This window comes from Phoca vitulina, unplaced genomic scaffold, assembly GCF_004348235.1.
Source record: "Phoca vitulina isolate PV1807 unplaced genomic scaffold, GSC_HSeal_1.0 scaffold7, whole genome shotgun sequence".
In the NCBI taxonomy this organism is placed as follows: Eukaryota; Metazoa; Chordata; class Mammalia; order Carnivora; family Phocidae; genus Phoca; species Phoca vitulina.
Window position 1 is genome coordinate 32642374 of NW_022589710.1, and position 72089 is coordinate 32714462.

Genomic DNA, 72089 nt, shown 5'->3' on the forward strand with positions numbered 1-72089 from the left:
AGAGAACATGAATATTTTATTACATGTGTTAGACAGGCCCTATGTGCCCATAAAAAAAGCTTGTCTCTAAAATTTTATTCATTATTGTTGCCAAGAGAAAAAGTCGTAAGGGAGAAGATTCACAGGGAAAAAAATCCATAGGCCAGTTTTATATAAAACCACAAAAATGATCCATAGTTTTTGTGTTTTTTTTTAAGTTTTTATTTAAATTCCAGTTAACATACAGTGTAATATTCGTTTCAGGTGTAGAATTTAGTGATTCAACACTTACATACCCAGTGCTCAACACAAGTGCCCTCTTTAATCCGCATCACCTATTTAACCCATCCCCGCACTCACCTCCCCTGTTTGTTTCTTAATACACGGTCGCTTCCACAAGTTAATACATCTCTTTCTTGTGTGCTGCTCTTTGTTGTTATATACGTTTTCTAATTCCAAAGTCTTTTAGGAGGACAATTTCTATGTAAAAACATGAATCCAATATTTGGCTTGAAATTCATACATAACAGAATTTTAATTCAGTAGGATTAATAATTATTCTAATATTCATTTCTATACATTGGTTTTCATTTAAACTATAAGCCTAAAAAGCAGCTGTGGTAAAAAAAAATTGTATAATTACTGGAATAAGTTTTATTAAAAACTGTTGTACTTTATTATTATTTTTTTTTTTTAGAGAGAGAGGGTGGGGTGGGTTGGGGCAGCAGGAAAGGGAGAGAGAGAATCTTAAGCAGGCCCCATGCCCAGTATGGAGACCAAGGTGGGGCTCCATCTCATGACTCTGAGATCATGACCTGAGCCGAAATCAAGAGTTGGATGCTCAACTGACTGAAGCCACCTAAGCGCCCCCTAAAATTGTTGTACTTTATATTGCTAGGGGCACCTGGCTGGCTCAGTTGGTGGAGCGTGGGAATCTTGATCTTGGGGTTATGAGTTCAAGCCCCATGTTGGGTGTAAATATTATTTAAAAATAAAATCTGGGCGCCTGGGTGGCTCAGTTGGTTAAGCAACTGCCTTCGGCTCAGGTCATGATCCTGGAGTCCCGGGATCGAGTCCCGCATCGGGCTCCCTGCTCGGCGGGGAGTCTGCTTCTCCCTCTGACCCTCCTCCCTCTCATGCTCTCTGTCTCTCATTCTCTCTCTCTCTAATAAATAAATAAAAAATCTTTAAAAAAAAAAATAAATAAAATAAAATCTTACAAAAAAAATAAAATTATATTGCTAAAGGCAAGCCACATATGAAAATTTCTTCCATTAACATTTAGTTATTGCTCATTCAATAGGATTCCCATATATTTTATGTTATATATAACATATACTCTTTCTATATGTACAAATAACTTACATATACATGTCTGTATAAATAAAATACACGTAAAATTTACATATTTACTAAAAATTAAAATTTTATATGCAACATTACAAAGAACTCCTAATAATCTTGAGAATGTATATATAAATTCAGCAAAGGCTCTCATTTAGTATAAAATGAACTCACACTAAGGATTCCTACAGATATATCACTGGAGTGGTCCAGATTCTAAGCACTCTCTGATTACCAGAGCTCAAAATGTACTGATATGCCAAATAACTTATTGTAGTTTTCAACTGTAATATAACATTTAAAAATAACAGCATTTCTCTCCCTGTGAAAGCATCAATATTGTAATCACTTACTCACAGAAACTAGCAACTATATATTCTAATCGTTTTCTGGATAAAGGTACTATTATAAAAACAAAAATCCACTATGCCACTTTTCTGGTTACATAGTGGCTTGGTGGGGTTTTGGGGGGCAGGGTGTAGAGATATTTTTCATTGCCACTTTAATTTTGCATGTAATTTTGTATTTGAAGATTATAAAAGCAATACATATTGTTAAAAATACATTAACAGGATGAAGCGGGGAGCCGTGATTCCGCGGGCAGATATCGGAGGATAAACAGCAGTGGGAGGGTGCCTGGCGGTGGGGATCCTACACCGCTGGTGAGCGACAGCCTTGCGTGCTGGGGACCGGCATAGACTTGCAGACTGGTAGCAGCGGGGAAAGGACTTCAGGGCAGCCCCCAGGGTGGAAACCCGGAGCAGCGGGGTCGCACACACGTGAACTGGGAGCAGCTGGCAGTTTTAGAAGCACAAAGGGCAGAGATGTGCCCCGACCTGGAGGCAGGACTGGGTGGCCTGGAGAGCTCACTGAAGAACAGACTGCAGTCTCTCTGCTCTGAGGCAGAGGGTTGGAAATGGTCTCTTCTGCTCTGACTTGCGGAAGAGACGCAGAAAGCCACCAGGGAAAGCCGCCAGAGAACAAAAGCCCCAAAAACTGATTCCCGCTGAGCCCATCCCCTGCCACAGAGGCGCAGGGCAACTCCGCCCAAACAGGGTTGCCTGAGTAACAGCGCCGCAGGCCCCTCCTGCAGAAGACAGGCTGGGAAAACAAGAGGCCAGCAACCCTAAGGTCCCAAGAAAACAGGTGCATCTTGCTTGGGTTCTGGTCAATAATTTGGACTCTATACATTCCCTCAAACACCCATCAACAGAATGACTAGGAGGAGGAGCCCCCAAAATAGAAAAGACTCAGAGATTATGACTTATGCTGCAGATTTACAAATGGATGCAGATATAACCAAGATGTCGGAGATGGAATTCAGGCTAGCAATTGTGAAGACAATGGCTAGAATGGAGAAATCGATTAATGGCAACATAGAGTCTCTAAGGGCAGAAATGAAAGGTGAATTGGCAGAACTTAAAAATGCTATCAGTGAGATCCAATCCAATCTAGATAATCTAACAGCCAGGGTAACTGAGGCAGAAGAGAGAATAAGCGACCTGGAAGACAATATAATAGATAAAAAGGGAAAAGAGGAGGCCAGGGAAAAACAACTCAGAATCCATGAAAATAGAATCAGAGAAATAAGCGACACCATGAAGCGTTCCAATGTCAGAATAATTGGAATCCCGGAGGGAGTGGAGAGAGACAAAGGACTAGAAGATGTATTTGAGCAAATTGTAGTTGAGAACTTCCCTAATCTAGGGAATGAAACAAACATTCGTATCCTAGAGGCAGAGAGGACCCCTCCCAAGATCAAGGAAAACAGGCCAACACCCCGGCATGTAATAGTAAAACTTCCAAATCTTAGAACCAAGGAAACCATCTTAAGGGCAGTTAGGGGGAAGAGATTCCTTACGTACAGAGGGAGGGACATCAGAATAACGTCAGACCTATCCACAGAGACCTGGCAAGCCAGAAAGGCCTGGCAAGACATATTCAGGGTACTAAATGAGAAGAACATGCAGCCAAGAATACTTTATCCGGCAAGCCTGTCATTTAGAATGGATGGAGAGATGCAGAACTTCCACGACCGGCAGAAACTGAAAGAATATGTGACCACTAAGCCGGCCCTGCAAGAAATATTAAGGGGGGTCCTATAAAAGGAGTAAGACCCCAAGAGTGATATACAACAGAAATTTACAGGGACAATCTATAAAAACAAGGTCTTCACAGGCAACATGATGACAATTAATTCATATCTTTCAATAATCACTCTCAATGTGAATGGCCTAAACGCTCCCATAAAACGGCACAGGGTTGCAGATTGGATAAAAAGACAGGACCCATCCATATGCTGCCTACAAGAGACTCATTTTGAACCTAAAGATACATCCAGACTGAAAGTGAAGGGATGGAGATCCATCTTCCATGCCAGCGGATCTCAAAAGAAAGCTGGGGTAGCAATTCTTATATCAGACAAATTAGATTTTTTTTTTAATTTTTTATTGTTATGTTAATCACCATATATTACATCATTAGTTTTAGATGTAGTGTTCCATGATTCATTGTTTGCGCATAACACCCAGTGCTCCATGTAGAACATGCCCTCTTTAATACCCATCACCAGGCTAACCCATCCTCCCACCCCCCTCCCCTCTAGAACCCTCAGTTTGTTTTTCAGAGTCCATCGTCTCTCATGGTTCGTCGATTTCCCCCCCTTCATTCTTCCCCTCCTGCTATCTTCTTTTTTTTTTCTTAACATATATTGCATTGTTTGTTTCAGAGGTACAGATCTGAGATTCAACAGTCTTGCACAATTCACAGCGCTTACGAGAGCACATACCCTCCAGACAAATTAGATTTTAAACTAAAGTCTGTAATTAGAGACACAGAAGGACACTATATCATTCTTAAAGGGTCTATCCAACAAGAAGATCTAACAATTGTAAATATCTATGCCCCCAACATGGGAGCAAGCCATCTACATAAGCCAACTGTTAACCAAAATAGTCATATTGATAACAATACGTTAATTGTAGGAGACCTCAATACTCCACTCTCAGGAATGGACAGATCATCTAAGCAGAAAATCAACAAGGAAACAAGAGCTTTGAATGATACATTGGACCAGATGGACCTGATAGATATTTACAGAACATTCCACCCTAAAACAACAGAATACTCATTCTTCTCAAGCGCACATGGAACTTTCTCCAGAATAGACCATATACTGGCTCACAAATCAGGTCTCAACTGATACCAAAAGATTGAGATTATTCCCTGCATATTCTCAGAGCACAATGCTTTAAAACTGGAACTTAATCACAAGAAAAAATTTGGCAGAAATTCAAACACTTGGAAGCTAAAGACCATTCTGCTCAAGAATGTTTGGGTCAACCAGGAAATCAAAGAAGAACTTAAACAATTCAGGGAAATCAATGAGAATGAAAACACATTGGTCCAAAACCTATGGGACACTACAAAGGCGGTCCTAAGGGGGAAATACATAGCCATCTAAGCGTCACTCAAAAAAATAGAAAAATCCCGAATTCACCAACTAACTCTACACCTTAAAGAACTAGAGAAAAAGCAACAAACGATGCCTAAGCCACGCATTAGAAGAGAAATAATTAAGATTAGAGCAGAAATCAATGAATTAGAAACCAGAAACACAGTAGATCAGATCAACGAAACTAGAAGTTGGTTCTTTGAAAGAATTAATAAGATCGATAAAACACTGGCCAGACTTATCCAAAAGAAAAGAGAAAGGACCCAAATTAATAAAATTATGAATGAAAGGGGAGAGATCACGACTAACACCAAGGAAATAGAAACAATTCTTAGAAATTCTTATCAACAACTGTATGCCAATAAACTGAGCAATCTGGATGAAATGGAGGCCTTCCTGGAAACCTATAAGCTTCCAAGACTGAAACAGGAAGAAATTGACAACCTGAATAGGCCAATAACCAGTAACGAGATTGAAGCAGTGATCAAAAACCTCCCAAAAAACAAGAGTCCAGGGCCTGATGGATTCCCTGGGGAATTCTACCAAACATTCAAAGAAGAAATAATACCTATTCTACTGAAGCTGTTTCAAAAAATAGAAACAGAAGGAAAACTTCCAAACTCATTCTATGAGGCCAGCATTACCTTAATCCCCAAACCAGGCAAAGACCCCTTGAAAAAGGAGAATTTCAGACTGATATCCCTGATGAATATGGATTCCAAAATCCCCAACAAAATCCTAGCTCATAGGATCCAACAATACACTAAAAGGATCATCCACCACGACCAAGTGGGATTTATCCCCGGGATGCAAGGGTGGTTCAACATTCGCAAATCAATCAATGTGATAGAACACATTAATCAGAGGAGGGAGAAGAACCATATGGTCCTCTCAATTGATGCAGAAAAAGCATTTGACAAAATACAACACCCTTTCCTGATTAAAACTCTTCAGAGTATAGGGATAGAGGGAACATTCCTCAAGTTCATAAAATCCATCTATGAAAAACCCACAGTGAATATCATCCTCAATGGGGAAAAGCTGAGAGCCTTTCCCTTAAGATCAGGAACACATCAAGGATGCCCACTCTCGCCACTATTGTTCAACATAGTATTAGAAGTCCTAGCAACAGCAATCAGACAACAAAAAGAAATGAAAGGTATTCAAATTGGCAAAGAAGTCAAACTCTCTCTTTTCACAGATGACATGATACTTTATGTGGAAAACCCAAAAGACTCCACCCCCAAATTACTAGAACTCATCCAGCAATTCAGTAATGTGGCAGGATTCAAAATCAATGCACAGAAATCAGTTGCTTTCTTATACACTAACAACGCAACTGTAGAAAGAGAAATTAGAGAAAAGATTCCATTTACAATAGCACCAAAAACCATAAGATACCTCGGAATAAACCTAACCAAAGAGGTAAAGGATCTATACTCTAGGAACTACAAAACACTCATGAAAGAAATTGAAGAAGACACAAAAAGATGGAAAAATATTCCATGCTCATGGATTGGAAGAATAAACATTGTTAAAATGTCTACGCTACCCAGAGCAATCTATACCTTCAATGCCATCCCGATCAAAATTCCAATGACATTTTTCAAAGTGCTGGAACAAACAATCCTAAAATTTGTATGGAATCAGAAAAGACCTCGAATCGCCAAGGAAATCTTGAAAAAGAAAAACAAAGCTGGGGGCATCACGTTGCCCGATTTCAAACTATATTACAAAGCTGTGATCACCAAGACAGCATGGTACTGGCACAAAAACAGACATATAGACCAATGGAACAGAATAGAGAACCCAGGTATGGACCCTCAACTCTATGGTCAAATAATCTTTGACAAAGCAGGAAAAAACATGCAATGGAAAAAAGACAGTCTCTTCAATAAATGGTGCTGGGAAAATTGGACAGCCACATGCAGAAGAATGAAACTTGACCATTCTCTAACTCCATTCACAAAGATAACCTCAAAGTGGATGAAAGACCTCAATGTGAGACAGGAATCCATCAAAATCCTAGAGGAGAACATAGGCAGTAACCTCTTTGACATCGCCCACAGCAACTTCTTTCAAGATACATCTCCAAAAGCTAGTGAATCAAAAGCAAAAATGAACTTTTGGGACTTCATCAAGATAAAAAGCTTCTGCACAGCAAAGGAAACAGTCAACAAAACAAAGAGGCAACCCACAGAATGGGAGAAGATAACTGCAAATGACACTACAGATAAAGGGCTGGTATCCAAGATCTATAAAGAACTTCTGAAACTCAACACCCAAAAAACAAATAATCAAGTCAAAAAATGGGCAGAAGACATGAAAAGACACTTCTCTGAAGAAGACATACAAATGGCTAACAGACACATGAAAAAATGTTCATCATCATTAGCCATCAGGGAAATCCAAATCAAAACCACACTGAGATACCACCTCACACCAGTTAGAATGGCAAAAATGGACAGGGAAAGAAACAACAAATGTTGGAGAGGTTGTGGAGAAAGGGGAACCCTCTTACACTGTTGGTGGGAATGCAAGTTGGTACAGCCACTTTGGAAAACAGTGTGGAGGTGCCTCAGAAAATTAAAAATAGAGCTACCCTATGACCCAGCAATTGCACTACTGGGTATTTACCCCAAAGACACAGATGTAGTGAAAAGAAGGGCCATATGCACCCCAATGTTCATAGCAGCAATGTCCACAATAGCCAAACTGTGGAAAGAGCAGAGATGCCCTTCAACAGATGAATGGATAAAGAAGATGTGGTCCATATATACAACGGAATATCACTCAGCCATCAGAAAGGATGAATACCCAACTTTTACATCAACATGGATGGGACTGGAGGAGATTATGCTAAGTGAAATAAGTCAAGCAGAGAAAGTCAATTATCATATGGTTTCACTTATTTGTGGAACATAAGGAATAGCATGGAGGACATTAGGAGAAGGAAGGGAAAAATGGGGGGGGGGAGTGGAGGGAGAGATGAACCATGAGAGACTATGGACTCTGAGAAACAAACAGGGTTTTAGAAGGGAGGGGGGAGGGGGGATTGATTAGCCCGGTGATGGGTATTAAGGAGGGCACGTACTGCATGGAGCACTGGGTGTTAATACGAAAACAATGGATCGTGGATCACCACATCAAAAACCAATGATGTATTGTATGGTGACTAAAGTTAACACAATAAAACTAAAAATATATATAATTAACAGCACAAAAGAGTACCATAAAAAGTAAAAGTTCCCCTTCCCATCAAACCCCAATTAACTTCTAGAGGTTAACTTCTATCATAGTTCCTTATGTATCCTTCAAAAATAAACATATACAAAGCATGCTCATGCATACATTTAGGTTTTAACATTTTTAAATTATACAAATTGTAAATTTTAAATTTTTTACTTTAGACATGTTTGCATAGCAATACATGTAGATAATCCTTACTTACCTAACTTATTTAACCTGCTCTCTATTGAAGAATGTTTTGTGTTTTGCTACACTGTAAGTAAATCTTTGCACAAATATCGTTGCATACTTAGGTGAGAAATCTGTAAAGGTGGGATATCTGTAAAGTATATTTCTAGAGATGAAATTTCTCTGTCAAAGGGAACTGCAGAGCCAAGCTAAGTTTCAAAGTGTACCTGCAATCTACTATCCCACCAATATTGATTATTGTTGACATTGTTATTTATATTTTATGTATAAATTTTGTTGTTGATATAGTTTATGTACAAGGTTTTTGTGTTTTGTTTTGTTTGCTAAATGTGGTTTAATTTCCCTTACATATTTATCTGTGAATAACCTCCAGTTTTCGTATTTTTAAATATATTAACCTAAAGAGGGCATCACAATGTAAGCTGTAGGAAATCATTCTAACCATTCTAACCAGGACTTTTCCATTCAACAGCAATAATATCTTGAGTCTGGAAAGATTTTGAGAGGATATATAAACTTTCCTCTACCTTCAGACAAATTACACTAAACTCCCTCTCTACCTTACCCCCCCCCCCACATTCAATTACAATTTCAAACAAAAATTTTATCAGGCAATTTGTTCATTGCACTTCCTTATATATTCATTCTAAAGGAAAGTAAATATAATGTTCACATGATCCTAAACAGTTGGTACATTTATAAATAAAGAAGTTAGCAGGTAAATGCCGGAAAAGGACATCTAAAAACTTCAGCTCTAGCTTTACAAATTAGTATTACTAAGACATATCCTTGGTAACAGTTTCAATAGAAGATGTTAATTTATGTCCCAATCTTAGTGTAGGACACTGGGAATAAAGACTATGAAATCTCATCTGCACAGTCAGCTCTTATTTACGTGTGCCAAAATAAGGGGGAACTGTTGTAAGTAATGCAGATCTATGTGTACCTTAATTTTTGTAAAGAGTCAAATTGTGAATATGCATGTGGATATTTGGAGTTTGATCTTTCAGTGAAGGTTATACTCACAAACTCTTACAAAATTTAACATAATTTTAAATATTCTAATTTAGTGATTTTCATTCTATCAATAATTCTACTGTGCTCTTTTATTTTTTTATTTTATTTTAGTTTTAAGATTTTATTTGTTTATTTGACAGAGACACAGAGAGACAGAGCAGCAGGCAGAGGGAGAGAGAGAAGCAGGCTCTCCAAGGACCAGGGAGCCCGACGCGGGGCTTGATCCCAGGACCCTGGGATCATGACCTGAGCCGAAGGCAGATGCTTAACCAACTGAGCCACCCAGGCACCCCTACTATGCTCTTTCTAAACAAATAGCTAAAATAAGTTTCCAGTGGTGACAACTTTCTAAAATAATATTAACTAAAACACTCCTAAAATTAAAAATCTAATCTGTGAAGTTATTGATGTGAAATAATAATGAAATTTAAGAACTACACAAGAAAATTAAAAATTCTTAAAACCAAAATCTGAGAGATTCTACCCTTTTCACCCTACACTCATCAGAAATTAATATAAACTTTTTGGAATTGTAGGGGCGCCTGGGTGGTTCAGTCAGTTAAGCAGCTGCCTTCGGCTCAGGTCATTAGCCCAAGGTCCTGGGATTGAGCCCTGAGTCAGGCTCCCTGCTCAGAGGAGAGCCTGCTTCTCCCTCTCCCTCTGCCTGCTGCCTCTGCCTACTTGTGCTCTCTCTCTGTCAAATAAATGAATAAAATCTTTAAAAAAAGAAAAAAACTTTTCAGAATTGTAATTTAAAATATATATTACAACAAAGTTTAAAACTAATTAATGGCAAGCTATGATTACATTATACATCGTTTATTTTATAGTCCTATTTATGAATGTTTACCTAGTATGAAATTTTTTTCTATATTAAAGAAGTTTCAATGTGAAACTTCATAATTAACAACTGGTCACTCCTTGTCTTTATTTTATTGAAGTATAGTTGATACACAATGTTACATTAGTTTCAGGTGTACAACAAAGAGACTGGACAAGTTTATAAGTTATACTATGCTCACTGTAAGTGCAGCTACCACCTGTCACCATACTACCTTATAACAATACCATTGACTATATTCCCTATGCTGTACCTTTTATCCCTGTGACTTATTCATTCCCTAACTGGAAGCCTGAATCTCTCACTATCTTTCACCCATTTTGCCCATCTCGCCATCCCCCTCCCCTCTGGCAACCATCAATTTGTTCTCTGTATTTATTGGTCTGTTTCACATATTTCACATATAAGTGAAATCATGTGGTATTTGTCTTTCTCTGACTTATTTCACTTACCATAATACCCTACTCCCTGTCTTTAATGTCCTCATAACTCAATGTCACCCAACCCATATGCCTGTGAACATACTAAAACTGCTACCCACCACATGCCCATTCATATGGTCTTTATACACATTTATATGCATATGTTTTGTGACATAAAGAAATTAGATGAATTTCAACAAGCCATGTAAAAAACTGATCATCTCATTTTATAGTCCCTTTTTTCTCTCCCAATGGTTTTCTTCATGTTCACTAATATCCAAACCCTGGCATTCTCTTTTAATCTCATGATTTCAAATAATTTTTTTAAAAATGTAGAATACTTCCAAATCTCTATGTCTTGACCTGTCTCTCCCAAGGTCCAATCCTATATCTGCAACTGGACATATCCCACAAGCCCTTAAAACACATAATGTCTCAAAGTGGTTTATCTTTCCAAACCTATTCTTCCTCCTATGCTTATTTTAAGGGTACCTCAAACTTTGTGGTCACACAGCTTGAAACTTAGCTCATCTTTTTCTTTGGTCTCCTCACCCCCACCCCCACCCATTCCCCACCCTAATCCAAACCTTTACAAATTTTAGCTTTTCTATTGCCTTGCCCTGGAAGTTCAGCTTTCAAATTCCCTGAAGCCACTTTTCCACTTTAAATCATCTTACCCCGTGCTGCAGCTCTGTATTATTTTCAGAGGCCTCTAGTCAGTGGCCTGTGGGCAATGGGGCAGAGTGAGGGTTTTTTAACTGGATTCTTTTGTTTTTTACTTTTTGGCAAGAGGACTAACTTGAAAATGGGCAAAACCATTACACAAAAACATGTATGCCGTGATAATGGCTGGGTAAACATTTTCTCTGGCTAAAGAAGCAGCTCCAGATTTTTGGTAATGTTTCACTTTATGTCAATCAGCAGGGTTAACAGAAAAAATATGGATCTTGAAGACATACAGATATAGGCTCATTTCCAAATCTCATTTATTTTACTTTTCTGAAGCTCCAGATTCCTTGTATTTGAAATGAGAATAACAATAAGCTACCTCCATAAGGTTAAAATTAAATAGGGCTCATAGGTATCTGACTTATGCTCTAAATATTTGCTAAATGAATGAATTATGGTCTCCATTCTGGAATACCTCTTCTCCTGCATCTTCATCCAGCTAACTTGTACTTATTTTTTTATACCTCTGTTGCAGCCATCCTGAATTTCCCTAGAATGACTCCTATGTCCCACTTCTGTGTTTCTATGGCTCCAGTGCCTCTTTATCACATACTCTAATTACTTATGTCCTGGTTAGTCTCTCATTATATTTTGGTAAATTCCTTGATGATAGGGATCATGTGTTATTTGACTTTGTATCTGCAGCAAATAGGTGTGGTTCCTGGCAAACATCATCTACTATTTCAATAAATACTGAATGAATGCTTTTTATGTACAAGTAACCAAAGGCCTTGTACCATAAGCTTTACTAATTTTATTCCAAGTGCAAAGTAACAAACATACTGGAAAAAAAGAAAAATTTAACAACCAAATATCTACAGCAGGTATTACAACAACAAAAATATTAATTCTGATTGAATTATACGTAATTTAGGGTGACAAAAATACAGCCTCTCTACATGAAGAGAATAGCTCATTCTAAGCACTTAAGCTGTGCCTAACTAAGCGATCTACAGTTATTTAACCCAATCTACCCAACTCCCTGTGGGATAAATTTTGTCTCCATTATTAACCCTATTTTATAAGATTTGGAAACTGAGCACCAGGAAGATTAGGTAACCCCTGTATCACACAGGTATTGAGCTGTGATGTCAGGGTTCCAACAACTTAGGACTTCCTGACTCCAGAGCCTCTACTCTTAACCACACTACACTGACTTCCTAGCAATTGCAGATGCCTCAAAGATGCTTAATGTGGTACCCTGACCCATGACGACTAAGGTTATGTCTTCCCCCAAAGTATGGGAAACATTAAGAGTCCATTTCCCCATCAGACCGAACTATGAAAGGTTTACCTACTAATTGTGTCTTCGAAGTATATGTACATCATCAAAACTCTGCACAAGGTTTTCTTCCAAATACTTAATAAACTACATTTTCCCTCTGAATAGAGTAGCATTTATCTATCTATCTAAGCTTTGGCTTTCTTTTAATATTAACACACAAAAACTTTTCCTATTATGGCCTGAAAACCTAGATGTTTAAGAACTAAGCCATCAATTCCAGTAAAGCCAGAAAACAAAAAAGCCCGCATTTATAGTCTTGAGGTAAGGAGATCCAAATAAATAAGACAGTCCTTGAACACTCAGGAGTCCCAAGTATGCAGAACTGCTAGAGTGTCAATCACTTAGGGAAACACAAGTACCTGACACAAAATACTGACAAATTGGCTTCGGAGTTCCCTTAAATAGCCTCTAAATCATTTGAGACCAATTACCAATTTAACGCTCTAAGGGGCCGCCTTGTGGACTTCCAACTAGCAATCTGAAAGATGTCCAGAGCATGAGGAAGAAATCAAACTTCATGGAAAATGGAGGCGGTGGGCGTCTAACTTTAAACTAGCAAAACTGGGACTCTGTGGCCATCCTACAGAGATTCCCCGACCTTAAATTGCCTCTAAGTATTAACAGTCCGCTACGGCTTTTTTTTTTTTCTCCCAATTAGGATACGTGGACTTTGCCTTATTTTATTAATAAACAGATACCTTCTTAGTAGCATGATTCAATGATGGACATTGTGGTTCCTTGCATCTAAAAATCTCCTCAGGGAGAAAAAATATGCAATAAAGGGCAATAGCTAGCACGTATATTCAGTTCCAAATCTTCCGAGCCGAAGAGGATGTATGAAGTATTACTTAAAAGCATTTATTACCGTGGGTGTGCTGGGTGGTGATGGCCAAAGTGCTGATATAGTTAATGGAACTCGCGAGACGGCGAGCGGTTGGAGTCACACTACACTCCTGAGACTGCAGTCAGACCACCCTCAAGCCAAAGCTCGCGAAATGGCGGCCGCACGTCAATCTGCCAGGAAGCACTACCCACTCCCTCGGACACGTCACGTCACCAGGGAAACGGCGCTCTTGCGTAGGGGCGCGGCCCTGGGTGAAAGTTCAGAGCTTGCTGAGATCCTCCCCCCTCGCCTCGGTGGAGGCCCAAAGCGAGGCCAGAGCGGGAGAGACTCCCACGACCCTTAATCAGGGGAGCGTGGGCCCACGCCTGGAGTGAACGAAGCGCGCCTCTTCCCCACCTCCGCCTCGCCTAGCGGGCGGGTGCGGAAGCGCCCCAGGGCGAGCACAAGCTGAGGGGCGGGGCGAGTCGAGCGCCCGAACCGCCCCCGAGCCAGGTCTAGGTTCCGCGGCGGTGGCGCCCGCTAGAGTTGACGTTAGCCATGGAAACGCGGAGAAGGCTCAGGCGCGATCGCGGTGAGCCGGTTACCTGGCCAGTAGAGCTTCTCTGCCTCTGCGTTCGGGTCGCAGGCAGCCTACGGGCGGGATCGCCCAACCCGGGTTTACCTGCAAAAATGCAGTTCCCGGGATTCGTTCGCATCGCCGCTTTCCTCGGGTGACTCGAGGTACGTTCCTTCCCCGACACCCACCTGGGGACGTCTTGGTCACCTAAATTTCAAAGCCTATGCAGAGCCACGTTGTTCTGGCAGTTTTAATTGCCACAGATTTCTCGTTCTTCGTTATAAAACCTTCAAGTGCGATTATTGCACTTTAGACGGAAGGTGAACTCAGTGGCTAGAGGAATCAATCCAATGTGACTTTAACTTTCTTTCGAAAGACTGATTTAGCTTGTTGAGTTACAGCATTTTGTTTCTAAGAGACACTTGCGAAATGGAAAATGGTCCATTGAGTCTTGATTTAGTGATGTCCTTGTTACCCCAATAAAGTGTACAAATTGCATCCCTTAGACAGTACTGTACTCTTTCCTTACCTCCAACTAAACCGCGTTTGCCCCAGCTTGGTCAACTTCTGGCCCCTGAACATGAATACCTCTTCCCCCGCGCCCCCCATCTGCTGCCTCTTTTCACAACTGTCAAGGACCGATGTTTACATCAATGAATCTACAACATCAGAGGTTATTTATCAGATCTTTGAAATGATTATCTGCTCTTTACCAATCATTTCTCTTTTATTCAGCGATATATAATATTAGGTGGATTCTTGTTGTGTGTGTGTGTGAATCACTCTTACAATTAGGGCAAAGACCATCCTCTATATTATTGAGTGTCCACTACCACCCATGTCAAATCTCCAAACCCTTATCATAGCATCCAGAGCCAGACTCATGACCAGATATTGCCATTTTAGTAATTTAACTGCGACACTTGTCAGCCACTCTTAAAATTCCTACTAGTTATTAACAGACAGTACCGGGTTAGGGAACTTTTCTGTTTCTTTTTCCTTTGTAAGAACTTTGTTGAAATGGAGTTCACATTCCATACAGTTCACTCATTAGAAGTGTACAATTCAACACCTGAAACTAATATACTGTATGTAACTAACTGGAATTTACATTTAAAAATTTTTTAAATGTATTAAAGATTTTAAAAAGTGTACAGTGGTTTTTAGTATATTCACAGAATTGTGCAACTATTACTACAGTCAATTTTAGAACATTTCATCACCCCTTTAAAAAGCCCTTTATCCTTTAGGAATTACTCCCTCCCACCCTTGTCACGATCCCCACCAGCCTTAGGCAAACATTAAACTGTTCTCTGTCTTTATAGATTTGCATGTTCTGGACATTTCATATAAATGGAAGCATACAAGTTTCATCCATGTTGTAGCATATGTCAGTACTTCATTCTTGTTTATAGCCTAATAATATTCCATCGTATGGATATACCACATTTTATTTCATCTGTTGATGGACATTTTGGGTGTTTTCACTTCTTGGCTATTAATATTTCTGCAATGAATGTTCGTGTACAAATTTTTGTGTAGATTTATGTTCTCATTTCTCTTAGGTAAATACCCAGGAATAGAATTGCTAGGTCGTATGGTAACTTTATGTTTAGCCTTTTTAGGAACTGCCAGACAGTTTTTGAAAGCAGCTGCACCATTTTGCCTCACAACTTGGGAGTTCGGTTTTCTCCACAATCTCACCAATACTATTTTTGATAACCAGTCAAGTGGATTTGGAGTGATATCTCGTTGTGGTTTTGGTTTGCGTTTTTCTAATGAGTGAGTAATGATGTGGGGCATTGTCTTGTGTGATTATTAGCAATTTGTAAATTATCTTTGGAGAAATGTCTATTTTAATCCTTTAAATTGGCTTATTTGTTTTTTTTCACTATTGAGTTGTAAGAGTTCTTTATATATTCTGGATGTAAATCCCTTATCATATATATGATTTGCAAAAATTTTTTCCCATTCTGAGTGTTGTTTTCATTTTCTTGATGGTGAGAACCTTTTCTTCTAGACACTTTCCCATTTGTGTTTCTTTATCTCTTATCAAGGAGTCCTACATGCCAGGGCCCTCATGCTGGCTTAGCTAACAAGTTTCCCATTTGACATTTTGGAGATTCCTCTCAGGCCCACTTTTCCCTGGAAACTCTCCCAAATTATCCTTCTATTTTTCTAGCCTCAAAAATAAAATTCCCTTTCATTTGGCAGTGGCTTGGTATGATTGAAAAACTCAGTCAGCCACCAACTGACATGGTGTGTTGGTTAAGTCACTTAATTTCACTGGTTCTCAGTTTTCTTTTCTGTAAAGTAAGTTGGTTTATTTCTGGTAATTCATGTGAATGGTAGACTTCGTTCACCTGATACTTGATTTTGAAAGAAAAACTTGTTAATTGCTTTGAATTTATAATTGGTAAGACGTATGCAGTGTGGGAAATGTAGATTGGAAGAGAAGTGTCAGCTGGGCCAGCTGCATATTTGTGAGGCGCTGATGTGACTTTTGGCTATTTTCTACCATCTTATTTTTCCAAAAGTAATGGAATGTTAATAATTCATATTCTAGTGTTGTACATTTGAGAAGGGTGAATCATAGAACTGACAACTCATCATTCTACCTATGAAGCTTTCCCAGTATCTGCACTAAATAGATCCTTTGAGCTATCTACTTAGCCTTTCCATCCAGTCAGTTTTCTCTACAAACCAATTCCTGTGAGTAAACAGAAAACTCTTAGATTCAAAGACCCTCCTAAAATCTTGAATTTGAATAAATACCATTTTGTAGATCAAAGAGATGTTATTGTGCTTGTTCTTTCACTTTAAGACTCTTTTTAGGTGCTTGAGTAGATTTTCCTTTTATTGGTGGTTAGAAGAGACTGCTTACTACATAATTGATAAACTATAACATGAAATGTGTTTTTCATGTTTTAGCACTCAATGTCTTTCAAAAGGCTCTTCAAGAATTTAGCTGTTTGTCACTGGTATGGCATTTAGTTAGGATTCATAGAGTATTTTCAGAATTATAGGGGTGGCTATCTTTGCATCTCTAGATTCCTGCTAATATCCTCAACAGTTAGCACTTGGCTATCAAAAAAGTCCATAGGTGCTTTTTTGTTAGAACTGCTCTGACAGGAACAGGTCATTTTATCCAGGGCAGATGAGAATAAAGTTGTGTCATAGCATGTTTTTTGAGTACTCAGGTGTAAGCCATTTTGTTTCTTTTCCAGACCTGAAGTTTTTTGTTTTCCAAATTAGTAAAGGTGTGAAAAGTAGAACTTCAGTATATTTCCTTTCAAATTTTTAAAAATACTTTTTAGGAACATGGATGAGGACATTCTATATATTACTGACAGAGTTTGCGTAGACATTTTTTAAACAAGCAGGAATTACTTTTTCTTGACAAGTTAATTTTGTTTAATAATTTTATGTTATTTATAGACTAACTTTGTGTATCATTTATTCTCTTGATAATGAAAATTAAAATAATTCCAGAGTTTTTACCAGTAATAATTATTTGAGAAGGAAATAATCTGTATCCCACTGGATTATAAACTTCTTTGGATCAGCCTTATTACCATTACCTAGTACATCATGGGTATTCAAAAGTTTAAATGTGTGGAAAGTACTAAATTTTCATTTAGCTATTTCTCTATGAAAGGAAGGTTAACACATTTGTCTATATTAACAGCTGTCAGAATGAACTCTTTAATCTTCACCAGCATCTTCTAACAGTGCTTCAAGAGCAAGTTAACATAGGGGGAGAAAAAAAGATTATAACATATGTCAGAGCTAATATCCTTCATATATAAAAAGTCCTTTCAAATTAATAAGAGATGTGAACACTTTAAAAGAAAAAGAGACAAAGGACCCAAAAAGGCAATTTACAAAGAAATTAAATGACATTTATCTGCATGTATGCACACGTATGTGTAGTGAATATTCTCAGAAAGATAGACCATGTTAATGAAATAATAATAGGATTCTATAAAAAGGAATATCTAGGGGTTAAAGGTGTACTCTTACAAATTAAAAATATGAGAGCAAAGATTTAATAAAATTTGACAAATAGGAGATAGTAAGTTTCCTGAAAGTATAACAAAAATACAGTTGAGGCACAGTGCTGAAGTGTGCAATAAATATGTGTGGATTCAATGTCACCTTATACCTGTTAGGATAGCTATTAGAAAAAAAAGAAAGAAAAATAACATATGTTCGCAAGGATGTGGAAAAATTAGGACCCATGTAAAGTGTTAATAGGATGCAAAATGGTGCATTTGCTATGGAGAACAGTGTGGAAGGTCCTCAAAAAATTAAAAACAGAGCTACCATATGATCCAGCAATCCCACTTAAGGGTATTTATCCAAAAGAATTGAAATCAGAATCTTGAAGAGGTATTTGCCCTCCTGTGTTCATTGCAGCATTATTCACCATAGCCAAAGAGCAGAAGCAACCCAGTGTCTGTCAACAGATGAATGGATAAAGAAAATGTGTTATATACACGCAATGGAATATTATTTAGCCCTAAAAGGGAAGGAAGTCCTGCCATTTGTGATCATGTGGATAAGCCTTGAAGACATTATGCTAAGTGAAATAAGCCAGTCAGAAAAAGGACAAATACTGTGTGATTCTACTTGTATGAGGTGTCTAAAATTGTCAGACTTACAGAAACAGGGTAGAATGAAGGTTGCCAGGAGCTTGGGGGAGAAAGAAACAGGAGGAAGACTTGCTATATAAATCTTTAGTTGTACAAGATGAATAAGTTCTAGAGATCTACAGTACAACATTGTATTGCTACTTGACAATACTGTATTATATGCTTAAAAATTTGTGTTGTTAAGTGTTCTTATAAAAAAATATGAATCTAACAGAAAAGAAAAAAGTGTAGGTTCAATGAATGAAATTAACCAATTAATAAAAATAATATGATAGGTTAAAAACAAGTAAACTTCACTAAATAAAAATCAGACAATTGGCTAAACTTCTGTTTTTAGGAATTCTGTTTGCCAAACTAAGAAGACTGTAAATTTATTGTAATCCCCCCAACCTGCTACTTTTTGTTATCTTTTGTTTTGGTTTGTTTTGTTTTGTTTTTAAGGGATTTTTCAGGTTGATATCTTGCCTGATTCCTGAGTTAAAGTTGAAAAATAAGAATTCCTTCCTGGTACATCATCAAATTGATCTGTTTCTCACCCTTCTGAATAATGCATAAGAAACATGGCTCAAATTCCAAACAAAGCAGTGTTTCTATGGCTACTTTGTCGGCCCACTTTCAGAGTAGCATACGAAGAAAACATATGGCCAAAATCAATGTTGTGATGCCATCTTTATCCCTTAACCTTTCTTTTCACAGCATTTTTCTTTTCCTAAGCCTTGAGACATTTTTCATTTTAACATGTTGGAGGCAGCAGCCATATAAGTGCATCAGTCTGTTTGGGAATTATCTCTGAGAATGTATGCCAAAATCTCATTCAGGAACTAAGTTTTAATTATTCTGATTTTATTTTCTATTCTAGTAATCCAGATTAGGATTTAGAAGGTCTTTCTGTATAAATGTTAAGTGTTGCTTCCTATAAAGAAAATATTTTTTAAATATTCCAGGATCTGTAATTAAATTAAAAATCACACAGTACCAGTTTATCATAATTTTTGCTTTAATGAATTTCTAGTATCTGTGCTACAATTCTTTTATCCTTAAAATATTAGAAAATACCCATACTAGAAATAACCTTTTCAGGAATCTGATATTCTTGCTACTTGTCAGATTGCCCTCATAATCTTTTTCCTTGTGTACCTTTGTTTATGACATTCCTACTTGATTGGTGTATCTTTTTAATTCTCCTTGGCTTAGCTAAATTTTTAAAATTGTAATTGAAGCTCAGGCCAATATTTCTCAAAGTAGTTTAAATAGAACACTATATACATGAACTGTTACTAGATATTGTGGGAGAGATGGGCTCCCTGTTTAAGTAAGTTTGGAAAATTCAAATGATACATTTTAAGCAGGTTTGCAATGGTGGTGTTTTTTTAATTTCAAAGATGTCTCAAAGTCTTCAGTTTGCTGATAGCCACTGTGACTCTTCAAGGTGACAGTCTAGTGTGTTATTTCTCAAACTTCTTTGACCATGGATCCCCTTTTAAGAAACATTATATAAGGCAAATAATTCTGTATCCTTCAGCCTTTCTTTTAATATCCCATTAAAATAATTCAAATCACCATCTAAGTGTACTCCCACATACTTCTAAGGTATCTTGAGGGAATTCAAGTATGAACATTCTTTTCATACTTCTCGATGTGCTTTCACTTCTTTTTTCGATTACTCTTGCCTCATTTTGACTCTTGTACCTGCTATTTTATCTCTGCTTTTCTCTCCTAGTAGGAACTAGCTTCTCTTTCCTGATAGTGAAGGAAGTTAAAATGTAGCATAATACAGGGAGCAAATTAAAATTGGATTTCTGACTTGTTAAAATTCTCTAACCGTTTCCTTTTCTGTTACAGAAACCCAGCCATGTTTCTTCCTCAGGCCCATCCTGTTCCTATTTTGCTTTGGGACATACTGCTCTAGGCAAAATCTTCTCTGAGCCAATAATACTATCAATAAATGCTGTTATTTATTCCATATTTAAAAAAATTTAAGATATTTTCTAAACATTTAAAAACTAAGAATAAAGAGTTTATGAGTTTACTGTTTTGGGTGGGGCAGGATATGCAGGAAGAGGTTTTCAAAAACAGTAAATACTCCCAACTTCCCTTTTAAACAGCAGCGTTTAATGTTTTCTTTTAATTTTAATCATCTTATTTAAGCTCTACCATTAATGTATTATATTCCTCTCTATGCCAAGGTATTTTACTAAATATTACGGAGAATTGGAAATGTCTCAAGATTTGGCCCCTGCCCACAAATAACTTATTGGTAGAGAAAAGACATACATATGAAAAAAAATAACACGTGAAGAGGTGAACAATACAAGAAATGCCCTATGTTGATTAATGTTACAAGATGAGTAGTTTGAACAAGCAATGTTTGATATGCAGAGAGAAGAGAGTGTTCTGGGAATTTTCAGAAAGAATTAGACTCAATCTTGAAAGTTGACCAAGAATACCAATTAGGAAAGGGAAGAAAGGACATCCTAGGCAAAGGAGAGGGCATGAGCAGAAGCACCCATAAGGAAAAGGGCAGGATGTTTTTGCAGGGCATGGGGCTGAGAATTCTAGAGATTATTTGGTAATTTGAAGAGGTATCAAAACGTTCTATGTAAAATACACAGTACTTGCAGGGCTGTCATGTTAAGTTAAACCTATGACTTGTTCTGTGTAGAACTAAGACCAATGGCCGGAAGATAAAAAATGGTAAGTGTTTACCCTAACAGTGTAACAAGAGATGCTCTAAGGTAGTAATTCTTAATGGTGACCCCCAAACCTTTTGTGATGCCTGGAAGCTCTCTCTAGGACTGATATTGGTTGGGTAGAACTGACTTATAGGAAGACTGTTTTAAACTGAAGAAAGAACAGGAAGGAAGGGAGGGAAGGAGAGAGGGGGAGGAAGGGAGGGAAAAAAAGAAAAGAAAGACTTAAGATGGCTTTAAATTTATGCGTGTATGGTAAAATACATATAATGTTTACTATCTTAACCATTTTTAAGCATATAGTTCAGTGGTATTAAATACATTCACATTATTGTGCAGTCATCACCATCATTCATCCCTGTGATTCTTTTCATCTTGTGAAACGTTATGCCCATTAAACAGTAACTCCCATTCTCTTTCCTCAGCCCATGGCAACCACAATTCAACTTTCTATGATTTTGACAACTCTAAGTACCTTGTGTTAGTGAAATTATGCGTATTTGTCTTATTGTGACTGAGTTATTTTGCTTAACATAAGTTCTTTAAGGTTCATCCATGTTACAGCATATTGCAGGATTTCCTTCCTTTTTAAGGTTGAAAAAATATCCATTGTATGTATATACCACATTTTGTTTATCCATACATCCTTTGGTGGACATTTGGGTTGCTTCCATGTTTTAGTTATTGTGAATAATGTTGTTGTGAACATGAATTACAAATATCTTTGATACCCTGCTTTCAGTTCTTTGGGGTGTATAGCCAGAGATAAAAAAACCTAGATCATACAGTAATCTGATTTTTAATTTTTTGAGGAACCACCATACTGTTTTCCACACAGCTATACCATTTGATACTTCCACCAACAGTGCACAAGGGTTCCAGTTTTCCACATCCTCACCAATACTTGTTGTTTTCTGTTTTTCTGATAGTAGCCATCCACATAGGTGTGAAGTGGTATTTTGTTACAGTTTTGATTTGCATTTCTCTAATGATTAGTGGTGTTGAGCATCTTTTCATGTGTTTATTGCCAGTTGTATATCTTCTTTGGACAAATGTCTATTCGAGTCCTTTGCCAATTTTTGAATTTTTTGTTTGGTTGTTAAGTCTTAGGAGTTCTCTGTATATTATGGATAGCGATCCCTTATCAGATAGATATACGATATGCAGATATTTTCTCCCATTCTGTGAGTTGCCTTTTCACTCTGTTGATAGTGTCTTTGATGCACACAATTTTTAAATTTTCATGAAGTCTAATTTGTCTGTTTTCCTTTTGTAACCCTTGTACCTTTGGTGTCATATCCAAGAAGTCACTGCCAAATCCAGTATTGGAAGCTTTTGTCCTATGTTTTCTTCTAAGAGCTTTATTGTTTTAGGTCTTACCTTAGACATTTTGAGTTAATTTTTGTGTTTGATGTTAAGGGTCTAATTTCATTCTTTTGCATATGGATACTCAGTTTTCCTGGCACCATTTATTGCAAAGACCATCCTTTCCCCATTGAATGGTCTTGGTACCCTTGTCAAATATTTTACCATACATATGAGGATTTATTTCTGGGTTCTCTATTTCATTGGCCTTTGTGTCTTGCTTTATGAAGATAGCTTTAAACTTAATTTTTCTTTTCCAGCCCAATATATGATCCCTGAGTAATACTTTGTTAGCTATCTTGTATCAGGCAAATGTGTTTTCAGAATAAACTACTGAGTATATCCCAGGAAAAGGAAAAGTTGAAGAGAAGAGAATCTATGTTATCTGATATTTAGATTTTTTTTTTAAAGATTTTATTTATTTATTTGACAGAGAGAGACACAGCGAGAGAGGGAACACAAGCAGGGGGAGTGGGAGAGAGAGAAGCAGGCTTCCCGTGGAGCAGGGAGCCCGATGCGGGGCTCAATCCCAGGGCCCTGGGATCATGACCCGAGCCGAAGGCATACACTTCATGACTGAGCCACCCAGGCGCCCCTTGATACTTAGATTTTTAAAGAATATTTTATTTTTTTTAAAGTAATCTCTACACCCAAAGTGGGGCTCAAACTCATGACCCTGAGATCAAGAGTCACATGCTCTACTGACTGAGCCAGCCTGGCACCCCAATACTTAGATTTCTGTGGCCCTTAAATGAAAATAATCTAGACTACAGCACATACAGGTCCTATTATTGTTTCATGTTTTCCTAGTTTGGGTAGATTTTGGAAACTGATAACAGGGAAAGTAAAAATTGAATCAAAAAGTGGTTTGCTTATGGTAACATAGCTAATAATAAGCATTTAGTCAGACACCTGGAGTCTTTTGATTTCCAGTTTATTGTTCTTTCTACTGCATATTGAGCTGCCAATGGCTTTTTATTGAAATGTTACTATTTTAGCAGGATTTGACTTTTAAATTCTCAGAAAACCCTAAGTTTACTCTAATTGCTAAATGGTGTGACTAAGTATTTCTATTTCTTTTTCCACTTCTATTTTCATTCCAAGTCAAGGGAATTAAAGAGAATGTCCTCATTTTATAGAGCAGGGTTTGGCCAGCTATGGCCCACAGGCTGAATCTGGCCCACAGGTTCAGGTAAAAATACCATAAAGCTTTACTGGAACACAATTACTCCTACTATTCATTTATTTATGTATTATCTGTGGCTGCTTTTCTGCTATGACAGCAGAATTGAATCATTGTAGCTGAGATCATATTGTCCACAAAGCCTAAAATATTTACTCTTCAGCCCCTATAGAAAAATTTTGCTCAACCTTAATAATAGAGGAAAAATTTAAAAACAAACATCAAAAACTCTTAGGAAACAATTAGTTAAACCACTGGCAGATTTGAGTTGAGAGCACTGGCTTTTTGAACTTTTCTTTGACTTTAAAATCTAAAAATGTTAGTTAATTTAAGATCTAATCCTAAATATTAAGTTCTAGATAAATTAATAATTAATATGAATCTTTTTCAAGTAAAAAACAACTTCACAATTATTTGTTTAGTGCCACGTGTGCATCAGGCAATGGGAGGAGCTAGAGACGTGAAGTTCTAAACCCTGCCCTTGAAGGAATTAAGGAGAGAAAAATAGAAATGTGCCCCCCCATCTTTTAAGTATGACATTGTCAAGTAATGACTTTTTTCTTTTGCTTAGAGACTGCTATGTTCCAGAAGAGGATGTGACTTTCAGAATAATCCTGAATGAGAAGGATGAGTCCAGATGTGCCTCTGCTGAATGATTACAAACAGGACTTCTTTCTGAAGCGCTTTCCGCAGACTGTTCTTGGAGGCCCTCGATTCAAATTAGGCTATTGCGCCCCTCCTTACATATATGTTAATCAAATTATCCTTTTTCTGATGCCATGGGTTTGGGGTGGACTAGGAACACTCTTGTATCAGTTGGGCATTTTGGAAGACTATTACACAGCAGCGCTTTCAGGTGGACTAATGCTTTTCGCTGCATTTATCATCCAGTTCACAAGTTTATATGCCAGAAACCAATCGGTGATGGTAGAAAGAATGCTAACCACAGATATCTTAGCAGAGGAAGATGAACATGACTTTACAAGTTGTGCTGGTACTGAGACTATCAAATTTCTAATTCCTGGCAAGAAATATATAGCCAATACAGTTCTTCATTCTTTTCTTGCTGGGTTAATGTGTGGTCTTGGAACATGGTATCTGCTCCCGAAGAGAATATCCCTGCTGTATGGCAGCACAGGAGGCACTGTTCTACTGTTCGTCTTTGGATGGATGACATTATGTATAGGAGAATATTCATTAATTGTAAACACAGCTGCAGAGACTGCAACTTTCCAACCCCAGGATACTTACGAAATCACTCCTCTTATGAGACCTCTTTATATTTTTTCCTTTGTTTCTGTAGATCTTGCACACAGGTAATAAGCTATTAGATACTTTATAACTTGCTTTATTTTTAAGCATTCATAGTATGAGCTCTCCTTAGTATTAAAAAAACGAATCTATGAATTGAAAGTCATCAAGACCAAACCATTGGATGATAGGTTGTTCTGATGATTAATCTCTTAGGAGTAATCTCTATTAAACATTCATACTAAAGCAGTAATTAAACCTTATTGAAGAGTAAAAAGAAAACCCTTTATAAGGTAAGATAAATAAGCAAAATTTCAATTCTGTGTTTCACTTTCAATGACAAGCTATGAATCTATAAGCTAGCCTGGCTGAGACCTATGAAAAGAGATGGAACTTTCCTATGAGGGTCTAATGAAGAATTTGAAATTTATACACATAAATATTATGTACAGATTGAGTGAATTTAAGATGAATAACTTATTTCTAATTTTGTAGCAACTATATAAAAGGAATATTAATTTTTTTGATTTGCTATAGTAGAAAAATAGAAAATAGAGTTTTTAAACAAAATTGTTTACCAAACTGTTTACAAAATTGTTGGATAACCCCCTTTGCTTACCTTTTCTAAATCTGACTTTTATTTCTCTGTTTCTATAGATTACAGCTTTCTCTTTCACAGGTTCGTGTCCAGGTAGAAATGTATAGGCATGTAATGAACTGAATATTCATGTCCCCCTCAAATTCATATGTTAAAGCCCATACCCCAGTGTGTTGGTGTTTGGAGATGGGATCTTTGGGAGGTAATTAGGAAAATGAGGGTGAGACCCTGATCTGATGGGATTAGTGCTCTTTCAAGAAGAGACACCAGAGAGCTTGATCTCTCTCTTTCTCCACTATATGAGGATACAGTGAGAAGGCTGCTGTCTGCAAACCAGGAAGAGAGTTCTCAGCAGAACCTGACCATGCTGGCACGCTGATCTTGGACTTCCAGCCTCCAGAATAATTTCTGTTGTATCAGCCACCCAGTCTGGTATTTTATTATGGCAGCCCAAGCTGATTAAGATAGATTTTGATACCAAGAGGTGGGTTGCTCCTATAACAGATACCTAAAAATGTGGAAGTGGCTTTGAAATTGGGTAATGGATAAAGGCTGGAAGAGTTTTGAGGTGCATGCTAGAAATACGGACTTAAAGGCATTTCTGGTGAGGTCTTAGAAATGAGAACCTGTTACTGAAAACTGGAGGAAAGGTGATTCTTGTTATCAAGTGGCACAAAACTTGGCTGAGCCGCTTTCTAATGTTTTGTGGAAAGTAGAACTTGAGAGTGATGTAATTGGATATAGAGGTGAGGAGATTTCTAAGCAAGTGGTTCAAAGAACAGCTTGATTCCTCCTGACTGCTTATACGAAAGGAGAGATGAGTTGAAGAAGGAATTGATAAGCAAAAATGAACCAGAACTTGAAGGTTTCGAACATTTTTGGCCTATCCATATTGCAAAAAAAAATGAGAAAGCATGTTCTGAAGTGAGCACCAAGAATGTGACTGGACTACCACTAAATAAAGAGTTTATGGGGTTGTATGACGAAAAATACTGCCAATTTCAACGAAAAGTTTCAGAGACAAGATGAAATGAACTAAGGCTGTTAGACTTTTTAGATTTGACAGGAAAAATGACCCCAAAAGTGATTCAGAGATTGTCAGGGCTACTTCCTTGGTTTCAACAAATTAAAATCTGGAAGACTTGGGGCTGGTATTGCCCTACAGAGCCTTGGGGGTGGGACCCCCACCTAGAGCTGTTTGGGTGATTATTATTGGCCTGGAGGGCAGAGTATGAAACCAAAGAGGATTCTTTCCCAGACTTGCGATCTAATGGAATTTGCCTTGCTACATTTTGGACTTCTTTGTAGCATGTCACCCCTTCCTTCTTTCCTGTTTCTCCCTTCTGGAATAAGAATGTCCATTCTGGGGCTGCCCCACCATTTTATTTTGGAAGCACATAAATTATCTGATTTCACAGGTTCACAGCTGGAGAGGGATTTTGCCTCAGGATCCGGTGTACCTCGAGTGTCACCTGTATCTGATTTAGATGGTAGTTAGACAAACTGGACTTTAGAGTTGATGCTGGAATTTGTTCAGACTGTTGGGATGGGATGCATGTATTTTGCATGTAAGAAGAACATGAATTTGGGAGACTGGGGTAGAATGTTAAGGAATAAATGTATGTGCCCCCTCAAAATTCATATGTTGAGGCCCTAATCCCCAATGTGATGGTATTTGGAGATGGGGGTCTTTGAGAGGTAGTTGGGTCATCAGCGTGGTCCTATTCTAATGGGATTGGTGCCCTTATAAGAAGAGAGACCAGAGAGCTTGATCTCTCTCTTTCTCCACCATGTGAGGATTCAGTGAGAAGTTGACTGTCTGCAAGCCTTGAAGAATGTTCTCATCAGAACCCAACCATGGTGGCACTCTGATCTTCCTGCCTCTAGAACTATGAGAAATAAATTTCTATTGTTTAAGCCACCTGGTCTGTGGTATTTTGTTATGGCAGCCTAAAATAAGACATTTAAAAATACTTAGCCAGTTTTTGTACTGAAACTGACCTATTCTTTTTTTTTTTTTTTAAGATTTTATTTATTTATTTGACAGAGACACAGCAAGAGAGGGAACACAATCAGGGGGAGTGGGAGAGGGAGAAGCAGGCTTCCCGCTGAGCAGGGAGCCTAATGTGGAGCTCGATCCCAGGACCCTGGGATCATGACCTGAGCCGAAGGCAGACGCTTAAGGACTGAGCCACCCAGGCGCCCCTGAAACTGACCTATTCTTAAGGGGCCATTTGCTATTCCTTAAATCTTAATTTCTTCTAGTTGTGCTACATTTATGGACCAGAGGACACTATAATATCCTTGTTGTTCTTCACCTAATCAAATATGTAAGGGGAGAATTAGTTTATGGGAAATTCAATTATAATGGGTTTGTTAGTACCACTACCATTTACTAGTCGTAAAGTATACTACAGTTAAATACTTGGTTTTGAAAAGTTACCAGTAAATTTGAGTATATATATATATATATATATATACACACACACACATTCATCCCCTTCTAAAAGATTTGAGTTTGTAAGATTATTTTCAGAATTTTGATTCTTGAGTTACTGTCTCACTGTGCTATTTTTGAAATCAGAAATTATATACCTGCTATAATACATCTTTGCATTTAAAATGATGCCCTAGGTTCTTTAATTTTAAAAAAATCTGTTAACTTATAATTTGGTTACCTTGACTTTCTGTATTACTCATTTCTAAATGAAAGAACATTAATTTTTTTTACTGATTCTAGTTGAATTTAATATACAGTTTTAATGTTTACAGTTTGATCATTACAAAGAGTTTTCTTTTTCAACTAAAAGGAGAAGACAAAAGCAAGCCCAAATCTATTTTTATAGAAAAAGATGACATGTTTGTGCAGAACAATTACCTCCCACTTGACTTACAATGTACTATATGTTGGCCAATTGAATTTAAATTAAAAAAAAATTTGGTCAACAAAATAAGAATCAAGATGATCTTTATGTAGTAGGTATGATACTGCAAATATATGTGAAATGTATGCACTGTTTAAGTTTGGACAGTTGTCAAATATATCAAATTGTGTCTTAATTTTATTTCAGAGAACATAAAAGTTGAAGAGACAAGCCTCACAGTATAATAATTTCTCTTTCCCCATTCTTTATTTTACCCAGTTCACTTGTGTGTTAAGAATTTTAAATGACTTTTCTGTGCATTTTCACTAAAGACAGGTGTTAAACCTATAAGTGCTTAGTTCATAGACTCTCAGGAATTGTTTCAATGAATGATGCATATTTATGTCATCTTAGCCACAATAAACATCTTTTTTTCTGGGCATGTGGATTTCTGGGCATGTGGATCTTAGTGAGTATACAGATTTGGAATGTTTTTATGGTTGTTAGATTCAAACAAAGTTTTTTTCTTGAGAGCTTAGATATTTTGCCCTAGAAAATTCATGTTACATTATCAGAAATAGAATTCAAACATATTTTCCATATAAAAGACTTAACCACAATAATCATATTATTTGACCCTGAGTCATACAGGAAAGTGATCAAAATGTTTGGTTGCTTAAATTACATAGGCTTGTATTTGTGTGTGATATTCTTGTATATAAATAGATTTTCTATGTCATTACTTAAGAACAAAAAGATTTGGGGAGGTTTAATCGAATTTGGGTAAAATATTTCTTGAGTATACATTATTTTTACACAAATTATACTATCCTTGAATATATTAGAAAGAGAAATGTTAACAGTCTTTAACAAAAATAACTGTAGATCTGCATGTTTTCCTTGACCTTCCTGCAGTTTACTGTGTGTGGTTTGATTTTCCGCTTTGGTGCTTGAGTATTTTCTTCCCAGAATGAAATGTATTTTAAAACTACGTTACAAAAAATATTGTCCTCTAATTTAGCATCACATTGTTAACCTTGTATTCATTAATTCTCTGCTTATAAAAATTTGAAGGAGATACATTATGAGACAGTGCATTAGCTGACATAGTCCTGATACCTGTATGAGCAAACAGATTATGTCATTATTATATCCATAGTTGCTATACATTTGCTTCTGGGCTGTTAACATACACTCAAGTGGGTAATTATTACAGGAGGTGCCTTCTCCTTGACTTTGATTCCTAACAGCTCAGGTATTCAAGTATAATTATGTTACAAGTTTTGAGATTTAGTTTTCTCTTTTGCAAGTTATCTTTGGAACATTGTAAGTATTAGGACATTACTGGTTTCCAGACAAAGTGTGTAGTTAGCTTTATTCCAAAAAAATTAGTAATATATTGATAGTGCTTATTCTTCTATGCTTTAAGTTTTTATTAAATTATTTAAAACCATATAATACTATATTTAACTGGTAAATGCTATACCAAGAACCAATTTTTCCACTTTATAGAAGCCATCTCTAATTTATGAGATTGTATTTTACAGGTTTGTATTCTCAAATCCATACCATTATTTATATAAAATAAAAACAATATTATAAATGGCTAGTTAAGTTCCCAGGCTAACCCACAGAGACATACTCATAACCTAATGTTGCTTACTTCTGATACGAATTATACTGACTTCAAATTCTGGGACCTGGGGTTAAGACAGTATGGGCGGGGAGAGGATATAGTAGGAGAACAAGAAGAGGTCTCTTTGCTAGCTACTAATAGTAAGAACATCAAGAAGGCTTTGGCTTTCCCAGAGTCACTTACAATTTTAAATTAGAAAATTTTAAACTTTGAAGAATCATTGGTAGAATTTCAGCCAATGTAGTTTAGACAATTAAGGGTGAAATATTTTTACTCTGGGCTCAGTTCAGTTTTACAAATCCCTAAATTCAATTTTATTCAGTAAATTGCTTTTAATTACTTCTTCCTTCTTTCCACATTTGAATCCACATATTTCCTAAGTGCTAATCTCATACACAATTGAGTAGGGGTAGTTGGTGATAAGAGGGAAGGACAATGGTCACAATTTATAAATGTTGATCTTTCGCAGTTTGGGACTAGGATCTTTTTGTAAATGTTCCTTTGTTTCAGGGAGTGGGTTGCATGTGTTGTTTTGTTTTCCCTGGGAAGATACTCTTCTGAATATTATTTGGTATGATTTAAATGTTTCCTTTTTCTTACAGGTTTATGGTAAATATACCAGCTCTAGAACAAGTGAATCAGATTTTACACATCTTGTTTATATTTCTACCCTTTCTGTGGGCACTCGGGACTCTGCCCCCACCTGATGCACTTTTCTTATGGGCAATGGAGCAGGTTTTAGAGTTTGGCCTTGGAGGCTCATCTATGTCAACGCACCTACGGTAATTATTTTAAGTATTAAAGTTCTGCATAACTTATTCTTAAAGTGCAATTTTCCGTTTTGAGCAAATCTTCCTTTTTCTCTGCAGGTTATTACTAATGTTCATCATTTCTGCTGGAACAGCTGTAACATCATATTTCATTCCCAGCACTATTGGTGTGGTTCTTTTCATGACGGGACTTGGGTTCTTACTGAGTCTTAACCTAAGTGACGTGGGTCTTGCCTTCAAACACAGTGTGACTAGACATAGAGTTGGAACCAAATCTAAGCCTTTACCCAGTGATTCAGAAAAACAGTTTACTTGGAAGGAGTGCCTTTTCTACATCATCATATTAGTCTTGGCTCTCATAGAAACTAGTTTGCTGCATCATTTTGCTGGTTTCTCACAGATTTCCAAAAACAGTCCTCAGGCTATTGTTGGCTATGTTTTGATGATACTGCTTATAATACTGTGGATACTTAGAGAAATTCAAAGTGTCTGTATCTTTGGAATTTTCCGAAACCCTTTCTATCCGAAGGATGTGCAAACTGTGACTTTATTCTTAGAGAAGCAAACAAGGCTTGTGAAGATTGGTGTTGTCAGACGGATTTTGCTAAATCTAGGTAAGAACATAAAATCTACTAACTTTGTGTTATATCTAGGAAGTATGTAAAACTATTGAATTCCCATATTTTTGCAATGTATAGCATACAGGCATTTACTCTTTTATGTTTTGGTTTGTTTATTATTTTTTTCAGTTAACTGCTTAAATGTGCTCATAAAAATCATATTAGCCTAAGTAAAATATGGTAGAAGAAGTTACTTTGCCTTAATGAGTCTATTTTTTGTGTTTGTCCTAGTGTCACCCTTTGCTATGATAGCATTTCTTTCATTGGACAGTTCCTTACAAGGGCTCCACTCTGTGTCTGTCTCCATTGGATTCACGAGAGCTTTTAGAATGGTAATCCTAATAAGCACTTAATAGTATTTTTGTATTGCTAAGTTGAATTGCAGTTTTGCTTATCCTAACAGTTTACTTAAATTTGTCAAATTCTACCTGATAATTTGTGTACTGCAGGTGTGGCAGAATACAGAAAATGCTTTATTGGAGACAGTCATTGTATCAGTAGTACACTTGTTGATCTCTAGTACAGATGTGTGGTGGAACAGAAGCCTGGATACGGGAATCAGACTCTTACTGGTAAGCATATGTTTTGTTAGCTTTATTGAGATGTATTTCACATACCATAAAATCATCCACTTACACAGTTCAGTAGTAGACAGAATTTTACTGCCATCACCACAGTCTAATTTTAGACCATTTTCAACATCCCAAAAAGAAACCTCACGCACATCAATGTCCTTCCCTGTTTCCACTCTCCATCCCACCCACCCCCCACTCCAGCCCCAGCAACCATTAATATACTTTTGGTTTCTCTGGTTGATTTATTTATCAGATGATGGGTTTTTAGGTTGTTTTTACTTTTTGATTATTATGAATAATGCTGCTATGAACATTTGTGTACATGTTTTGGACATTTGTTTTTTGGACATACGGTTTCATTTCTCTTAACTATATCTACCTAGGACTGGAATTTCAGTTCATAGTAAGTCTGTTAACACCTCACGGTACTGCCAACCATTTTTCCAGAGTGGTTGTACCATTTTACATTCCCACCAGCAATGTCTGAGGATTTCTCTACATCCGTACCAATACTTGTTATTACCTAACTTTTTCATTATACTCATTCTGGTGGGTGTGAACTGCTATCTCATTGTAATTTTGATTTGCATTCCTTAAATGCTAATTCATCATCTTTTCATAAATTTATTGGCCATTCGTGTATGTTTTTTGGAGAAATGTCTATTCAGATCCTTTGTCCATTTTATGTGGCTTGCCCTTTTATTGTTGAGTTTAAGAGTTGCTATATATTCTGGATACAGGTTCCTTGACATATATATGATAAACAGAAATTTTCTCCCATTCTGTAGGCTGTCTTTCTCCTTCTTGGTAATATCCTTTGTAGCAAAAACAGTTTTTAATTTTGCTGAAGTTCAATTTATCTCTTTTTTCTTTCACTGCTTGAATTGTTGGGGTCATGTCTAATAAACACTGCCTATTCCCAAATCATAAAGATTTACTGTGTTTTCTTCTAAGAGTTTTACAGTTAAAACTGTAACTACTACATTTGGGTCTATGATCTACTTTGAGTTTATTTTTTTATGTGATATGAGGTAGGTTTCCAAATCCATTCTTTTATATATGGATATACAATGGTCCCAACACCATTTATTGAAAGAACTACCCTTCCCTCGATGACTTTTCTTGGCACCCTGTTCAAAAATCAAATGACAGATGTGAGAGTTTATTTCTGGACTCTCAGTTCTTTTCCATTTATCTATATGTCTGTCCTTATGCCAGTACTATCCTATCTTTATTACTATACTTTGTAGTAGGTTTTGAAATCGGGAAGTATGTCTTCCAACTTTGTTCTTCTTTTTTAACATTGTTTTAACTCTTTCAGTGCCTCTCTATTACAATGTAAATATTAGTTTTAGCTTTTAAGTTTGTGCAAGAAGGCATCTGAAACTTTGATAGAGATTACCTCAAATGTGTAGATCAATTTGGGGAGTATTGCCATCTTAAAAATATTAATTGTTCCTATCCATCAATATGACATGTCTTTATATATTTTTTAAGATCTTTATTTCAATAATGTTTTGTAGTTTTCAGTGTTACAAGTCTTACGCTTTTATTAAATTTTTCCTAAGTATATTATTCTTTTTGATATTATAAATGGAATTGTTTTCTTGATTCACTTTTTGGCTTGTTTATTGCTAGAGTATAGAATACAATTGATTTTTTAAAATAGTAATCTTGTGTCCTAAAACCTCACTTCTATTAGTTCTGGTAGATTATTAGTAGATTTTTTTAAGACATTCTGTGTATAAGATCACATCATCTGCAAATTAGAGATAGTAGAGATATTTTTATTTCTTCCTTTTCAATCTAGATGTCTTTCCTCTCTTTTTCTTACCTACTTACCCTGGCCTGAACCTCCAGTATAATGCTGAATAGAAGAGTGGACATCTTAAAGGAAAGCAGTCAGTCTTTCTCCATTAAGTTGATGTCAGTCTTTTACCATTAGATATGATATCAGCTATTGTAGATGTTCTTTTTTTTTTAAGAAGGTTTTTTATTTATGTATTTGTCAGAGAGAGAGAGAGAGAGAGCACAAGCCAGGGGAGCAGCAGGCAGAGGGAGAAGCATGTTCCCCCCTTAGCAGGGAGCCCAGTGTGGGACTCGATCCCAGGACCCTGGGATCATGACCTGAGCCAAAGGCAGAGGCTTAACCGACTGAGCCACCCAGGTGTCCCTATTGTGGATGTTCTTTATCAGGTTGAAGAAGTTCCCTTCTATTTCTGGTTAGTCTTTTTATCATGAAGGGTGTTGGATTTTTGTCTGATGTATTTTCTATGTCTATTGAAATGGTCATGTGGTTTTTGTCCTTTAATCTGTTAACATGGTATAATTGTTAAACCAACCTTGCATTCTAGAACTAAATCCCATTTGGTCATGGTGTATAATCCTGCTTATGTGTTACAAGATTTGGCTGGCTGGTATTTTTGTGTGATTGATATTTATATGTATCTGTAGCTTTCTTTTCTTGTCATGTCTTTGGTTTAGATATAAAAATAGCCCTGACCTCATAAAATGAGTTAGGAATTTCATACTAATTATTCTTAAATGTTTGATCATATTTCGTATGTACCTTAAATATTTTGTGGTATGTAGTACTTTGTAATATGGAAGCCATCTGAGCCTCAGCTTTTCTCTGTGAGTAGCTTTTAAATTACAAATTCAATTTCTTTTTACAGGTCTGTTTAGTTTTTCTATTTCTTCTTGAGTTGCTTTATGTTTTTCAAGGAACTTGTTGGTTTCATCTAAGTGATCAAATTTATCAGCATACGGTCATATTATTCTCTTATAATCCTTCTAATTTTCTTCTGTTAAGATTGGTGGTAGAAAGTTATCTCTTTCATTCCTGACTTTAGTAATTTGAGTCTTCTCTGTTTTATTCTTGGTCATTGTAGCTAGAGGTTTCTCCATTTTATTGATCTCAAAAAAAACCCAGCTTTTGGTCTCATTGATTTTCTCTATTGTTTTTATATTCTCTATTTTATTAATTTCTGCCCTAATCTTTATTATTTCCTTCCTTCTGCGTACTTGAGGTTCAGTTTGTGCTTTGTTTTCTAGTTTCTCTGGTTTCCTGAGGTGGAAGATTAGGTTATTGATTTAAGATCTTTTTTCTATATAGGCATTTAAAGGTAGCTATAAATTGCCCTCTGAGCACTGTTTTAGCTGAATCACAAGTTTTGGTATGTTGTGTTTTTGTTTCATTCATCTCAAAATGTTTTCTCATTTTTTTGTGTGATGTCTTCTTTGACCCATTGGTTATTTAACAATGTGTCTTTTAATTTCTTTTTTGGTAAGATTTTATTTTTAAGTAATCTCTACACCTAACATGGAGCTCAAACTTACAACCCCAAGATACTCTCCAACTGAGTCAGCCAGGCACCCCAGCAATGTGTCTTTTAATTTCAAGATTCCTTTATTATTTTTTATTTCTATTGTTGATTTAATTCTGTTTTGGTTAAAGAACATACTTTGCATGATATGTATGAACATACTTATATGATTTCAGTCTATTAAGATCTGTCTTATGACCTCTGTTTCTTAATCTATAAAATACTTTCTAAAATAAGGATGAATTAAGGATAGTTAACTATTTACCACTTCTGGTTCTCATGACCTAACAAGCATATAATGCAAAAGTTAGTCAGCCTTAAGATATCCTAGTACTCTGTTGGTTCTCTTTGGCATTACTTTTTTTCTAAGAGAGCCCAAACTTTTAAAAATGTAGACTCATTTATTACTTGTGAGGTTGGAGAAAATTATAACAAAGAATCTCATATAAGGGCTATTTCCTCAAAAATATTGCAGCAATAATAAAATTATACAGTTTTCCTTATATGATCTTGAGAATTCATGAAGTCTTTCAGAATTAAAAAAATCATTTTTACATCTCTACAGGTTGGTATCATGCGTGATCGTCTGATTCAGTTCATCTCTAAGCTGCAGTTTGCTGTGACCATACTTTTGGCATCGTTGACTGAGAAAAAACGTCGAAAGTCAACCACCACTTTATGTATACTCAACATTGTCTTCTCTCCATTCGTGCTGGTTTTCATCGTTTTCTCTACGCTGCTCTCCTCTCCCTTACTCCCCCTCTTCACCCTTCCTTTGTTCTTGGTGGGCTTTCCCCGACCTGTTCGGATTTGGCCGGGAGCAGTGGGCGCCACAGCCTGCGTGTGTGCAGACACAGTGTACTATGCCCACATGGTCCCAAGTCTGACCGCTGCGCTGCAGGCTGCAATGGCCACTGGGAGTTTAGGTAAGTAAATGGGTTGTGCTTAAAAAATCCTCACGAATACATTTAAAATACAAAAAAGTGAATATACAGAAGAAGTCTTTTGATCCAACCATTATATAGATTCTAATACTTTGATAGATGGCAGAAGGACTATGAAATAGAAGTTTCTCTCTTGCTTCTTATTTTGAGGTAAATAAAGTCATAAAAATAGTAAGGGGAAGTTTCATTAAGGTGATTGGACATTTTTTAAAGAAGATTTTCTTGAATAAAATCAGGTTATAGTCCCACCACTGAACCATGAAAACACCTTATTCTCCCCAAATTTCCATGAATTTATAGTGAGTTCACTGCAAGTAGATGCAATGGCTTAGGTCCATAAATAGTAAAAATTAGCTTTATATAATATCAGATTGAAGGGCTTAAGGGAGTTTGTTCGTATCTTATTAGGTACCGTATAGCAACCTAAGCAGTCTGACAAGGGTACAGGGCAAGGTAACAAAAGCTGTGGTCAATGATCAGTAGCCTAAAATGAAGTACTATGCAAGTATCAGTAAGAAAATATTTTTTTTTTATGAGGATGAACTAATTTTATAAGTCAGTGCTTTCATTGTATGCTAACTACAAATTCAACTATATTGTACTTCTTGAGGTTGGTTTTAAATAATGCCCAAGCTGATGACAGTAGTATGTTGTCTCCTACCATATGCCTTAGCCCTTGAAACTTGTTTTAGAATACCCAGTGACATCTTGGCAAACCGATTCCAGGTAGAATAGCAATTTCAAATTAGAATTTTAATGAAATGCTTACTTGGATTGAACTTTTCTGATTATCTCTTTGTTATCTAAATGTGTGAGGTAATTTAGGAAAAACTTTGTAGTACAAATTTTTTAATGAATAATCATTTTTCTTTGTCATAGAAAATATTCTACACTTTTAATCTTTTCATCCAGTTCTAATTAATGTTTATTATATAATACTATGTCACTTGTAAAAATACCTGTGAGGTTTGACTCATATCTAAAGTAATAAATACCTGAGGTAGAAATTATACTTTATTATCAAATCAATTACACTCAGCCAAGAAGTGTGTTATGAAGTATCCCTGGGGGGAAAAAAAACAATGAGATAACATTTCACACATATCTGGTTGGCAGAAATGTAAAAGTCTGACATTACCAAGTATTGGCTAGGGTATGAGGAACAGGAACTTTTCACACCCTGCTGGAAGGGAATATAAATTTGTATAATAAATACACCTTGAAGAGTAAACTAATAGACTGTAGTAAAGGTGTACGTATCCCATGGCCTAGGGATTCAGTTTTAGATTCCATAATTCTAATTAGATTCTAATTCTAGAGAAACTTTTGCACATGTGTTTTGGGGGTCCCCAAGCCCATATCCAGGTTTGATGATTCACTAAGAGGACTTGTAGAGCTCAATATACATTTGTACTTGTGGCTACAATTTATTATAGTGAAAGGACGCAGAACAAAATCAATGAAGAGAAAAATTACGTGGGGTAAAACATGGCACAAACTTCCAGATGTCCTCTCCCAATGGAATCACACAGAACATGCTTAATTCCCCAGCCACACATTGTCACAACATGTGTGATATGGTGGCTACCAGAGAAGTTTATTTGAGACTCAGTGCCTAGGGCTTTTATTGGGGCATGGTCACGTAGGCACCCTCTGCCTAGCGTGTACCAAGATTCCAGACTCCCAGAAGGAAAGCAGGTGTTCAGTATAAACTGTATTGTTTGTACAAACTGTTTAGACACAATGAGACTTTTATCAGGAAGGGTGGTGAGAATTCTTCCGAAACTCAAGTTCTCAGATGCCAGCCATCAACCAACTTTGCAAACAGGACTTTTAAAGGGTAGCAGTCAGTTCTGCTATGCTAACTCTTTACTGTACAGCATGTTGTCTAAGCAGACTTGCACAAAGGTAATCCCTGCAGTATTATGTAAAACAGAAAAAAATTTGGCAATATATGGAATGTGCTTATTAACGAGAAATGAATATTCAAATTTAGCTGTAATCATACAGTGAATTCTCAACTGTAGGTACGAGTGACTTGAGCTATTTGCAGTCAACATGCGCAGATCTCAGAGATGTAATGTTGAGAGAAAACTAATTTTTTAAAGTTTTTGTATAGTGTGGTAGTAGCATTTTATGTAAATTTTTAGTACACAAAACATTTTTATATGTGTGTTCATAAAAAATGTCCAAAATGCTTTAAATAAATAATTTGAAGTTGGCTTTTATACATTTTTTACATTTAGTACTTTTATACTTTTCCTACTGTATTTAGGATTTTATATAGCAGGTTCTAATTTGTTGTTTCTCTGGAAAATATATCCTTGAATTTTTATGTAGTATTACCTATAGATTTTCTCTTTTAACTGTTCCTATTCCTGTAAAGAGCTTAATTTAATGCCCCCTGATATGCAATGAATAATTGTTTGTATTCTTGACATAGCGAATAAAAGTAGCAATGAATCAGTTCCAAGTGTCTTATCAGTTTTGAAGATTCACATGGCAAAATAAAACAAGCTTGAATATTACTTACTTTTTTTTTTTCTAATTTGTTTTAGGTCTCCTCTTACCTGGGTCTCATTACTTGGGCCGTTTTCAGGATCGTTTAATATGGATAATGATTCTAGAATGTGGTTATACTTACTGCTGTATTAACATTAAGGTCAATGTACATTTGAAACCTCTCTAGTATTTTTATAGCACATGTGTAAAATTTTACCTGTTACAGACACATCATACACTTAAGAGCTCAACTTAAGAGTATCAATTAATTACCTGTGAAAACACCTAGGGATTTTTAAAGTGTGTTTCAGTATGCACATATTGATAGGTAGACTAGTGTTGATTGTATAATAGAGCATAGTAACAAAATGTACCTGCCCCCTTTTTGTCCAGGCTTGTTCTTTATATCCTTATCTAGTTGTGCATCTCAAAAGTGTGACTCAGGAATATTTTTTCACTCCTATATCACATAAGCATTCTCAACTTAATAAAAAAACCTCTTCTGATCCTTACTACCGTACCTGCTACACCATGTCTTTCTCCTCTTTTTAAAGCAAGATGCCTTAATACAATTGCTTATAATCAAATCTCAAATTTCATTTCTCTCATTTTCTCTTCAACTTACTCTGTTTTTGACCCTGTTGCCTATTACTGTACCAAAACTACTCTTGTCAACGTCTCTAATAACTATCACATTGCCAAATCCAATGATCAGTTCTCAGACCTGGTCTTATTTGACCTGTTTGCAGCATTTGACACAGTGCCTTCTTTTAGCTTGTTTCATGGGTCAGTCCTTGTCAGTCTCCTTTGATGGCTCCTTCTCTTTTCCTTGACCTCTTTTTTTTTTCTTTAAGATTTTATTTATTAGAAAGAGAGAGAGCACGATAAAGGGGGAGAGGGAGAAGCAGCCTCCCCACTGAGCAGGGAGCTAGAATCGGGGCTCAATCCCAGGACCCTGGGATCATGACCTGAGCCCAAGGCAGACGCTTAACCGACTGAGCCACCCAAGCGTTCCTTTTTTCCTTGACCTCTTAACATCAGACTACCCCAGAGCCTAGCAGTCCTTGGTGACAACTCCATCCTTCTGGTTGTTCAGCCCCAAAACATTTGGGCTTTAGTTCAGTGATAGTTCACTCCTGTTTACCTTCATACCCCATATGCAGTCCAACAAGAAATCCCGTTGGCTCTGTCTTTAAGCCATATCCTATATCCCACCACTTCTCACCACCCTACTATTAGCTATCTTTATCTCTTTCCTGGGTAATTGCAATACCGCCTAATTGGTCTCCCTGCTTCTTTCTACCTGTGCCTCCCTATAGTCTGTTCTCAACTAGAGTGATCTTTAGTATCTAACTCATTTCATGTCACTTCTCTACTCCAAACCCTACAATGGATCTCTTTTTTAATTCAGAGTAAAAGCCAAGGCCCTAAATGGTCAGGCTCTCTATTTCCTCTTGGCCTCATCTACTGCTTGAATCCTCTCACTCTACTCCAGCCTACTGGCTATTCTCTCTACCTGGAATGCTCTTCCTTCACATAACCATACAGCTAACTCCCTTACCACCTTCAAGTCTTTGCTCAAATGTTACCTCAGGAAATCTACTATTGCTATCCTATTTAAAATTGTATTCCCACTCCCATTCTGGCACTCCCAGTCCTCCTTGGCTTGCTTTACTTTTTCTATTTTTCTAGCACTTATACCTTCTAACAAACTATATAATTTACTTATTTTCGTTGTTGAATGTCTGTGTCCCTTTACTCTATAATGTAATTGTCACAAGGGCAGGAATCTCTGAAGGGATATATCCTAAGCCCCTGGAACAGTGTCTGGCACATAATAGGCCCTTGATAAATATTTGTTGAATGAATAGTGGTGAATGAATGAATTTTTTGTCTTAGCACAGATGGGATAAAATTGCTGGTGACTAATAAGCTTTTTCTTTAGCCCAGTGGTTCTCAAAATTCAGTTCTCCAGATTAGGAATATTAACATCTCCTGGAGCTTATTAGAAATGGACAATCTTGGGTACCACCTCAGACCTTCTGAATCAGAAACTAGAGGAGGGCCCAGCAACCTATGTTTTAACTACCCTCCAGTGATTCTGACTCACCTAAAGTTTGAGAACCTGGTCTAACCTGTATAAGTAAGAGAAGGCAAAATCTCATGCAAAATATTGAGGGCATAATAAAAAAAAAAATGTTTAAAAAATATTGAGGGCATTTTCATTGCTTCATTTAGGCTCTATTTTTAAAATGGTATGTTTTATAATGCCTAATAATGTGGGTCCTTTACTGATCTTTTGTGCTCTATTATATGTGTAAAGATACACTTTTTGATGGCAGTCCTTTTTTCTTTTCATTTTTTTGGACACAAGGTGGCTTAGCAGTACCATCTTACCATCATTTATATGTTATGTGCTTTAAAGTTTACAAAGCACTTTTTTAAAAATTATTTATTTATTTTTAAAATTTTATTATGTTATTTTAGTCAGCGTACAATACATCATTAGTTTTTGATGTGGTGATCCACGATCCATTGTTTATTTATTTATTTTTAGAGAGAGATTGTGAGGGGGGAGGGGCAGAGGGAGAGGTAGAGAGAATGTGAAGCAGGCTCCATGCTCAGTGCAGAGCTGGATGTGGGGCTTGATCTCACAACCCTGGAATCTTGACCTGAGCCAAAATCAAGAGTCCGATACTTAACTGACTGAACCACCCAGGCACCCCAACAAAGCACTTTTATTACTTAAATCTTCACAACCCTATGTGCTAGGATTAGTTTTCTTTGAAAGAGAAAAGGAATCTCAGGATAAGTGATCTACTCAAGATTGTATGCAAACACCTGGTAAAGAAAGCCATGATTTAAAAATGGCTTCTGATGTTCACATTCCATGTTCTTTCTCTGGATCCTAATACAACCTGACAGCAATGTCTTTTATTAAAGACACTGGTAATTTTGTAAAAATGTATAAATAAACAATGATAGCAATAATAATAGTAAACAGTGATCTGATGCATCCTCTTCAAGTGATTCCTTATAAAGAAGTAATAAAAATGTGTTTAAAATTCACATAAAAACACATTCAGGGGTGCCTGGGTGATGCAGTCGGTTGCGTATCAGACTCTTGGTTTCGTCTCGGGTCGTGATCTCAGGGTCATGGGATTGAGCCCCGCATCGGGCTCCGCACTGGGCACAGAGTCTGCTTGGGACTCTCTCCCTCTCCTACCCCTACCCCCCTCAAATAAATGGATAAATCTTTAAAAAACAAATAAAAACACATTCATGGTATTCATTCTATTAACATGTATTTGTTGCATACGAGTACTGTGTCAAGGACTGGCTTAGGCACTGCAGACATAGTAGTAACCAAAAGAGAGCTGCTTTATGGAATTTACATTATAGTTGGAGGAGACAGACAGTAACCAAATACATAAATCTGTATGATGATAATGTTATTATAATTAAAAAACTGGAACAAGAAAATGATTGAATAAATTATGGCATATCCATACAGTATAATAATGCTGTCATATAAAGTAGGATACAAAACTACTATATATGCTACATAATTCCAATTTTGCCTTTGCCCTCCAAAAAAATTTTATATTTAAAACAGTTTTGCGGGACACCAGGGTGGCTCAGTCAGTTAAGCATCTGCGTTCAGCTGGGGTCATGATCTCAGGGTCCTGGGATCAGGCCCTGCCTCAGGGAGCCTGCTTCTCCCTCTCCCTCTGCCACCCTCCCTGCTTGTGCTCTCTCTCTCTCTCTCCCTCTGTCTCTGTCAAATAAATAAATAAAATCTTAAAAAAAAAAGTTTTTTGTAAGTGTGATTCAACCTTCACTATACATATAGTCTTTCAAAATTATGGTCATAGCCAATTAAATTGTTTTGCCAATTTCTAGTGGCAGGTCTATAATTTCTTTTAAGATAGCATAATTTTTAATCTCTGTATGCAGCATCAAATGTGTTAAAGTGCCAGTAAGTTTGAGTAAAGGTGTAGCTCTTCAGTTAAAGAAATTTTTTTGCATTTTCCATATTTTCATTATGAGAATCCAATCCATGGGCATATACAAAAGTAGTTGCTTTTCTCTGTGTAATAAGTGATCATAAGCTCAAGGACCTCTTATTTCTTCTTTAGGGGTTAGAATTGCAAGAGACATCCTGTCATACTGCTGAAGCTCAAAGAGTTGATGAAGTTTTTCAAAGTGCCTTTGAACAAGAATATTCAAGAATATGTTCTATTAATGAACACTTTGGAAATGTCTTGACACCCTGTACTGTTTTGCCAGTAAAACTCTATTCTGATGCCAGGAATGTTCTATCTGGCATAATCGATTCTCATGATAATTTAAAAGAATTTAAAGGTGACCTTATTAAAGTACTTGTGTGGATACTCGTCCAATACTGTTCCAGAAAGCCCAGCGTGCAGGAGGTTGTTCACAAAACTGAAAATAAAGGGAAAGCATCTCTAATAATCCTGCCTGCTTTGAATGCTTCACCACAAACCCAATCCCCAGAAGACACAGATAGTTTAAATTCAGAAATTTTGGATGATTGGTCTGATGATAATGTTTTTGGTGATGAGCCAACTATCAGAAAAGGAAAAGAAGAAAAAGATCAATTAAAAGTTGTATCAGGTATAAATTTGCCTATTCCAGGATCAGTAGAATCACAGGGGGTTGGTGATCATTCTATAGGCACAGTTCCTGAAAACAGTCTTTACAAGTCAGTTATATTGGGATACCCTGTTGTTGACAAAGGAAAACAAAAAGATGTGGCATATATCCCTCTCGTGGAATTCAGTTGTTCTCATTCTCACTTGTTAAGCTTACCTGAAGAGTGGACATCTAACTGTTTGCCTAATTCCAAAATGAGGGAGATGAGCTCATTATTTCCAGAAGAGTGGTACCAGTTTGTTTTAAGGCAGTTGGAATGTTTTCATTCAGAACAAAATGCTTCAAATGTACTGGAAGAAATTGCAAAGGACAAAGTTTTAAAAGACTTTTATGTTCATGCAGTAATGACTTGTTATTTTAGTTTATTTGGAGTAGACAATATGGTTCCAAGTCCTGGTCATATATTGAGAGTTTACAGTGGTGTTTTGCCTTGGTCTCTTGCCTTGGATTGGCTCACAGAAAAGCCAGAACTGTTCCAGCTAGCACTAAAAGCTTTCAGGTAATTCATTTTGATTATACATAAACTATGACTGACAAAAAAATACTGATTTTTTTTAACCTAGAAGGAGATACATCTTCATTTCTAACTACAGAAAATAATCACTTTCCTAAAAATGAAAAAAAAAAAATGCTTAGTGTGTACTGTGATTATATCAGGAGTACATTTTAATTTCTACTTCCTTTTTGTTTATGTGGAGAACCTATTTTTCATATGGCTTATTGGATTTCTTCACTTTCACTTCACTCCATCATTTCTCCCTGATCTTTTTATCTGAAATATGTATGCTTTTAGTGCAATGTCTTAAAAATATCGATTGAACAAACTATTCATCTATAAAGTTGATTTTATAAATTTTATTAAAAATTCTAAAGTTCTTTGTTTCTCCATTTTCAAGGTATACTCTGAAACTAATGATTGATAAAGCAAGCTTAGGTCCAATAGAAGACTTTAAAGAGCTGATTAACTGCCTTGAAGAATATGAAACTGACTGGTACATTGGTTTGGTATCTGATGAAAAGTGGAAGGAAGCAATTTTACAAGAAAAACCATACTTGTTTTCTCTGGGATATGACCCTAATATGGTAAGGTTAAAAATGTGTTTTTAAACATTTTCATATATTGACCTTAAAGAACTAAAGTATTTGAACTAAGTGTAAGTGATAGAACATTCTGGATATATTAATCGTATCATTAAGGCATTTTGTGACTTTATGGCCAACAGAGTACAATCCTAGAATGACTGATTATTTACTTTTGCAAACCTAATATGAGCTAATTAAAAATGTGTAGCCATTGTGCAGTAACTGACCTATAAGATAACCAAGTAAACTTAATTTTCTATAACATCTTTGATTGAATGGATTATATTCCTATGCCAAATTTGAGTCATGAATTATCACTTTGGATTTGACTCCTAGAAGAAAAATTATAAGTGGCAAAATATTCCTTTTGCTGATATCAGTGTTTTATCTGAAGCAAATCTGACCTGTGAAAATTCAGAGACTCCAAATAGGGAATAGCTTTTTTTTTTTTTAAAGAAATTAGTAGCTGTTCTCATTACGTTTAAACTGTCATCAGGTGTGCACAATGTGATTCAATGTTGCACGCTCATTGTAGGTTTCATATCTGGCATTGCAGCTCCATAGATGTGCTCCCCATCAAAAATAATGAAAGTTGGTTTTAAAAAACAACCATTTAAAGACTTGGAAATGGTCCTAAGGGCATATGCAAATGAAGAAACATTTATTCAAAAGTTTCAACTAAAACCCAGGAAGAATAGTGAGAGACTATTCCTTCCCAACTCAACAAGACAGAAACTCCTCAGACTGATCTAAACAAGAAGAGTCTCCTCTCATTTCAGCTCCTAGTTGGAAGACTGTTTTCCTGGGAAAGTCAGGGCTTCACATTTCTTATCTTACCTCCAGCTACCTGTTCTGAGGCTGGGTTCTGGGTATGTGTAGTTAAGAGATGAGAATTCCTTTCTGGCCAACCCATCTCTTTGGATAGAGGCTTTACCCTGGACTTGGTGCCACTGAGAATAATGGGGCCCTGGCCACCCTCACCTCCTTGGAAGGTGGAGGTTCCACACTGGGAGAGGCAAGCCAAGAAGACCTGAGGTTGCTGCTCCCCTTCTACCTCCTAAAGCAGAGGTGTCTCTTGGAGAGAAGCATGCCATTGTCTCACCCCCAGATACGGAGCTCTGGCTAAGACATTTTGCCCAGCGGGGGAAGCAGACCGTTAAAAACAGAGGGAGAACTCTAAATGTCTCCCAAAGGAAATTATTTTACTTGCAACAGTGTGGATACATTGACACCTAAGATGCTCTCAAAAACAATGGAGCTTGTGGTAAAGAGTAATTAAGGGGCTACTGGTAAATTTGTTAGAGACATAAACTAAACTGTAAGCTGAATAGGTAAATAGAACCAGGGAAAGAAACAGTAAAGAAGAGCCCTCCTGGGGTCAAAAAATGTGCCCACGTTTAATTGGATCAGTCTATGAAACAATTCACTTCCCAGGTCATTGTTGAAAACATAAAGCACCACCTGGCAATCATTGGAGCTTAGCAGCTGGGTGTGAGCAATTAATAGATGAAGAGAGCCCTGCTAAAACCACCGCCATCTCATGGTAACTGTGGACATTCACAAGGCTGCAGTCCCTGAGGAACCAAAATCAAAGGCTTCACACTTGTGGGGGAAGTAGGGATTAACTTCACTAAAGTCATCCAGCCACTTACTAAACTAATAAGCAAATAAATAACAAGCCCTGGGGTAGGGGAGGGGAGGGGTCAATGCTCAGAATTGTGGTGGTGTTATATAAAATGTGCAGTATTGAACACAAATTATAGGACATAAAAAGAAACAGGAAAGTCAGACCCAAACACCAGGGGGGAAAATTGCCTATGAGTGACTAGATGTCAGGTTTAACAAAGATTTCAAAGTAGCCATTATAAAAATGTTCAAAGGACTGAAAGAAACCATGCTTAGGGGTGCCTGGGTGGCTCAGTCGTTGGGCGTCTGCCTTGGGCTCGGGTCATGGTCCCAGGGTCCTGGGATGGAGCCCTGCATCAGGCTCCCTGCTCTGTGAGAAGCCTGCTTCTCCCTCTCTCCCTCCCCCTGCTTGTGTTCCCTCTCTCGCTGTGTCTCTCTCTGTCAAATAAATAAATAAAATCTTAAAAAAAAAAAAGAAAGAAACCATGCTTAAAGAAGAAAACAAAGTGGATATAGAAGGAAAATACCTCAATAATAAGGTCACATATGACAGCCCACAGCCAACATCATACTCAATGGTGAAAAGCTGAAAGCTTTTCCTGTATGATTAGGAACAAGACAAGGATGCCACTCTTGCCACTTTTATTCAACATAGTATTGTAAGTCCTGCCCCAGCAATTAGGCAAGAAAAAGAAATAAAGTCATCCAATTTGGAAAGGAAGAATTAAAACTCTATTTGTAGATGAAATGATATTATATATAAAAAGTCCTAAGTACTCTACCAAAAAACTTAGGAATAATAAGCGAATTTAGTAAAGTTACAGGATACAAAATCACTACACACAAATCTGTTGCGTTTCTATACACCAATAACAAGCTATCAGAAAAAGAAGTTAAGAAAATAATTTACAATTACATCAAAAAAATAAAATACCTTGGAGTAAGTTTAACCAAGGAAGTGAAAGACCTGTACATTGAAAACTGTAAGACATTGATTCAAGAAATTGAAGAAGACACAAATGAAAAGATGGATTGGAAGAATTAGTACTATTAAAATGTGCATACTACCCAAAGCAGCCTACAGATTCACTGCAATTCCTACCAAAATTCCAGTGGCATTTTTCACAGAAATAAACAGACAATCCTAAAATTTATATGGAACCACAAAAGACCCCTAATATCCAAAGCAATCTTGAGAAAGACCAAAGCTGGAAGCATCATGCTTCCTGATATCAATGTATTGTTAGGCCTGTATCATATAGAAGTGTGATATATTTGCCAATAATTGCAGAATGGAAGTCAGTGGAAACAAAGTTGTATTAAGCAAAAGAAATGATTCCAGATGATAACTTGAATCCATAGGAATAAAGGAGAACCAGAAATGATAAAAAGTTAATGTAGCAAAAGCAATAAATATATACTTGTTCCCTTTCAGTTTCTTTAAAAGACATAAAAGTATGTAAAATGATAATTATAACAATATATTATTAGGCTTGAAACATTATAGATGTAATATGTATAACTACCACAAAAAGGGGCAAAAGGAGAATAGAATTATACAGGATTATTGTTTCTTATCTCACCAGAATTAGTGTAAACTAATGCTGATTCTGGTAAGTTATTTATGGCAAGCCCTAGAGCAACCACTGAGGAAATAACTTATTTTAAGTGAAAAAAATCATTAAATTAAAATTCTTTATTAGAAGATATACACTCAATGCAAAAGAAAGCGGTGAAAGAGGACTAGAGAGAAAAAAAAGATGAGATATAGAAGACAAAAGGAAAATGACAGACTTAAATCCTGCTATATCAATAGTAACATTAAAAGATTAAACAGTTGAAAGTCAGAGATTGTCAGACTGGATAAAAGAACAAACTGAAGGGGCGCCTGGGTGGCTCAGTCATTAAGCGTCTGCCTTCGGCTCAGGTCATGATCCTGCATCGGGCTCCCTGCTCCGCGGAGAAGCCTGCTTCTCCCTCTCCTACTCCCCCTGCTTGTGTTCCCTCTCTTGCTGTGTCTCTCTCTGTCAAATAAATAAATAAAATCTTTAAAAAACAAACAAACTGAAAGTAAAAGGGTGAAAAAGGCATATCAGGCAAGCAGCAACAACAAGAAAGCTGGAGTACCTATACTATTGTCAGAAAATAATAGACTTTGAAAATAATAGACTTTGAAATAGAAAATGTTATTAGAGATTAAGAAGGACATTTTATAGTGATAAAAGCATCAGTCCATCAGGGAGCTAGAACAATTATATACGCAGCTAACAATGAACCACCAAAATATATGAAGGAAAATTGACAGAAATGAAGAGAGAAATAGACAATTCAACAATAATAATTTAAGACTTCAAAACCCTACTTTCAGTCATAGATAGAACAAATAGGCAGAAGATCAACAGAAAACAGAATGTTTGAACAACACTATAAACCCAAAACACCAAACAGACATCTATAGAATATTCCACCTAAAAACAATAGGATATACATTCTTCTGAAGTGTACATGGAACATTCTCCAGGATAAATCATATGCTAATACATAAAACAAACAATACATTTCACAGGATTGAAATACTAAAAAGTTTATCCTCTGACCAGAAGGAAATGAAATTAAAAATCGGTAAGAGAAAGAAATTGAGGAAACTAGCAGATATGTGGAAATTAAACAACACATGCCTAAGTCGCTAGTGGTCAAAGAAGAAATGAGAATATACATTGAGATGAATTACAAGAAGACACAGTATACCAAAACTTGTGAGATGCAATTAAAGAAGTCTTTAGAGGAAAATTCATAGCTTTAAAATGCCTATTTAAAAAGAAGATTTCAAATCAATGCTTAACCTTCCACCTTATAACACTGGAAAGAGAAGAGTAAACTAAACTTAAAGAAAACAGAAGAAAGAAATTAATAAAGATAACAAAGGTTATTATGAAATAGAAAATGAAAAAAAGAGAGACATTACTACTGACCTTATAGAAATAAAAATGATTATAAAGGAATACTGTGAATACTTGTATGCCAGTGAATTATATAACTTAGATGAAATGGACAAATTCCTACAAATACAAACTACCGAAACTGACTGAAGAAGAAATAGATAATCTGAACAGATCTATAACAACTAAAGAGATTGAATTAGTAATCAAAATACTAACTGTAAAAAAAATCTGAAAACTATATGGCTTTGTTACACAATTCTACCAAGTATTTTATTTTATTTTAAGATTTTATTTATTTATTTGACACAGAGAGACAGCGAGAGAGAGAACACAAGCAGGAGGAGTGGGAGAGGGAGAAGCAGGCTTCCTGCTGAGCAGGGAGCCTGATGCCAGGCTCGATCCCAGGACCCTGGGATCATGACCTGAGCCGAAGGCAGACACTTAATGATTGAGCCACCCAGGCGCACCACCCCCGCCACAAGTATTTTAAAGACTAATACCAGTTCTTCACAAACTCTTCCAAAAAAAATAGAAGTAAAAGCACTAACCAATGCATTTTCTAAAGCCTGTATTACCCTGATACCAAAAGCATATAAAAACATTACTAGGAGGGAAAACTACAGACTAATATCTTTTATCAAGGTGGATGCAGAAATTTGTAACAAAATAATAGCAAACTGAATCCAGCCACGTATAAAAAGAATTATACCCGGGGCGCCTGGGTGGCTCAGTTGGTTAAGCAACTGCCTTCGGCTCAGGTCATGATCCTGGAGTCCCAGGATCGAGTCCCACATCGGGCTCCCGGCTCGGCAGGAAGCCTGCTTCTCCCTTTCCCACTCCCCCTGCTTGTGTTCCCTCTCTCGCTGTCTCTCTCTCTGTCAAATAAATAAATAAAATCTTTAAAAAAAAAAAAAAAAAAAAAAAAAAAGAATTATACCCCATGACCAAGTGGTATTTATCCCAGGAATTCAAGGTTTCTTTAACATCGAAAAACCAATTAATGTAATATACCATATCAATTGAATTAAAAAAAAAAACCATGTAATCATCTCAGTAGACACAGAAAAAGCATTTGACAAAATCCAATACCCTTTCATACTAAAAATAATTAAACTAGGAATAGCAAGGAGTTTCATCAATTTGATAAAGGCATCTATGAAAAACCCACAGTTAACATCATACTTATTGGTGAAAAGCTGAATGCTTCCCTTAAGATCAGTAATAAGACAAGGATTTCATTCACCATTTTTATTAAACATCATATTAGAGATTCTAGCCAAGGTAATTAAGCAAGAAAAAAGAGATACTCAGATTAGAAAAGAAGAAGTGAAATTATCTCTGTTCACAGATAGCATGATCTTGCATATAGAAAAAATCTAAGGAATCCTCTAAAAAACTTAAAACTAATAAGTTCAGCATGGTTACAGGATACAAGATAAACATAAAAAAATCTATTGTATTTCCATACACTAGGAATGAACAATCTAAAAATGAAGTTAAGAAAACAATTTAATAGGAAGAAATTTAACAAGAAAAGCACAAAACATGTTCTCTGAAAACTATGAAACATTGTTGAAAGGAATAATTTAAGATTTAATAAAATGAAAAAAACATCCCATGTTCATGGCTCAAAATGATACGACAATACTCCCCAGTTGATTTACAGATTCAGTACAATCCCTATCAGAATCTCAGCTGGCTTTTTTGTGATATTGGCAAGCTGATTCTAAAATTTGTATGGAATTGGGCGCCTGGGTGGCTCAGTTGGTTGAGCGACTGCCTTCGGCTCAGGTCATGATCCTGGAGTCCCTGGATCGAGTCCCGCATCGGGCTCCCTGCTCGGCGGGGAGTCTGCTTCTCCCTCTGACCCTACCCCCTCTCATGTGCTTGCTCTCTCTCATTCTCTCTCTCTCAAATAAATAAATAAAAAAATCTTTAAAAAAAAAAAAATAAATAAAATTTGTATGGAATTTCAAAGGACCCTGAATATACAGAACAATCTTTTTTTTTTTTTTTAAGATTTTATTTATTTGACAGAGAGAGACATCGAGAGAGGGAACACAAGCAGGGGCAGAGGGAGAGGGAGAAGCAGGCTTCCCGCGGAGCAGGGAGCCCGATGCGGGACTCGATCCCAGGACCCTGGGATCATGACCTGAGCCGAAGGCAGACACTTAACAACTGAGCCACCCAGGCACCCCTATACAGAACAATCTTAAACAAAACTGTCAGACTAACACAAATTTCATAACTTTGTACAAACCAACAGTAATTAAGATAGTATGGCAATAGCATAAAGATAGAGATAAAAATCAAGGAAATTGAATCAAAATCTAGAAATAAATCCATATGGCTATGATCAACTGATTTTAACAAGGGTGCCAAGACCATTCTAAGGGGAAAGAATAGTCTTTTCAACAAATGGTGTTGAGACAGTTAGATAGCCACATTCAAAAGAAGGTCATTGGACCCTGTATTAGTTTTCAGAGCTGCTGCAACAAATTACTGCAAACTGGGTGGCTTAAAACAACACAAATTTATTCTCTCTCAGTTCTGGAGGTCAAAAGCTTGAAATCAAGATGCCAGCAGGGTCAATCTCTGTACAGAGGCTTTAGGGGAGAATCTTGCCTCTTCCAGCGGCTGGTGACTCCTGGTATTCCTTGGCTTGTGACAGCATAACTCCAATCTCTATTTCTGTCTTCACATGGACACCTTTCCTATATCCCCCTATGTCAGTTCTCCCGTCCCTTTCTAAGGACACCAACCACTGTATTTAGGGCCACCTAAATTGAGGATGATCTTATCTCAAGATTCTTAATTACATCTGCAAAGACATATTTCGAACAAGATTTACAGGTACCATGGATTGAGGCTGAGATATATCTTCTTTGAGGGATACCATTCAACCAACTGCAGGCCGTTACTTCATACTATATACAAAAATGAACTCAAAATAAATCAAAGACCTAAATATAAGAGCTAACACTGTAAAAATCATAGAAGAGAACATAAGAGTGAATCTGTATGATTTCATATATGGAAGTGGATTCTGAGATATAACACCAAAAACATGAAAACAAAACAAAACAAAAATAGATAGGACTTAATCAAAAGTAAAAACTTTTGTGCTTCAAAAGATATAATCAAGAAAGTAAAAAGACAACTCACAGAATGGGAAAAATATTTGCATATATCTGATAAGGAACTTGTTACTAGGATATTTAAAGAACCCTTACAATGCAATAATAAAAAAGACATTTTTATTTAAAATATGAGCAAAGGATCTCTATAGATATTTCTTCAAAGGAGATATACAAATGGCGCAATAAATAAGCCCATGAAAAGATGTTCAATATCATTTGTCATGAGAGAAATGCAAACCAAAACCACAATGAGATATCACTTCATACAAGGACATACTACAATGGCTGAAATCAAAAAGTCAAATAAGTATTGGTGGGGATATGGAGAATTAGAACTCTAATACAGTGCTGGCAGAAATGTAAAATGGTACAACCATTTGGAAAATATTTTGGCAGTTTCTTAAATGATTAAAGTTAGAGTTACCATGTGACTCAGTAATTCCACTCCTAGGTATATACCCAAAAGAAATGAAAGCATAGATCCACATAGAAACTTGTACATGGATGTTTATAGCAGCATTATTCATAACTGACAAAAGGTGGAAACAACCAAACTATCCATCAACTGATGAATCAATAAGCAAATTGTGGTTTATCCATACAATGGAATATGTATGGAATATCCATACATACAGTGTGGCTTATCCACCATAAAAAGGAATAAAATACTGATATATGCTACAACATTAATGAGCCTTGAAAATATTATGTTAAGTTAAAGAAGCCAGTCACAAAAGACCATTATGATTCCATTCATATGATAATTCCATAAAAGGCAAAACTATAGAGATAGAAAGTACATTAGTGGTTGCTTATGACTGGGAGAATGAAGGGATAGAGTAATACTAAAGAGCACAAGTTTCTTTTTGAGATCATGAAAATGTTCTAAAATTGTGGAGATAGTTATATATATTTGAATATACTAAAGAAACTATTGAATTATATACTTTACATGAGTAAATTGTATGGAATGTGAATTATATCTCAATAAAACTTTTAAAAAGAGCCTATTGTGTGATTGTCCACTGTCTACTATTTATGACTTATGCATTGTTGAGGCCAGATGGGGTGAAGGAATAGAGAAGGAAAGAGAAGTAGATGAGATTTTGCTGTTTGGGTTATTGAATGGATGGCTGTCATTTCAAGCTTATTCAGAGAGCTACCAAATAGAGGTGATTCTTGATTCTGAAGACAAGTAACTCATGTGTATATTTTAATACACCATTTTTTGTTTAAGTTTGCCTAACTACAATGGAATTTTTCTCTAAGTTTATAAATAAAATGTGAAGGCCTGAATATAACTTTTTCTTCTCCTCCCCCACCCCCCTTTTATACTTTAAAGGGAGTTTACACTGGGAGAGTACTTACCCTTCAAGAATTGTTGATCCAAGTTGGGAAGTTAAATGCTGAAGCTGTTAGAGGTCAGTGGGCCAATCTGTCATGGGAATTGCTTTATGCCACAAACGATGATGAGGAGCGATATAGTATACAAGCTCATCCACTACTTTTAAGAAACCTTACAGTACAAGCAGCTGATCCTCCCCTGGGTTATCCAATTTATTCTTCAAAACCTCTTCCCATACATTTGTATTAGAGCCCATTTTGGCTTGTAAGTGTATTGTCATCAAATGAGATGTTTTTATTTTTTCATTTTAGAAAAGTAACAACGTGATTCCTCATAACTTCACTTGACTTCTCTTTCTCCTCCTCCAAGTCAGATACCTGAGAAAAGCTAAGCTCTGTAAAGTTGATTCTCTCAGCTATCTTAATGTTTAAAAAACAAACTGTCTAACATAAAAGAAGTAGTTGGCCAACATTTGCGCCCTATGCATTGTGGTAGGCTTTAGCAAATATAAAACATTTGTATAAGATTAGGTAATGAATTTATTAATGCTTTCTTAAATATGTGATAGGTGGCTTGCCTTATAGAAGTCAACAACTATGTAATTTTTACATTCCTAGAAGATATACACACATATCAGTGTTTTTATGTAATGATAATGGATCCTACTGCAGGTTGCATAATGTATATTTATTTATTTGAAATATTAAATTTTATAGTATTTTCAAAACTTTGTGCTGTTTTGTTTTGACATTTAATATGGTCTGAGTGTTTTCATATAATCTATTCATTTTCTTTTCATATACTTCAATTCAGAAACCTTAAAAACTTTTTTTTAAAAGATTTTTTATTTATTTATTTGACAGAGAGAGACATAGCAAGAGGGGGAACACAAGCAGCAGGGGGACTGGGAGAGGGAGAAGCAGGCTTCCCACAGAGCAGGGAGCCTGATACGGGGCTCGATCCCAGACCCTGGAATTATGACCTGAGCCGAAGTCAGACGCTTAACGACTGAGCCACCTAGGTGTCCCAAACCTTAAAAACTTATAATAAAACCTCTTCCAATAAAATCTTTTTCCTTCCTTTCCCAGTATCCTTTTGATATATGTGAAAGGAAATGGGTTTATCTTGTTCATCAGGATTAACAATGTTTGGATACAACATAATGAGTGACTGCTAGAGGCCATTCCGTAGATCTGACTCCTTAAGCATTTCTTTTCAGTTGAATATACTGCTTCTGAAGAATGATTTAACCCAAATGACTAGTGGTTACTAGTGTCTTAGGTATCTAAAGGCGGAAAGAAATGGGAGAAAAATTTTCATAACACGATAAGGACTTTCATTCTTTTGCTGTTTATAGATACAGAGGAGATTGGTGGTTGGATGAGGAGGAGGGTAAGGGTGGATGAAATGGATGAAGGGGATCAAAAGGTACAAAGTTCCAGTTATAAATAAGTCATGGGGATATAATGTAATGGGGATATAATGTAGAGCATGGTGACTATATCTGAAAGTTACTAAGAGTAGATCTTAAAAGTTCTTATCACAAGAAAAAAAATTTTATAACTGTGTGGTGACAGATGTTAACTAGATTTTGGTGATCATTTCACAATAATATATATAAATATTCAAGCATTATATACACCTAAAACTAATATGTTATCTGTCAGTGATACCTTAATTTAAAAAAAATTAGCATTTTCTGAATTTCATGTTCAGTGTAGCCAATAAAAATATTAAAACATGGCTGCTTACAGGTTAAGCATCTGGCTCTTGATTTGGACACAGGTTATGATCTCAGGGTCATGGGATGGAGCCCTGCATTGGGCTCCATGCTCAGCAGGGGGTCTGCTTGAGATTCTCTCTCTCCCTCTCCCTCTGCCCATCCCTGCCCCCACTCAAATAATAAATATAAATCTTTTATTTTTTTTTAAAGATTTTATTTATTTATTTATTTGACAGAGACACAGTGAGAGAGGAAACACAAGCAGGGGGAGTGGGAGAGGGAGAAGCAAGCTGTCCGCGGAGCAGGGAGCCTGATACGGGGCTCAATCCCAGGACTCCGGGATCATGACCTGAGCCGAAGGCAGATGCTTAACGACTGAGCCACCCAGGTGCCCCTAAATAAATCTTTTAAAAAATCATTATAAGGGGCACCTGGGTGGCTCCATCGTTAAGCATCTGCCTTCGGCTCAGATCATGATCCCAGGGTCCTGGTATCGAGCTCCACATCGGGCTCTCTGCTCAGCGGTGAGCCTGCTTCTCCCTCTCCCACTCCCCCTGCTTGTGGTCCTGCTCTCACTGTGTCTCTCTCTGTCAAATAAATAAATAAATAATAATAAATCATTATAAGATTTTGTTTTATGCTTTTTTTTCCCTAAAGAGTATACTTACCGACTTTTATGAGGCAATGGCAATATTAGAATGAACAGTTGGGATGCTAAGAAGGAAGACATAGATGTTTATTAGAATATGGTTGTAAAAAAAAGATTGAGAGGTCTCAACATAATAACCTAAGTTCCTACCTCAAGAAGCTAGAAAAAGAAGAACAAAATAAACCAAAAGTGAGCAAAAGGAGGATAAGAATAAAGAACAGAGATCAATGAAATTGAAAATAGGAAAACAATAGAGAAAATTTTAAAAGCAGTGGTTCTTTGAAAAAGAAAAAAAAATTGATAGAATGAAAGAACTCACTAGAAATCAAGCAGCCATTAAAAAGATAATGAGAAGAGAGGCAAGATGGCAGAAGAGTAGGGGACCTTGTTTCATCTGGTTCCTTGAATTTAGATAACTATCAAATCATTCTGAACACCTATGAATTCCACCTGAGATGTAAGAAAAGAATTGGTGGAATTCTACACATAGAAAAGCAACCACTTTTTGCAAGGTAGGAGGTGCGGAGAAGTGAATCAGAGGGGATATATCGGAAGATAAATGGCGGGGCGGGGGAGGGGGACGAGGGAGCTCCCCTAAACCAGCTACCAGAAAGTGATATAGCTCCGGAACACAAAATAGGAACTTTTAGAAGTCTACTCCAATTAGAGACGTCCCTGCCTGAAAGGCACTCAGGTGGTGAAGCAGGACAAAATCTTAGGTGAGACCGTGTGGTCTCAGGATCTCCAGGGTCACAGAAAGAATGGGGATGCCTGAGCCAGCAGAGTTCCCAAGCATCAGAGTGGGGAAACCAGCTACGGTCAGCAATCCTGGGACGGGGCTCTCAGCTCGGTTTGCCATAAACCGCAAACCAGGGCACAATCCAGCAACTGCACTCCATGCAGGGGACCTGCAAAAGGCAGAAACATGGTGACCCTCCGCCTTCCCCACAATAGGCCCATGGCAATCCTCCTCCTTCCTCCTCCTGGAGGAATGGCACAAGTGCACACCACAGAAGTCTGAAGAGTTTGATGCACACAAAGACTGCTTTTCCCTGAGGGTGTACTGAACAGGGAGGGTGATGATCTTTCAGCTCCGGGGCTGGAGATTGGTATGCCACCATGTTTACTTTCATCCTCTAAAGTGGCCCAGAAAGCCTTCAGGGAACAAAAGCAACATAGAACAACCCAAGCAGCTTACACAGAGCCCTGCCCCCTGGCAAGGGTGGTGCCACTCCACCTAGGCAAAGACACCTAAGAATTAGCCCCTTCCCCAGAGGACCAGCTGGAACATCAGGGGAATACCAACTTTACCAAGCACACAGAACTGCAAAACTCCAGCACTATTCTAATAGTATATAGAATTTGAGGGGTTTTTTCTCATGATTCTTTTATCTTTCAGTTTAAAATTTTCCTTTTCTTTTTTTCCTTTTCAACTAGTTTCTTATTTTATCAACTCTTTGTTTTTAAGTTTTTTAACTTTCATTTTTACATTTACATTTTATATTCATTTTTGTCTTCCTTTCCCTGTATTCAATTTATTTTTGTATATATATATATGAGTTTTGCTTTCTTTACAATTTTGGGATTTAGTGTCTTCTAACAAACAGACCAAAATACACCCAGGACCAAGTGGATCACCCTGTTTTGTCCACCTGGAAGATTATATTCTCTCTTTTCTCCCCCCCCCTTTTTTTTTTCCTTTAATTTTTTGGTTTCTGACCTCTTTGGATTTGTCTGATGTGTATTTCGCTTGGGTTCGGTTGATATTTTTTATTTTGTTCTCTCATTTGTCCATTCTTCCCTGGCCAAAATGACTAGAAGGAGGAATTCACAACAAAGGAAAGAACCAGAGGTAATAGTGTCTGCCACAGATCTAATGATATGGATATAAGTAAAATGTCAGAGCTGGAATTCAGGATAACGATGATAAAGCTGGGCTTGAAAAAAGCATAAAAGACACTACAGAAACGCTTAGTGCAGAAATAAATCTAATCAGGCCAAAATTAAAAATGCTTTAACTGAGATGCTGTCTAAATTGGATGCTCCAACAGCTAGGGTAAATGAGGCAGAAGAGTCAGTGACATAGAAGACAAGATGCTGGAAAGGAAGGAAGCTGAGGAAAAGAGAAAAACTAATGGACCATGAGGGGAGACTTCAGAAATCAGCACTACCATAAAGTGAAACAATATTAGAATTATTGGGGTCCCAGAGGAAGAAGAAAGAGAGACGGACAGAAGGTATATTTGAGCAAATCATAACTGAGAACTTCCCTAATTTGGGGAAGGGAGCAGGTATTCAAGTCCAAAAGGTAGAGAGAACCCTCCTCAAAAATAATAATAGACCAACATGCTGACATATACTAGTGAAGCTTGCAAATTTCAGAGATAAAAGGAAAATCCTGAAAGCAACTCGAGGCAAAAGCTTCTTAACCTACAATGGTAGAAACATTAGGCTGGCAGCAGACCTATCCAGAGACCTGGCAGGCCAGAAAGGACTGGCATGATATATTCAGGGTACTAAATGAGAAAAACATGCAGCCAAGAATACTTTATCCAGCAAGGCTGTCTGTCATTCAGAATGGAAGGAGAGATAAAGATGTTCCAGGACAAACAGAAACTAAACTAAAAGAATTTGTGATCACTAAACCAGCCCTGCAAGAAATATTAAAAGGGATCCTGTAAGTGAAGAGAGAGCCCAAAAGTAACACAGACCAAAAAGGGGAACAGAGACAATATACAGAAATAGTGACTTTACAGGTAATACAATGGCACTAAATTCCTATCTTTCCATAGTTACTCTGAATGTAATTTACATTCATAAATTTGATAACTTAGAAAAGTAATCAATTCTTGAAAGCCACACACTCCTAAAACTCAACCAAAACTAAAAAAAGATGAAATAGACAATCTTGATATACTATAACCATTAAAGAAATTGAATTTTTAATTTAAAATCTCCTAAAAAAGAAAGAATCTAGATTCCGATGCTCTGGTTTCTTTATATTTAGATTCATCCATGTTGTTGCATGTATCAATAGATCATTCCTTTTTGTTGCTGAGTAATACTCCATTATGTGGAATATTCCACATTTTGTTTATTTCATTCATCTGTTGTGGACATTTGGGTTTTTTACAGTTTGGCACTATTATGTAAAAGCTTTTATGAACATTCATTTACAAGTCCTTGTATGGACATATGTTTTCATTTCTCTTGGGAACATACCTAGGACTAGAATGGCTGGATCATATGGTAGGTGCATGTTTAACTTTTAAGAAATTGCCGAACTGTTTTTCAAATCAGTTGTATAGATTATTTTACATTCCCGCCAGCAGTATCTGTATATAAACTATGAATTTCATTTGTATAAACCCTAGAAAATGCAAACAAATCTATAGTAACAGAAAGTACATCATTGGTTGCCTGGGCCGGGGTAGGCAGGGCAAGTAATTACAAGGGGCACAAAGGAACTTTGGGGACTGATGAATATGTTTGCTCTATTGTCTAATGGTTTCACAAGTGTGACCATATGTCAAAACATATCAAATTGTATACTTTAAATATGTGCAGAGCACAGTACATCAACTATACTTCAGTGTTAAAATAATAATAGGTGTTAAAAATAATAGGATATTTATTTTGTTTACTTAGTAGGATATGTTATTTAGCCTTGGAATAACAGATTGTGACTGAAGTCTCATGTGCCTTACTGGTGCACCCAGTAGTTGAACAGACTAAGCCTAAAGCCATAGCTTCTCCTGCTAACTCTTCTAACCATCTCACCAGCTGTCACCTTGCACAACCCCATCTCTGCCTCACTTTCAGCATTGATAGAATGAGCACACCATTTCCTTCCTATTTCCAAGGGCCGTTTGAGATAATGGTTAGGAAATGAGAGGTCAGGGCAAAATGATAAACTTTTTAAAAACTCAGTATGTGAACACTTGGTTTCACAGCTCTTGACTATTTTTGACAAAATGAACTTTGACAGAAAGCTGCCTTTCCATCTTGGGTTGCTCACAAAAAAGATCAAGGAAGAGGGAGTTTATACACATAAAAGTATATGATTGTACATGTCATAGAAAAACACCATACGGGTGAGTTTTTAAAGATCACTTTATTTATGCCTCTTCTACCCTTCATTGGCAGGAGTAATTGAGCAAACTAAACTCATTTTTCCTTCATCCTCAAACCACGCTAATTTCAGTCTCTAGGAGTTTTCATTCATGACATTCTGGAAGGCTGGCATACTCTCAACAAACCCTAAACACTGGCAAGCACAATGACAAGGTCTAGAGATTTTGTGACAAAACAAAACTGACCTGCACTCCAATCTCTTGAAACCTTTGTCTAAATTCCACCCTTTCAAGGCTCAGTGCAAATCATCTTCTCCACAAAGGATTTCCACACTATTCTATATGCTACGGAGGGGTTTCCATAGTACAGTGGTTAGCATATTCACCTCGCACTATTCTATATTCAAATCTCTCCCTTTTCTGAATTATTTGTGCTGACAGTCTATACCATGCCACATGACAATGCTATTTTGTAGCATTCTAGAATTGTTCCAACAATTCACCTTTTTGATTTTTACCCCAGGTGCAGTGTATTCAATTAGTCATAATGCCCATTTTCATCACTGGTTGTGCAAGAGCCCTCTTGTGTATTTTATTTTATCCCCATACTGCACCCTCTTTATTCCGTTGCTGCTGTACCCCATGGTCTACCTCTGTCACCTACCCCCTTTTGTAAGGATAGCCACCCGAGGGCCTCCAACTTACCAAACAACTATTCCAGTTCTCTTATGTACGTTGACTATAGCTAAACTAACTGCTTATAAAACAGGAACATGTTTTTCTTCTGTTACACCCCTCTTGACAGTAGACAGGCAAGGAGTATTTGCTGGTTTTCTGTTGTGGCCTATGTATGTTTTCTACTGTCAAGTGGTAAAGATTAAAGTAATACTACTAGTGGGGCGCCTGGGTGGCTCAGTCGTTAAGCATCTGCCTTCGGTTCAGGTCATGATCCCGGGGTCCTGGGATCAAGCCCCGCATCGGGCTCCCTGCTCTACGGGAAGCCTGCTTCTCCCTCTCCCACTCCCTCTGCTTGTGTTCCCTCTCTCGCTGTGTCTCTCTCTGTCAAATAAATAAATACAATCTTAAAATAATATACTAGTAAAAAAAAGTAAAATTAATAACTAGAGTAAAGCGTTGTCAATGGGGTCTTCCTGAGCTGAGTTTAATCCTGGCTTTACCCCTTACTAGCTCTGTGACTTTGGGAAAGTAATACCTACTTGCTTTGAGCATCTCTTTCTTCCTCTATAAAGATGGATAATACCACATACCTTAGTGGGCTATTACGAGGAATAAATAAATTAACTCACACAAAGCACCTTAGTACAGCAAACGGCATATGACTGGTCTAATAATGGCTGCTATGAGCCCTACCTACTGCTTCAAATTATAGTCATTTGTACCTGTCAGCTCTTCTAAGAGTGTGAGTACCTCAGGGGCGCCTGGGTGCCTCAGTCATTAAGCGTCTGCCTTCAGCTCAGGTCATGATCCCAGGGTCCTGGGATCGAGCCCCGCATCGGGCTCCTTGCTCAGCGGGAAGCCTGCTTCTCCCTCTCCCACTCCCCCTGCTTGTGTTCCCTCTCTTGCTGTCTCTCTCTCTGTCAAATAAATAAATAAAATCTTTAAAAAAAAAAAAAAAGGAAAAAGAGTGTGAGTACCTCAGGGGCAGGTCCATTTCAGATACTTCTTTATTATCTGCTCATTATTCTGCACTCTGCTTCGTGTAATGTTCCATACATTTATGTTTACTATAATCCTTTGGTTAGCATTCTACTAACCTAGATTTTAAGAATATATGCTAGAGTATTTCAAAATGCTTTCTTGCAGGAGGGGAGGTGGGTGGGGGGAAGGGGTAACTGGGTGATGGGCATTAAGGAGGGCACTTGATGTAATTAGCACTGGGTGTTATATGCAACTGATGAATCACTAAACTCTCCCTCTGAAATTAATTTAAAAAAATACAAAAAATGCTTTTTTTATCCAAGAATGCAGTATGTGTTAATATCTTTATTGCAAGATTCATGGCAATCTTTTATTAATTATTACATGTTGAAAGAAAAGTTGTATCTACTGCAAAGTAAAATCAGAAGTTAGTCTTCAGTGTATAAGAAGATTGCTGTTTTCATTTCTACCTCCAGTGGCTTAAAAAATACAAGTACTCCTCCTTCAGTCATGTTTTGTCTTCCAGGTTTTAAAGTAAGAGATATCTGCATCCTGTAATAAAGTGACAGTAACATGAATCAGACCCTCCTTATAGTTACCCTAGTTTTTTTTTTTCCTACAAATTCCTTCTGTTTTCAGGAGCTATATCATGATTCACCGTTAAGAATCCTTATAAAACCTGGGCAAATGCTTAAATTAGAATAAAAGTCATAGCCAGAATTCTAGATCTACACAAAAATATCTCTGTAGGACTCAGCATCATTATGTCCCTCTATCAGATAAAAATATCATTGATTAGCATCTGCCCACAGCATTTCTTAAATGCTGACATTTCTACTATTACTCTTCTGGACCAGCATATTATGCCTATAATAAATACAAAGAATTGGGGCACTGGGTAGCTCAGTCAGTTAAGCCTCCAACTCTTGATTTCAGCTCAGGTTATGATCTCAGGGTTGTGAGATCGAGCCCCACATTGGGGCCACATTCAGCAGGGGTCTGCTTGAGATTCTCTCCCTTTTTTCTCTCAAAAATAATAGTAATAATAAAAAAATAAATCCTTAGAAAAACAAAATAAATAAATACAAAGAATAGGTCAGGGTATTTAGAATTGAAGTATCTGACAGATAACTCTAAAATGATTTGTGAACTTCTAGTACATTGCTTAAAGCGTAAACCAAGGCAACTCGATAATCCTTAAGATGTGACATTTCATTTGGGAAGATACGCATTTACCACTTCTAAGAATGTGCACTAAGACAAAATAATAAATAACACAATTCGGTGCAGCTCTTGTTCTTGATCCTGAAAAATAATATATATTCATAAAAACAAAGTTCCAGATATAATGTTCCTCGCCTAAACAACAGAAATAAATTCAAGTATTATCAATAAGTACATTTAGCTTGATAAGCTATACTGGCATTATCTTAACGTAGATGCCTTATAAGTAAATTTCAATGAGGAGATGGAGATTTTTATATATATATATAATTGAAAATAATGGAAGAAAAAAAGCAGGGAGGAGAAAACGGAGTAAAAAAATTGAAGAACAATTTTTTCAGTTCATATGGTTTTGCGTAAAGAATGAGGTATTTTATCTCAGAAATGTTCTTGGGAAATGAAAGGATGCCCAGTTTATCATAAAAAAGTTATTAGCAATAAGACCATGTAATAAGCGGGGGCACCTGGGTGGCTTGGTTGGTTAAGCATCTGCCTTTGGCTCAGGTCATGATCTCAAGGTCCTGGAATCAAGCCCCACATCGGGCTCCTTGCTCAGTGGGGAGCCTGCTTCTCCTCTCCCTCTGTCCCTCCCCTCTGCTCATGCTCTCTCTCTCAAATAAATAAAATCTTTAAGAAAAAAAAAGACCATGTAATAAGCAATATATTAAAGATAGTAGTTGGAAGAGAAGGGCCATCATTTTAGGAAAAACTAGATGTAATCAAATGCTTGATTTACTGAGTAATGTTTATATTTTACAGTTAGATAATCTATAAACAAAACAAAATAACGTTTGTGGACATTCCAAAAAGCACTACTGCTATAGTGGCACCGGAACTCTAGCCCCTGGTCTCCTCTTTCCTTGGACCCAATCATTTCTAGAATGTATTCTCTCTCCGCCCTCTTGCTGAACTCTTTCATCTTTATCTGTTAGCTAAATATCCTGCTACCATCCAAACAAAAGCATTAAGAGCTAATAATTAACAAGCATAACACTCCAAGACATGTCTTTTTTTTTTTTTTTTTAAAGATTTTATTTATTTATTTGACAGAGAGACACAGCGAGAGAGGGAACACAAGCAGGGGGAGTGGGAGAGGGAGAAGCAGGCTTCCCACTGAGCAGGGAGCCCGATGCGGGGCTCAATCCCAGGACCCTGGGATCATGACCTGAGCCGAAGGCAGACGCTTAACAACTGAGCCACCCAGGCGCCCCACTCCAAGACATGTCTTAAGAGTTTTCCATATACTCACTCACTCCCCATGACAATCCTATGACTAAGTGCATCATTAATCTCCATTTTGTAGATGGGGAGATTGACTTACAGAGAAAAATTTGCCTGAGATTGAGGGATGAGGTCACAGGATAGAGCTGGGATTTCAACTCAGGGAACCTGGTACGAGGCTCCATACTCTTAACCAGGACGCTATGTCACCTCCCTAGTATGGAGCCCTTTCCTTCTCAACTCTTATCCATCACTGGACACAATACCACTCTATCAGCTATCCTCTGAGTTTAAAATTCAGATGTAAATCTTTGATGAAGCTCTACCTTTGGAACCATCCCACACTACTACATCCCAACATTACCAAAACACATATAAATCGTCCACATTGCAACTTGGTAGCCAATGAATAGCCTCCTTCAGGATTTTTCAAGCTTGGGACTTGTTTAGTGCATCATGTTAGTTTTATAACCTTTAAGTCTCTTTAATCATTTTGGTTGTTTGCTTTTTTTTACAGATTCATTTCATTGTCCTGCAAAAACTGGGAACAAATTAAGTGACTAACAAATTGTGGATTGCTTAAATAGTGGTAGGTTATATAATGATACATATAGTATGCTTCCACTGAATAATTCTCTTTATAGATCAATCCCTGCTACCTTATTTCTAAAAGAAGGTAGTAGTCATTGAAAAAATACTTTAACAATAAAAACCATCCACAGAAATGGCCTTTCTTTGCATTATCATATCCATAATTTTTGGCTTTAACTCATTACATTTTCTGTGATCTTTATACATTACAGATGGTCACAATTTTCTCAGAAATAGCTCATAATATTCCTCACTTTTCTGTAAGAATGAGTGCCAAAAGAATGAATAATCACTGTATTTTTTCAGACATGGGCTTTTGGCACATATCATATGTGCACAGTGCTTCCAGAATGAGGCCAAAGGAACCAGCACTACACAGAGAATGTGCATGAGTTTTAACAGCATGGTAAGTCTTTGACAGAGTTAAGCATGGGGCTGAGATAAACCTCGTCCTGGGGAGAAATGGGAGGGGAGGCCAGGTATCAACCCAAGTTCCTACCATACCAGGTAGGAACTTGTGGTGAAAAGCAGGGGAAAAAGAGTATTTTGACCCATACACTGATCAATCAGGAAGTGCAGAACAGAAAATGGCAATCCTTGATTTGATTTTACCTTGGAGAAACTTCTTTCTCCAAGACCAGTGGTAATTTATAGTAAACCAACAGATATGCACGGGGAACACAATTCTTTTTATCTCTTTTGTATTTACATCATGAGGTTGGTGGAGGGTTAGTAAGACAAGTTTTCAAGTACTAGAAGATTTCATACTTTCCTACAAGACTGATATATATTAAGAAGTGCATAAATGGGTCTTACCAAACCATTCTTAAAGTTCTCAATTCTTCTCTTCCCTAATTTGTTGGTTAGCCACCAGGCCCAGGTTGGCATATATTGCCAAAAATATGTTATTAACAAAAAAGGGTGATCCGAGATCCAAACTTCTTTCAGATCATTGGCCATGCTGATTAACATCAGCCGCACACAACGACTGGTCGCCATCTTGTGGGACTGGACTGTATCGACGCCAACAGTCTAAGGAAATGTTAAAAAAAGAATTAAGTGAATGCTGAGTATTTATCCAAGTAATTTAACAGAACTTTTAAGCTGGAAAGGACGTAGAGGTCATCTAGTGGAGTGACCTTTCAGTGGGACCTCATGACCCTTTATATCCCCATAGCTACTAATGGGTGTCTATAAGCTATTTGTAGTATTTCCAAAAGCCTAAGAGAAATCATACACTTACCAGATAAGATTGTGCAGGCTCAACAAAAGATGAAGGTTCTTTGCTTTTTCCTTAGATCACCTTTAATGTATTTACTGATAATTATATGTCATTTTAGCAATAAAAGTTTTTAAACAAATTACTAATCCATTTAGCAAGAGAAGTTCTAGAAGATGTAGACTCCATGGGGATAAAATGGAGGAAGAAGATAAAAGCAGTTTCTGGTAGTGAACAAATCTGGTACTGCTCATCTAGTTAACCCCCTACCATTCTACAAATAAATAAACAGGCCCAGAAAGGTAGTGACTCGGCTGTGCTCACACAGATCATTAGCAGTAAACAGTTCTGCAGTCCAAGTCACCTGATTCCTAGAATAGCACGCTCATTCTGTTTTACCCTAGAGCCTCCACAGAAAATGTGAAAATATAAATGGTATCTGTAAACTTTTACATACAAGCAGAAATAGATTTATGTCTCAGTAGAAATCGATCCTCATGGAGAAGAAGGAAAATTTCATGGTCTTTAGGGGGATTTGGGATGATTGAGTGAGACTGGATTCTTCACAAGACATTTGTCATCCACTGGGTAACTCATTATGTGTAACCCATGAGCTGAGGGAAGCACAGGCCTGTGCTTAGCATAGGTGAAGCTAACCTAAAATTATCTCAGTTCGGCAAGGCTTTTCCTAAGCTCCTTCACCATAGCCCCTCTTGAAAATCCCAGTAAGATTTAAAGTACTAAAATTCAGCCACACAGAACCTTTCAATGTTGCTATAATTTGTGAATTGACAAAAGCTGGGCTTTAAGAATACTGACAGCCCACATAATAGTGGATTCCTTATAACCAGTATCTTCTCAATTTCTTTAGCCTTTATTAAAACTGAATGCCAAAGCACCGTCAGCTAACCTTAACAGTGTTCACAGTGCCATGAGGTAAGTTTTGTAAATAATTCATAACATGGTAACATGTTAGTCTAACATGTTAGAAAAAATTCTAAACCCTGAGACATAGTGATACAATACCAATATATAACTACTAAGGCATTCAAACTATTCTCAAACTAGACATTTTTACCTTTTGGACTTCTTCAGTTAGGGAATTCTTCACAATATTTGATTGCACAGGTCCTGGACAAATGTTAGAAATTACTATACCTGGGTATGTAGCAAGTTCAGCTCGGAGGCAATTAAAAAAACCCTAATGGAAAAAAAAAAAAAAAAGGCAACAAATAAAATTAAATACACATATCTCATATTTGCTCTTAGCATGAAATTACTTTTCTTCAACTTTTTATGGGGGACAAAAGTGGCACATAATCAAAATATGTTTTGAAATGCCAAGTAAAGGATGGGAAATATAACTGGGCAAGCTTATTAAACATGTTTAACTGTAAGACTGGGGGCAATCTAGAACAGGCATCTTCAGGCATCCTCATCTTCTGGTAGGAAGAGTTCACCCCTTTTGGCAGTGGTGGCTCAGCTCATGCCATCAGTGATTTTTTTATGGTAGGTGCTGGACAAGTGGAAAACTCTCCCTGGAGATTATTCCGACACACCCTCCTCACACCAGTCCCCAGGTCCCCACTCCAAAAGAGGTGCGTGTTCTCCACTGAGAATCACTGAGGTTGGGCCTCTCTTATCCCTCCGAGTGGTCTAAAGTGCCAGTGCTGACACCAGAGGGAGCGAGAGGGGTTAGTAATACTTAATGGAAATTATCAGAGAGGAAGAATTCAATGTTTTCTATTTATATTACTATTTTAACAGACAATTCATTTCAGCAAACATTTATTTTTAGGGTTAGCAAGAGACTGCATGGCTGGTTAAAAAAAAATAATACGACTGCTTACTTGATGGCTTTTGTAAAAACAAGCTAAACCTTCTAGACTTAAAGATATTGGCCATTTCTAAACCAAATAGGGAATAAACATCTACTTCCCCCTCATCTCTTTTCTAAATTAGGAAATGTTCCAAGACTACATTGGTATAAGCTGAGTTAACCACTGAAGAGTCTAAATAGCTAACCCAGAGTGTGTTCATTCATGGTCCAACACTAAACAGTTACCAGCTCCTAATGCTGACCACTAATAAACAGGGGCGGTGAGGGTTCACGCCATCAGAGATTAATAAAGTGGCTGACTCAGATGGACAGGAAAAAAGGCTTTGTAAATTCAAGAACTCTCATACCCTTAACCTTTTGCCTCTCTATAACAAAAGAGGATGAGGACACCATGAAAGCCAATCCATCAGATGCTAATACATCTCCTTGTCTGAAATCACATCTGGTATAGAGTGTGAACTTTTCAATGATAAACAAATTCACTCTAGAGCTTGTTGGGAATCAGGGAAGAAGTGTTCTTCGAAAAGTGCTTCCTGGTCCCAGGGTTCAGCTACTGGTTTAACTAACTGGAGTCTCAACCTGCCATGTTGTATCAGAGGATCAAATCCAGTAATAAAACGTGAGTCCTGGAAGGCAGGCCAGATAACTCAGGTTGTGTTTTACTGAAAGCACTCTGCATGTCATGAGAAACTTGGCTGCCTTCCCTCACCTGCCTGCCTGAGACGTGCCCAACTGCTCTGCAGGAAGTGACTACTACCGCAGCACCACATATGGGGACATCATCAGTGTCGCATCCGGTTCACCACTCTGCAACTGTCTGCTCTCCCCAGCAGAAAGAGGATACCCTAAAGAACCAGCTTCAGATCTTCATGAAACTGAGCACCATTCAGCTGTTCCATCTCATTATCCCAACGGTACAATATTCTACTCACACTGACCTTCAACAGCATTAATTATAAATTATGTGTCTCCTATTGGCCTTAGGATCTAATCTGTTCCATGTTACAGTTTAATAATATTTCTTCATATCTACTCTTAAGCCAACATTAAAACTTCATTTCTTTTCAATATTTACATCTAGTAACTTATGCAACCCAAATCAAGCATTTCTCCTAGCCTCTGCCATGACTAGCTTTTCTTCTTTCAGTGAAGCCACGGTCAACAGAGTCAAGCCTAGTCCCAGTAAGGATATGAAGCCCAGGGCTACTCATCCAGTGGGGAGCTCCTATTTCTGACATGCATATATATTTAGACCAGGTAAAACAAATACCAACCACAATGGGGAAGGAAAAAGAAGCCACAGAATGAGAACGACAAGTACAACCTCAAGTGTGTGTGGAAGAAGTGAGGGGTAGATCCCAAATTTGCCATGAAGATATGGTAGAGATGAGGATAAGGGTGACAGGCTGACTAGACTAAACACTTCTTGAGGGTAGGGACCGTTTCTTATCTTTATACCCCCAAGATCTGTTGCAGGGCATGGCGTGGCACAGTGTAGATACTCAATACATGTTTGCTAAATTAGGAAGAGGCCTGTGAGATTCAAGTCTTTTTTAGCATCTTCTGGGGATGTCCTCTACCAAAGGTCTCCTTGGGTCTCTTTTGCTGTCTCCCTACATCACTGCCCAGTTCCCATGACCTCTGGCAGTGATGGTCATATCCCCCATATACATATTTAGATCAGTACCATCAGAGTTGAGTTTGAGCAGCCTTACCCGCAGAGCATGTTTGCTGGCACAATATCCACTAGAAAGGGGCGCAGATAAGATACCCAGGAGGCTATTCACAATAACAATCTTTCCTTGCTTCCTCTCAATCATGTGAGGCAGAACACACATTGTCAAGGACACTGTCCCTAAGTAGTTAAGTTCTATTAGCTCCTTGAAGACATCCAGGCTGGTGTCCATGCACAGAGAACGCTGGGATCTTCCAGCATTGTTGACCAGAATGTCGATCTAGTTAAAAAAATCAGAAAAGGGGCACTTTGGGGATGACTTGTAAATGGATTGATGCAATTCTTAGGGATGGTTGGTTTTATCATTAACTTGAAAAAATTCAATGGAATGGTGAATTTCCAGAAGTGAATTTCAGCAATAAAGAGAGAAAATGAAAACCAGAATTCACCTGTGGAATTAATTTCCCATCTTAAGTGACTTTTTTTAAGTGTCACAAAAATAAAAGAGACAGTGAATTTTTACCTTCTTTTGTTCCACATCGAGTAATTAGTACTTGTTAAGGTATGGAAAGTGCGAACTACATAACGCCAAGAATTCGAGTATAAGAGACTCGTGGGCACTGATCTCACTACACGGACCCATTTACCTAAAGCCCTTTCAGTGATCGCACAAAGATGGGAATCTCTTTTGTGGCTGTGTCAAAGCAAGACTTATTGATTCAAAATGGCTCCTTACTTTACCAAACTCCTGGAGAACCACTTTGGTAGCTGCTTCGTGGGAACTTCTATCAGTCAGGTCAAGCGGCAAAACTAGTATATCTTTTTCTTTTAAATTGCCATTCTCTAGATAAAGACATTTAAAAATTAGTGTAGAAGTCATGAGATAGTTCAATCAGGCTTCTCGCTACTTGCATTAAGTTTAACACCCACCCTACAACTGGACTTGGCAACAAACTCATTTCTGGGGGGCCTTGTGGAAGAATTTCTCTCAGTGACCGAGAGCACTGGTGGTAATGAGGCAACATCTTATCAGACAAAATGCTGGCTGGGTCCACAGGAAGAAGGATGGCTCTCTTCAGCGTGAATATATACAATCTAACATTGGAATAGACTCTAAAAGAAATCAAGATTATGCTACAAGCTAAAAAAAAAAAAGCAGAAATTTTAGAGCTATTTCTTTAGAAGAACAGAGGAACATTTGTCTTATGATAGGTGCACAAAATATAGTTGCTCTTTTACACACATTAAAAAATAAAAACAATTTATGCCTTATACTAGTAAAACATTCAGAGTTCCCCGTCACATGACACATAGAAGCTTCCTTCCAGAGAAAAGGATTCCAGGAAGCAAACAAGCAAAAGGACACAATCCTGAAATTCCCAATCAAGAAACACGTGGAGCTAGACTGGCCCTTTCTATTAGTGTTCATCAAAAGAATAAGGCTCTAACCTTGAAATACAACAAGTAATGCCAATACGAAAAACAAGCAAGGAGAGAAAATAAAAGAGGTAGAAAGGTTTTACAGGCAAAGTCTAAACTGTGAAACATGAACTGTCTTAAAGAGATGGAAATGCTTGCACCAATGATCGGACAGAAGAAAGGAAAACAATCGGCCTCACTCCAGCCAAGAAATGCTGACATGGTTCGTTTCTGCCAGTACAGGACTTGCAAGTCTCCACAGCTGGAGGAACAACTACCAGAGGGAGTGTCCCCATGCAAAACACAAGAGGCCTCTGTACGCGATGTCCTGAAAGAGGCCTTCTGGCCTTGGCTGCGGACTCCTCTTTTTTGGGTGGTTAATGTTTAAAGAATGACAGGTAGAGAGATGACCAAAAAAATGGTCTGCTTGAAAATGCAAAATTATCTCATTTTAGGTACTAAATGTCCCATGAGAAATAATCACTTTATTACTTAGGACTGCTTTCATGTGAACATTAACTACACCAAAACCCAGGCCAAAAAAATTAAAAATTAGCATTGTTGCTCTAATATGAATATGAATATTACCTCAAGCTGCATTTTAAAACCTAATTCAATTCCCATTCTTTAATTTTTATAACAAAAATTTTATAGCATCCCATATGACTTTAATATCTGACATGTTAGCAAAATGAAGGATAATTAAACTTCTATGGTTACATACATGTATGCCATAACAACCAAACTGTTCTTTCTCTAAGACAAAAATATAAGATACGTGGTCACTGAAAACCCACCAGCATTTGAAAGAATTGGTGGTCACTCCCTAATACCAAGAGTCAGTGCAAAAGAAAAGTAGAAAGGCACACATGGATCAAGGGAGCAGAATAGAACATCCAGAAATAAACCCACAATTATATGGTCAATTACTCTTTTACAAAGCAGGAAAGAATGCCCAATGGGAAAAAGACAACAATCTTCAACAAATGGTGTGGGGAAAACTGGACAGGGACATGAAAAGAATGAAACCTGGACTACTTTCTTAGACCATACACAAAAATAAATTCAAAATGGATTAAAGACTTAAATGTGAGA

At 37.1% G+C, this 72089-nt stretch overlaps 2 protein-coding genes across 4 annotated transcripts in view; one reads left to right on the forward strand and one right to left on the reverse strand.

Annotated features, from left to right (window-relative positions):
* Positions 1-13610: 13610 nt before the first annotated feature.
* PCNX4 (pecanex 4) lies at positions 13611-54530 on the forward strand. 3 transcript variants are annotated; one of them, XM_032405224.1, is made up of 11 exons: positions 13611-14073; positions 24374-25118; positions 30754-30933; positions 31021-31535; positions 31773-31873; positions 31991-32113; positions 36008-36368; positions 38945-39048; positions 43028-44064; positions 44462-44648; positions 53699-54530. In XM_032405224.1, exons 2-11 carry the CDS (start codon positions 24421-24423, stop codon positions 53948-53950), a joined length of 3558 nt encoding a protein of 1185 aa, XP_032261115.1. In that variant the 5' UTR covers positions 13611-14073; positions 24374-24420; the 3' UTR covers positions 53951-54530. The 3 variants fall into 3 exon arrangements, with proteins under 3 accessions (XP_032261115.1, XP_032261116.1, XP_032261117.1); XM_032405225.1 differs by lacking the exon at positions 53699-54530 and adding an exon at positions 45184-46548; XM_032405226.1 differs by lacking the exon at positions 53699-54530 and adding an exon at positions 45205-46548.
* A 7607-nt stretch (positions 54531-62137) lies between these two features.
* Positions 62138-72089, reverse strand: part of DHRS7 (dehydrogenase/reductase 7) — a 17434-nt gene continuing 7482 nt past the window's right edge. Inside the window, exons 3-7 of the mRNA XM_032405234.1 lie at positions 70312-70418; positions 69616-69855; positions 67139-67261; positions 65658-65873; positions 62138-62357 (exon numbers count right to left, since the gene is read on the reverse strand). Of these exons, the coding sequence (XP_032261125.1) occupies positions 62310-62357; positions 65658-65873; positions 67139-67261; positions 69616-69855; positions 70312-70418 (734 nt within the window). The 3' untranslated portion in view covers positions 62138-62309. The remainder of the gene's footprint in view (positions 62358-65657; positions 65874-67138; positions 67262-69615; positions 69856-70311; positions 70419-72089) is intronic.

What these genes read in the sequence shown, in the direction of transcription:
- PCNX4 (XM_032405224.1), top strand. Translation starts at nt 24,421, where the DNA reads ATGAGAAGGATGAGTCCAGATGTGCCTCTGCTGAATGATTACAAACAG. An exon ending in ACGGATTTTGCTAAATCTAG is followed by an intron (nt 31,536 to 31,772) that starts GTAAGAACATAA and finishes TGTTTGTCCTAG; the next exon opens with TGTCACCCTTTGCTATGATA. An exon ending in AATGGCCACTGGGAGTTTAG is followed by an intron (nt 36,369 to 38,944) that starts GTAAGTAAATGG and finishes AATTTGTTTTAG; the next exon opens with GTCTCCTCTTACCTGGGTCT.